This window comes from Bubalus kerabau, chromosome 1, assembly GCF_029407905.1.
Source record: "Bubalus kerabau isolate K-KA32 ecotype Philippines breed swamp buffalo chromosome 1, PCC_UOA_SB_1v2, whole genome shotgun sequence".
Taxonomy (NCBI): Eukaryota; Metazoa; Chordata; class Mammalia; order Artiodactyla; family Bovidae; genus Bubalus; species Bubalus kerabau.
In genome coordinates this window covers 149,728,652-149,799,682 of record NC_073624.1, presented here as the reverse complement: position 1 = coordinate 149,799,682, position 71,031 = coordinate 149,728,652, and the positions used below count along the sequence as shown (strand labels likewise).

General features: G+C 46.4%; 2 protein-coding genes and 1 non-coding gene across 4 annotated transcripts; 1 reads left to right on the top strand and 2 right to left on the bottom strand.

The window, feature by feature from the left end:
- Positions 1 to 19,504: 19,504 nt before the first annotated feature.
- On the top strand, positions 19,505 to 27,345 carry NODAL (nodal growth differentiation factor). 2 transcript variants are annotated; one of them, XM_055566421.1, is made up of 4 exons: positions 19,505 to 19,700; positions 24,161 to 24,852; positions 26,473 to 26,638; positions 27,229 to 27,345. In XM_055566421.1, exons 1-3 carry the CDS (start codon positions 19,505 to 19,507, stop codon positions 26,623 to 26,625), a joined length of 1,041 nt encoding a protein of 346 aa, XP_055422396.1. In that variant the 3' UTR covers positions 26,626 to 26,638; positions 27,229 to 27,345. The 2 variants fall into 2 exon arrangements, with proteins under 2 accessions (XP_055422396.1, XP_055422395.1); XM_055566420.1 differs by lacking the exon at positions 27,229 to 27,345 and having other exon boundaries at positions 26,473 to 27,105.
- Positions 27,346 to 29,853: 2,508 nt separating this feature from the next.
- Positions 29,854 to 55,309, bottom strand: EIF4EBP2 (eukaryotic translation initiation factor 4E binding protein 2). The gene is made up of 3 exons (XM_055535052.1): positions 54,865 to 55,309; positions 37,325 to 37,510; positions 29,854 to 36,356 (listed from the first exon to the last, which is right to left on the bottom strand). Exons 1-3 carry the CDS (start codon positions 55,007 to 55,009, stop codon positions 36,325 to 36,327), a joined length of 363 nt encoding a protein of 120 aa, XP_055391027.1. The 5' UTR covers positions 55,010 to 55,309; the 3' UTR covers positions 29,854 to 36,324.
- An 8,520-nt stretch (positions 55,310 to 63,829) lies between these two features.
- On the bottom strand, positions 63,830 to 63,903 carry TRNAE-CUC (transfer RNA glutamic acid (anticodon CUC)). The gene has a single exon. It is a non-coding gene; the product is annotated as a tRNA-Glu (tRNA).
- Between the last annotated feature and the right edge of the window lie 7,128 nt (positions 63,904 to 71,031).

Sequence of the window (71,031 nt, the reverse complement as noted above, 5' to 3'; positions counted from 1 at the left end):
TCAGAGCCACAATCCCATGCCTCACTTTGGAAAAGCATATGCCACTACCATCCTCATTTTTTGAATGTAGCAACTGAGGCACAGAGAGGCTGAGGAACTTGCCCAGTGTCCCGCAGCCATCTCTGACTCCAGAGCCCTTGAATTCAGCCTCCAGAGTACTGCCTGACTTTAATTGTCCCAGGGACAGGAGCTCATTCTCTAGGGAGACTTCTCTGCAGAGCTATGCTGACCTTAGAGCATCCCTCCTCCTCCTCCTAACATGAATCTGACCTCCACCTCCCAGCCGGTCCCCAACTGGTCCTGTCTCCCCAACCCTGGGAAACCAGTACACAGGTACATGGTTCTTCCTTTCAAATGTTTGAGAAATGCCATCTCAGACCCTGATCACAGACTTCTCCAGCTAAACAACCCCAGGGCTTCCAAAGGTCCGTGGGAACTTCAGAGACCCAAAAAGGCCTTGGCTATTATTCTATCTCCATCCCCCACCCAAGGGCTTTTTCCCAAGGGAGTCCAGAAGAAAATGAAACCCTTCTCTCTCTCTCTCTCATCCCTCAGCAGCTCCCACCCATCCCCCCCACCACCACCCTTAAGTTGGTCTCCCTGCTCTGACTTCACACCAAGCTGACATCTGCGGCCAGAAACCTGCGACAAGTCTCCTTCTGGAGCCTCCCCTTCCCCGCACCTCCCAGCCTGTGACCGCCCTCTCCTTCAAATCTCTGAAGGGGGTGCAGCCTGAGCTGCTGCTGCCAGGAAGCAGTGAAGCAGTTAAAAATGCCCACTGTCTGTAGAGAGAGAGGGAGAGGCCAGGATGGGGGTGGTGCAGGCAGCTAGAGGCTGGTGGGAACAGGACGGCAGAATCAGGGCAGGCAGGGCAGGGTCTGCTCAGGCAGGCGCCCCAGCTTCTGCCACAAATTCCTGCCTTCCCCACTCATTCGTTCCACGTTCTCTTCCTTCCTCTCACAGCTTCTCCCTGGTCACTCAGAGACGCTGACCTCCCAACTCCCCTCCAAAAACCACTATTCAAAATGTTAGTGTTTAACAAGTACGGAATTTCACTTGAAAGTGAGGTATTAGTCGATCTGTTGTGTCCGATTCTTTGCGACTCCATGAACTATAGCCCATCAGACTCCGTGCTTCTGTGAAATGAACATCTCTCCTGCCATATCAATATACAAGAAATGTTGTGTTCCGTCCCTGGTCAGGAAACTAAGATCCCACATGCAGCGTGGCCAAAAAACAGTGGTTAAAATGGTTAATGTTGTGTTATGTATACTTTACCACAATAATAATAAACACAGAATGGGGAAAATAATTGCCCCATCCCACCCCTTCCCCCCCAACACAGGAAAGGGCTCCCCAAGAAGCTCGAGGTCATGATCTGAGTAGGAAGACCACTGTGTGGAGACAGAGACACCCTGGGAAAAAAGGCACCTGTCAGGCCAGCGAAAGCCTGGAAACCCTGAGTCCCAACCCCCGGGCAGGGTTGGAAGTTGCCAGAGGCACCAAGAGGCAGTGCCTGGCCCAAGGTCACATGGCAAGATAACCATGAAGTTGGGGCTTGAGGTCCGGTGATCTGCCCTAACCCTGAGCTGTCCTCAGCAGGAAATGCGGCCAGCTGGGGTCTGGAGGGGGTTTAAAACAGAAGGCCCTAGGCTATTTCTCCCCACTGCTTCCCATCCTGCCTGGCACGTTCATGCTGATGTGAGAAGCTCCCCAAGCTTCTCATTTCTGCAGGTTTTGCACTTGGCCTTTGCAGCCCTGCCTGGCACACAGAGCTTTCACCACCCTGGGTGGTGGGATGCCGTGGAGGATTAGGGCTTCAGCATCAGACAAACCTGCCCGAGTCCTGATTCTACCTCTATATATATATGCTTCTAGACTAGGCCCCTCATCTGTAAAATGGGCACAATAATGTCTAATTTGTGAGGTTCTTTTGAGAATTAGAATAGATGATATAATACATTTGAAGGGCCTAAAACACAGTATTCTTGCCACTTCTTCTTAATATCTTCTGCTTCTGTTAGGTCCATACCATTTCTGTCCTTTATCGAGCCCATCTTTGCATGAAATGTTCCCTTGGTATCTCTAATTTTCTTGAAGAGATCTCTAGTCTTTCCCATTCTGTTGTTTTCCTCTATTTCTTTGCATTGATCCCTGAGGAAGGCTTTTTTAGCTCTCCTTGCTATTCTTTGGAACGCTGCATTCAGATGCTTATATCTTTCCTTTTCTCCTTTGCTTTTTGCTTCTCTTCTTTTCACAGCTATTGGACTGCTAATTTTTACCAGTCCCAAACTACGTCTGTGAATGCCAGTTATTTGACTGCATGTCAGGTCATATGTCCTTTTAGGTCAGCTTGTCTTTTGGTGAGAATAGAAATGGAAGTGAACATCCAGCACGGCTGCTGAAACTGCTTTGACTGTGTGTCTGTATTGTTTTCATTTGCTAAAGAGAATAGAATATGTAATGAGACAGTAATGTTTGCTTCTTAATTTTTTCCAAAGATTTTTTTAAATGCTTGAACATTATTTGTCCTAAAAAAAAAAAAAAAACAGAGGAGAAAAGGAAAGATATAAGCATCTGAATGCAGAGTTCCAAAGAATAGCAAAGAGAGATAAGAAAGCCTTCCTCAGCGATCAATGCAAAGAAATAGAGGAAAACAACAGAATGGGAAAGACTAGAGATCTCTTCAAAAAAATCAGAGATATCAAGGGAACATTTCATGCAAAGATGGGCTCGATAAAGGACAGAAATGGTATGGACCTAACAGAAGCAGAAGATATTAAGAAGAGGTGGCAAGAATACACAGAAGAACTGTACAAAAAAGATCTTCATGACCCAGATAATCACGATGGTGTGATTACTCACCTAGAGCCAGATATCCTGGAATGTGAAGTCCAGTGGGCCTTAGAAAGCACCACTATGAACAAAGCTAGTGGAGGTGATGGAATTCCAGTTGAGCTATTCCAAATCCTGAAAGATGATGCTGTGAAAGTGCTGCACTCAATATGCCAGCAAATTTGGAAAACTTAGCAGTGGCCACAGGACTGGAAAAGGTCAGTTTTCATTCCAATCCCAAAGAAAGGCAGTGCCAAAGAATGCTCAAACTACCACACAATTGCACTCATCTCACACGCTAGTAAAGTAATGCTCAAAATTCTCCAAGCCAGGCTTCAGCAAAACGTGAACCGTGAACTTCCAGATGTTCAAGCTGGTTTTAGAAAAGGCAGAGGAACCAGAGATCAAATTGCCAACATCCGCTGGATCGTGGAAAAAGCAAGAGAGTTCCAGAAAAACATCTATTTCTGCTTTACTGACTATGCCAAAGCCTTTGACTGTGTGAATCACAATAAACTGTGGAAAATTCTGAAAGAGATGGGAATACCAGACTACCTGATGTGCCTCTTGAGAAACCTGTATGCAGGTCAGGAAGCAACAGTTAGAACTGGACATGGAACAACAGACTGGTTCCAAATAGGAAAAGGAGTACGTCAAGGCTTTATATTGTCACCCTGCTTACTTAACTTCTATGCAGAGTACATCATGAGAACTGGAAGAGGAAAAGGTCTGGAAGAGGAACAAGCTGGAATCAAGATTACCAGGAGAAATATCAATAACCTCAGATATGCAGATGACACCACCCTTATGGCAGAAAGTGAAGAGGAACTAAAAAGCCTCTTGATGAAAGTGAAAGTGGAGAGTGAAAAAGTTGGCTTAAAGCTCAACATTCAGAAAACAAAGATCATGGCATCTAGTCCCATCACTTCATGGGAAGTAGATGGGGCAACAGTGGAAACAGTGGTTGACTTTATTTTTTTGGGCTCCAAAATCACTGCAGATGGTGATTGCAGCCATGAAATTAAAAGGTGCTTACTCCTTGGAAGGAAAGTTATGACCAACCTAGATAGCATATTCAAAAGCAGAGACATTACTTTGCCAACAAAGGTTCGTCTAGTCAAGGCTATGGTTTTTCCTGTGGTCATGTATGGATGTGAGAGTTGGACTGTGAAGAAAGCTGAGCGCCGAAGAATTGAAGCTTTTGAACTGTGGTGTTGGAGAAGACTCTCGAGAGTCCCTTGGACTGCAAGGAGATCCAACCAGTCCATTCTGAAGGAGATCAGCCCTGGGATTTCTTTGGAAGGACTGATGCTAAACCTGAAATTCCAGTACTTTGGCCACCTCATGCAAAGAGTTGACTCATTGGAAAAGACTCTGATGCTGGGAGGGATTGGGGGCAGGAGGAGAAGGGGACCACAGAGGATGAGATGGCTGGATGGCATCACCGACTGGATGGACGTGAGTTTGAGTGAACTCCGGGAGTTGGTGATGGACAGGGAGGCCTGGTGTGCTGCAATTCATGGGGTTGCGAAGAGTCAGACACGACTGAGCGACTGAACTGAAAACACAGTAGGTGCTTAAAAAATATTTCTTCTCTCCTCTTCCCCACCAGGGGCCCAGAACCTTCTGCTTAGAACAAGTGGTACAAAAACGGTCAGCAGTAGGACTTCCCTTGGTGGTCCAGTGGCTAAGACTCTGTGCTGCCAGTGCAGGGAGCCTGGGTTCAGTCCCTGGTTAGAGAACTAGATTCCACACGCTGCAACTAAGATCCAGTGTGGCCAAATAAATATTTTAAAAATAAAGCTACCCTTAAACAAAAAAAATAGCCAGCAGCATTCCCCACCCACCCAACCTCACATTGATTGCCTGGGTAACCTGGCAAGTCCATTCCCTTCTCTGGGCCTGTTTCTCCACCAGCAAAAATGAAAGAGCTTGCTGACCCTTCACCAGTGTATATGACATCCTGAAAAGATGTATATAATATCTGGTTGGGCATGCCATTTACAAGAATGTTCTTAGCAGCATTATTCAGGATAGCCCAAAATATTCATATGTAAACAATTCCAGTGTCCATCAAGAGAAGAGTGGTGTGATAGCATAATGAAGACTTATAACAAATACAGTGAATGACCTCCTGATACAGCAGCAGCATGAACGAACATCAGACTTGAGAGTGAAAGGAGCTAGATCAAATGAAAAACGTAGCATAAGATTCCATTGTTTGGACAAACTCCTAGGACAGGCAAAACTACCCTATGATGATCAAGGGTAGAGGGGTGGCCACCTCTGGGTAAAGGTCAGCAGTGTCTGGGTGGCGGCCTGCGGGAACCTTCTGGGGCGCTGGGAATGTTCCATGTCTTGATCTGGATAGGGGTTACACAGATGTGTACATCTGTGAAAACTCATCCAATTATGACTTCAAATCAGCGCACTTTAAGTATTATGTTTCATCATCCCCTTCACCCACTAAGTTCCAGCCTAACTTCTTTCAGTTCCTCAGACTAGCCAGCTGTGGTCCCTCCTCCGGATCTTTGCACTCACTGATCCCTCTTCCTAGGATTCTTCCTCCCAGTCTTCCTTCCTTCCACCTAGGTCTTTGCTCACCTATCATCTCTTTGGAAAGGCCGCCCCTGTCACCTGTACCTAGAGCAACCTCTCATTCTCTTGCTATTTCATCCCCCTGTTAAAATTCTCAGCACAGCACCCATCACTGATACTTTCCTTGTTCTGGCTGTTTGTTTATTGGCTTTCTCTCCCGACTAGGATGTCAGCGCCTGACAGTAAGAACGTGTCTATCTGGGTTCAAATCTTGGTTCCATCCAGAGCAATGGCTGGCACACAGTAGGTACTAAAATTTGTGGGATGAACAGGACATTTTTAGAAAAGGTCAGATTATGTTTCAAAATTTTACCCTTCAAGGTGGTGAGAGGGAATTCACTTTTGTGTGTTTTGTTTCACCCCACAAACAGAGAGAAGCCAATGAGGTGCTGGCACAACCCTCCAGGGCTTCTGAGGGAAGACCCAGAGTGAGCGGCTGGCTCAGCCTCTAGTTCCCAGGGCAAGGAGACTGGTGGGCTCTGGATGTGGCCATGGCTGCTCATGCCAGCTGAACTTCTGAGCAGCAGGAGAGCCTGTGCTTTGGCAGGAAGCCACCCCCTTTAAAGAGCCAGAGAGCTCAGCCAGAGCCCAGCCACTGTCCCTGACTGCAGGCCTGGTCACCTGCTGCCATGGCAACTGTCCTGCCAAGCCACTGGCACTGAATGCAGGAGGCAGAGTGCCAGGAAGGCGACAGGGCATCTGCTGGGCTCCCCTGTCCTGGCAAAGGAGGCACCGTGGCCTGCCTGAGCCCACAGCTGGAAGAGGTGTGTGTTGTTGTTGTGTTTTTCCCTGCATGTGTGTGTGTGTGTGTGTGTGTGCACGCGCTATACACAAGCACAGGCAGTTTCTCCCACATCTGGAATTGGGATTCCATAGTGGGTAAAGAATTGTTCAATAGTAAAACTGTCATTCACTGATCATTTACTACACACAGGTACCATCCTAAATACTTGCCATGTATTTCCTCATTCTAGTCTCAAAACACCCTATGAGGCAGGAACTAGTCCCATTTTTACAGAGGAAGAAAATAAGGCACAAAGTGGTTAAGTAATCCACCCAAAGTCTCACACTAGCAAGCAGTAGAGCAAGCACTGGAATCCAGAAATCAGGTGCCAAAACCTTAACTTTCCAGGTGGCATTAGTGGTAGAGAACCAGCCTGCCAGTGCAGGAGGCATAAGAGACGTGGGTTCATTTCCTAAGTCAGGAAGATCCCCTGGAGGAAGGCGCGACAGCCTGCCCCATTATTCTTGTCTGGAGAATCCCATGGACAGAGGAGCCTGGCAGGCTACAGCCCACAGGGTCGACTGAAGCAATTTGGAACGGCACGCAGTCAGGCTCCAAGCCTTAATGTTCACCTCCAGGGGCACCCTCTCTCCATGAGACTGAGTCATTTGCCTTTCCCACTGGTCATTCAGTTTTCTGAGTTCTGCACAGGCACCAAGGAAAAAGGGGTTTGATCTGGCCTCTGCAGGAGAGGCCTCTAGCAGGAGAGTTGCCACTAGCCCCCTGTAGGAGATGAGGGTAAACATAACCATGATGTGCAACCTCAAGACTCAAAGAAGTGAGCAGAATGCAGAGGGCTCCGAGGCCGGGGGTTGGGGGAGGTTGGAGAATGGAAGGCAGGGAGCCCTCCTGGAGTCAGGGGACTGAAGTTCGGCCCTGGAACGCCACCTGCTGGAAATATGGCAGCAGGACAGCCTCCGCAGCTGGCCTCTTTTCTTCACAACAGTTATTTCTCTAGCACCATGCTAAGCGCAGGGATGCAGAATAACCCAGATGTTAAACCCAACACCCTTGGTGGTGCTTTCAGTCTTCTGAGAGAGGCAGACATGAACCAACAGCCCCCCAAGTAAAGGTGTAACCATAGCTGACAATAAGCACCTTGAAGGAAAAATACAGGGCGCTCTGAGGAAGTGTGAGGAGGTCACCTTTAGATAGGATGGCAGGGGAAGGTTTCTCCAAGGAGGTTATATTTAAGCAAAGACTTGAAGGCTATTCGGTGTTTGCCAGGAAGAATGGGAGAAAGCGCATTAGGGCAGAGGGGATGATGAGGGCAAAAGCTCATCAGATTCTAGGAACTCAAAGAGGGCTGAAGGCAGCTCAGGTTGAGGGCAAGGGGGCCTGAGACCCAGGCTTCAGGAGCTTGTATCTGATCCCAAGGCAGCAGGGGCTCTGGGGATTTTATTGAGGGAGCTGCAGTCCTGTGCGCACCTCTGCCGCTCCAGGGAGGAGTGGACGGTGGGAACCAGCCAGGAGGCCCAGGTGGGAGATGAGCCTAATCCTCCACCCCCACCGCCCTGGGCAGTGTGGCAGAGGAAGCAGACAGAACAGGTACCCAGGAAAGACCACTTGTTATGGGGCCTGAACCTTAAACGGTCAGGGGAGGGGGTTTTGATGGAAAGAACACAAAAATACAAATACAACTGAGTCCTGGGGACCTTGGAAGCGTGTGCGACTTACTCTTCCTTAGTTTCAAGGTAACTCAACTCCAGCTGCCTTTACCCCTCAGTACCCGTACCTGCCCTGCACTAAATGAGGTAACCATGCAGTGTCCTGCTGGTGGGTCTCCAGGTGAGCGCTGACAAACTGGTGGTAGCTGCTGTTAACTGGGCTGCCCTGGGGTCGGGAGTCTCAGACACACTGAGGGACAAGGTGGTGGCGACCCACCCACTGGTCTCACTCCCACCCCAGAGCCAGCCTGGCACCAAGTGGGGGCTGTGCGGACGTCGCTGAGCCATAACTTCCTTCCAGGGCCCCCAGCTTAGAGAGTGGGCACATGCTGCCCCCCAACCCCCACCCCCACCCCCAAAGCAGGAGAATTAGGCCCAGAGAAGGGACGGGATCGATGGGAAGAGGACACATCCCGCTGACCCTCGAGCCTCGATCACTCGGCCCAGGTGGGGGTTCACTCCGGAGGGGCTCCTGTCCGGGCTCACTCTTTCGCGGGGCTCCTGTCCGGGACCCCAGGATACACAGAGCCGCGGAGCTGCCGGAGAAGCGGCGCCAAGTGGTGGACCCGAGGCGCTCAGATCCGGGCCTAGGGAGGGGGCGCCCCGCTGCTCGGCTCACCTCCGCTCACTCACCGCTGCCCGCGGTCTCCTTTCTCTTCCCTCAAGCCACAGCCTCCTCTGCCGCTCTGCTCACTGGCTGCCGAGCCCTCCTCCCAGTCGCCTTCGCTGGCTTTCCCACGAGGGCGGACGCAGTGGCCAGACCCGCCGGCAAGACTGGGCACCGCCCCGCACACATCCCTTTAGGACTGTCCTCCACGAACAAGAGAGCAAAACCATAGGCAGGCACCCACGGTAAAGGGCACGGCTTCGAACCCAAGTCCAGTGCTCCTTTCCTTTGCCTCAGCCACCTCCCAGTGACAGAAAGCAACCTGTCTGGGAAAGCAAGTTCTGTTAAGAAAAGTACTCTTTTTCAGTCCCATCTATTAGCACCTGTTGTACACCAGGCACTGAACGCAGGGGTCCAGAGGAGACTTCTGTCCCCTGCTGCTGCTGCTGCTAAGTCGTTTCAGTCGTGTCCGACTCTGTGTGACCCCATAGACGGAAGCCCACCAGGCTCCCCCGTCCCTGGGATTCTCCAGGCAAGAACATTGGAGTGGGTTGCCATTTCCTTCTCCAAAAAGCTCATAATCTAAGAGGAGGTGGGTAATAGGGGCCATGATATGAGGGTCCCAAGAGAGGGCTGATAGCACTGGAGAAATCTCAGCTGGCTCCTTGGTGGAGGCAGTCTTTTAAAATAAGCAATATTTATTTCTAGATAGTGGTGAAGGATGCCTATTGGCCTAAAAAGACGTTCAGGTTACATGAAAGAAGCTGTTTACAGAACAGAACAGTTCACACAGTGGATTGTTCTAAGTAAAAGATGTATGTGTACATAAACGCCTGAGGTGGGGGTGGGGTGGAGCAGGACCGGAAGGACATACCCAGAATACTAACAAGGGTTACATGTGGATTGCAGGATAAGAGAGGATTTTTCTTTTTCTCTATGTACTGTTATGTAGTAAATTTTCTTTAGTGAATATACATTATATTAATGTATATTACAAGCATATATAAGAACTATATATAAGCATATATAAGAACTAAGGGGAAAATTTTTGTTAACATTTCATCAACCGGTTAGGATGAAGAGAGGAGGAAGAAGCTGCAAAGCCCACCTGGGCAGGACCTGAATGTCAGGAAACACTTTCACCCACTGGGCTCAAAGTTCCACCAAGTCCAGGATGGCCAAGTGGGGGACAGAGCCAGGTGCCATCCCAGATGTAGAAACTGAGGCTCAGTGAGGCCACCTGGCCATGCGGCGTGGCCAGGGTCACATGCTGGTCCTGCTTGAGCTGAGAGGAGGACCTAGTGCCCCCCTCCACACACACACACACACACCCCCGCTCCTGTCAAGTCTAACTGGTACTGACTTAGACCAACACCCTCTCCCCCTACCACCCTGCTCTTTGGGAGTTTTCTTGACTGATCTTCCAGTCTGGGCAGGGCCCTCTTACCAGTGGGAAGGAACACGGTTCTGAGAGGTACAGTCCTCAGGGAGGATGGAAAAGGGGAGCTGAGGGCTGGGGTGGGAGTGGGGAGGGCAAAGTGCTGGGAGCCAGGAGTAGGCTGGGAAGGGGCATTGGGCCAGGGTCTCCCTGGGAGGGGAATCAGTGTAGCCAAGACTGGATCTGGGGAGGCAGAGTCTCCCTTAAGCCACATGGCCCTGGTCCTCAGGCTCTGAAACAGCAGGGGTGGGGGGGTGGTTGTCAGCTCTCTGTCGAGGGTGACTGGGGTATGGAGGATGGAGAGAAGAGCCACAGGATAAGGTAGGGGCATGGGGGGGATCGGGGAGCTTGTGGACATAACATCTCAAATCATGGGCACACTCTCTCAGCACTGGATTGCCCAGTCAGTCCCTGTTCTTGAGATGTGAGTGTGGTAAGTGGGCAAACCAAGAGCACTCTCTACACCTCCTGTGGAGGAAAGATGAGAAGAATACCTGGGGCCGCAGCTATTTGTTCTCCTCTGAAGGACAGGGAGGAGAATGAAGGTTTAAGTCAAAACAGATCTGGACTCCAATTCCAGCTCAGCTACTTGGCACCAACTTGACCCTGGCAAGTGTTTAAGCTGGGCTTCCCAGGTGGCACCGGTGGTAAAGAACCTGCCTGCCAATGCAGGAGACATAAGAGACTTGGGTTTGATCCCTGGGTCAGGAAGATCCCCTGGAGAAGGAAATGGCAACCCAGTCCAGTATTCTTGCCTGGAGCATTCCATGGACAGAGGAGCCCAGCGGGCTACAGTCCATGGGGTTGCAAGAGTTGGATACGACTTAGAGACTAAACTACCACCATACCTACAGAACACAGTGTGAAAAGAATTCCTTAGAGCTGTGCATCAGGCATGGGTCCACAGCATTTAGCACTATGCCAGGAACAAAGGTAACAGCTGGCTTTTGACGTGGTTTTCCCTCTGTGAAATGGACACGTATCTGGCACAGTCCCCAACTCACCCCCAATTCCCAGGTGTCTGGAGGTTCTGTCAGTAGCCATAGAATGAAAGGCTTGAGGGTGAGAATGGATTCAAACTGCTTCCATTGAATTATCTGCTTCGTGAAAACTCATCCTGCTCCACTGGGTCTCTAGTTAATCATATTAGCTCTCTGGGGCTCCCCTGCATGCCCAGCCAGGTATGTGCCTCTCCCTCCAAGCTGCCTTTGAAGTCTGGGGTTCTTTGATGTGAATGGGGGCTGGACCAGCCTTGGATCCCTCCAACCCTGAGGTCAGTGGCTAAATGATTCCTTATACCCAGTCGTATATACAACTACCACTCTAATCAAGATGATGATTATATGATTGGAATTGTTTTAATTAAAAATATATCACTAAATTCACAAAACTAAAGTGTAAAAGGAATTTTTTGAATTAAACTATCATTGGATGGTTTTTGTAAGTTTCTATCATTTAGACTTTTGAGGCTGTTACAGCTTAAAAGAGCACTAAAAATAGTACATGATGCCTTTTGGACTCCCTTTACTTTTAATAAGTGCCCCAGGGGATTATTAAGGTCAAGCGATTTGGAGAGACACCAAGCTCATAGTGCACATAAATGCTTGAGCAGAATCAGTACTTGGCCAGCTCTAAGTACTCCCCAAGCACTCCTTACTCCCACAGTAAGCACTCCCTGTTTGTTCTTAGTTGTGATTCTTTTCCTTGCCCTCTATACACACATATACACACACACATGCGTGCACATAGGCACAGAGCCTTCTCCCAGCACAGGCTCAGCTGGGTCAGCAAAGTCAGTAGCCTTGAGTGTCCATGGAAGGGCAATCGGGCGGTGGGAAGGCAGAGGCAGGGGTGGCAGACTGTGCTGTGGGAATCTCTGAGAAGCTCCTGGTGGTCTCTCTGTTTGTTTCCCAGGGCAGGCTGAGCCTTCACCTCCTGACCCTGTGGGAAGCACAAGTTGGGCCTGGGCTCCACCCAGGAAGGGGCCTCCAGGAAGGGGCCAGGGACGAGAGTCTGGTCACGGGAGCTGAAGGGAGCAGAAGATTCAGGCGTGGCCCCTACCAGCTCCACCATCTACAGCCAGTCACTCTCTCAGAGGGTTAGACCAGCCCGCAAGGATCAGGGCAAAGGATGGAGGCCAAAGGGCAGCATGAGCAACATACAAAAAAGGTGTGATGATGTGAGTTGCATTCATAAGGAGCCCGGAGCACTAAGGAAGCGTTCTCTCGCTGATGTCAAGACATCTGCATGCCAGAGCAGGTGGACTGAGCACTTATTGAGCACCTACTATGTATCCCACATGCATACAGGAGAGTGAAGAACTTGAAACCAGAGAAAGCTGGTAACCCGCGGGGCTCACATTGTCTTGGTGGCCACTGGATGGAGAAAGAACTCTCCTTTGTACCTCCAACCCCAGTCCAGGGACTGGGTTAAAAGTATTCATTCAACAGATACATACCGAGTTCTTGTATTGAGAACTGAGCTAAGCATTGGGAGTTCAGTGTTGAACTGAACAGATAGGAGTCTGGCTGAAAGCCCAGTGCTGGGGGAGGGGAACAGACAAAAAATCAACAAATAGTACCAAAGTAAACAATGTAATTTCCAACCATGGAAGTGCTTTGAAGGAAATGAGTGTGGTGACGTGACAGAGGGCAGGAGGTCCATTGAGGCAGGGGAGAGGCCTCACCGTGAGAGGGAGGTGATAAACGACCGTGTTGGGACATGGTAATATCCGGTGTGGCTTCCAAAGTAAGATTGACTTAGTTTCCACTACAGCCTTACCATTTGCAAGGCACTCTATCCTGGGCAAGGTGCCGAGCTCCTCAGAGCCTCAGTTTTCACACCCATAAAATGGGAGTAAATATCCAATCTGCTTAGTGGGAGTGATAGTAAGGGTAAATTAGATAATTAAACAATTATGGGAAATATTTTTAAATAATAGATTATTTCTATTTCATCCAGCTTGGGATAAAACCCAATCCACGATCCATGGGTTAGTCCCTGTGGAAAAGGACAATGAGGTGGACTACTCCCGAGTCTGAAATTCCAAACTGATTCTGGACTGTCTTTCTCTTATCCAACATATAGCAGGGGTCTCAAAATAATTTGTCTTTAGGCCAGGCGCATGGGTGCGGTATGTTAAGGAATGGTGGGGGGGCTTCTCTGGTGGTCCAGTGGTGAAGAATCTGCCTGCCAATGCAGGGGACATGGGTTTGATCCCTAGTCCAGGAAGATTCCACATGCCATGGGGCAACTAAGCCCATGTGCCACAAGTACTGAAGCCCATGTGCTCTCTGCACATGGCAATGAAGACCCAGCACAGCCTAAATAAATAAATGAAATTATAAGAAAAGAAAAGAAAACAGGCGTGGTGGGGACTGTGGAACTCTTTAGAGAACAGACCCTGCCTAAATGAAGTAGCTCCTATTCTACTTAAGGGAATACTTGCCTTGATAAAATGAGCCTAGACCTTTCCATTTTTTAAATGATGAAAACAAACTATTGGGTTCGTCAAAAAACTCGTTTGGGTTTTTCCCTAAGATGTAATGGACAAACTCGAACAAACTTTTTGGCTAACTCAATATTTTTTGCAAAATCTTCTGAACATGTATGGATGTGAGAGTTGGACTGTGAAGAAAGCTTAGCGCCGAAGAATTGATGCTTTTGAACTGTGGTGTTGGAGAAGACTCTTGAGAGTCCCTTGGACTGCAAGGAGATCCAACCAGTCCATTCTGAAGGAGATCAGCCCTGGGTGTTCTTTGGAAGGAATGATGCTAAAGCTGAAACTCCAGTACTTTGGCCATCTCATGCGAAGAGTTGACTCATTGGAAAAGACTCTGATGCTGGGAGGGATTGGGGGCAGGAGGAGAAGGGGACGACAGAGGATGAGATGGCTGGATGGCATCACCGACTGGATGGACGTGAGTTTGAGTGAACTCCAGGAGTTGGTGATGGACAGGGAGGCCTGGCGTGCTGCAATTCATGGGTCGCAAAGAGTCAGAGACAACTGAGCAACTGAACTGAACTGATGAACTTTCAGCATTGGTGATTTAAATAAAAAACTTTTCAGGGCTTCCCTGGTGGTCCAGTAGTTAAGAATCCACCTTGCAATGCAAGGGACATTTGTTCAACCCCTGGTCCGGGAAGGTCCCACATGCCTATAGCAACTAAGCCCATTATGCCAAAACTACTGAAGCCCTCACACCTATAGCCTGTGCTCTGCAACAAGAGATGCCACCACAATGAGGAGCCTGCACATTGCAATGAAGAGTAGCCCCTGCTTGCCACAACTAGAGAAAGCCCACATGTAGCAATGAAGATCCACCACGGCCAAAAATTAAATAAAATTTTAAAACTAAATAAAAACCTTTCAAAACACTCTTATGAGCAGGTAAAACACTGCAGATCAGCCAAGGTGGTTTGGTAGCAGATTTACAAGCTCCGTCTACCAAGGCCAGGCCCTTGGCTGAGCACTGCAGAATACAGAGGCAGCTTACAGCAGGTTCCTGGTGGAAAACTCCTAGGGCCTCCAGGAACCAGAGGCTAAAGGGGGAAGGAGACCATGTAGAAGAGGAGACCCTTGAGCTGGATTCTCTGGGGTAACTAGGTGTACTTTGTGTGAAGGAAGAGGAGGTAGAAGCATTCTGGGCAGAGAAAGAACAGCTTTGAACTTAGGAGAAGGGCAGGCATTTCCATGGGGCCAAGGAACTGGCAACCAACTCCAGTGTTCTTGCCTGGAGAATCCCAGGGACAGGGCAGCCTGGTGGTCTGCCGTCTATGGGGTCGCACAGAGTCGGACACGACTGAAGCAACTTAGCAGCAGCAGCAGGGTGCTCTTGGGGTACAAGGGAATTGTAGCCGAGAGCTGAGGTCTTCAGATCACAGAGAGACAGCCAAGTGTGCCCACAGAGGCACCTAGACAGTCCCTCCAAGACCAGCAGTGTGGGGTCCAGAAAGTACCGGAGACAAGTACTAGAGGTGGAGGCCAGGCACCTGTTCTTAGTCCCACCTCCACCATTTGCAGGACTCCATCCATTCATTTAAGCCGAGGATCACAGCAAGCAACGGTCAATCAGGAACCAGGAACCGGAGCTTCAGAGAGTCAGGAGTCATCCTGCTCACAGAAGCTCACAGCCTGGTGGCAGCTGCTCACGGGAGCTTGGACAACTGCTCCATGAAGTTAGAAGAAGACTCTGCCAAAACCTGGGGAGCTAGTGACAGGTTTGCAGAGGAGGTGACAATGTTTAAGCCGTGTCTTGATAGGTGAGAAGGAGTTTATCGGGGAGATAACAGTGGAAACAGCAGGAGGTTGCATGGAGAAGGAGCACATGAAAGGCAGAGGTGTGATTTGGGAACCTGTTTTGGGAATCTGGACTTCCTTCAATCAAATGACAAATCCTTACTGATTTCTGTGTAGCAGGGGCTGCGCCTGGCATGGGAGGTGCATAGTAAAGCAGACACCCTCCACCTTCAAAATGATGATTTTGATCATCATTTTTAATTCCTCTGTATTTTAATTCCTCTGTACTTCAGTTTCCCCATCTCTGAAATAACCTTATATGCCTCAGAGCTTCAGGGAGGGGTGATTAGGATTACATGGGCTTCTATAGGCTACATATATGCCAAGACAGTCAGGGTCATACTGGCATATAGGAAATGCTCATTAAATATGTGCAGAGGGACTCCCCTGGTGGCACAGTGAATAAGAATCTGCCTTCCAATGCAGGGGACCTGGGTTCAATCTCTAGTCTAGGAAGATCCCACACGCTGCAGACAACTAAGCCCATGTCCCACAGCTACTGAAGCCTGCACCCTAGAGCCTGTGCTCTGCAACAAGGGAGTAGTCCCTACTCACGGCAACTAGAGAAAGCCCACGTGCAGCAATGAAGACCCAGCGCAGCCAAAAATAAATAAATAGGGAAAAAATATGTGCAGAACCGAAATGTCTTTGTCTTGACTTCCTGAGAACCTAACACCTGCAGTTATCTTGCTGAGACTCCTAGATAAGCAGGTTTGTTCAATGAATGAATAAACAAATGACCAATCGCCACTTTACACACATTTACTGCTTACAGCATTCCTGTCGAGTAAATACTATTCTTTGTTTCCATTTTACAGCTGATGAGCAAAATCTTCAAGATGGTAACGATCTAATATGTCCAGGATTTTGCCTCCTGGTGGCCTGACCTCTAAGCTCCAGCACTTAACCCGGCACACTGTTGCTCACAGGGAGGAAGGGTCCAGAAGGCCCCATGGAAAGCATTCGAGAACTTTGAAGTCTTGGCTCTTCACCCTCCAGCTAGCTGGGCTGACCCTCAAAGGTTATCTCCCAGGTCAGGTGATCCGCCGGTCAGTTCGTCTGGGGCAGGGGAAGCGAGAAGGTGTCATTCCCCTCCTGGGAAGAAGGCGCTTCTGGCCCTTCTTGCAGGAAACAGGTTCTGGATGAACAAATACCTCTTACAAATGAGAATGACTGTTAACCTGTGTCCTGAAGAGTGCCCCAGCTGGAAAAATCCAGTGATGAACGGGCTTTGACAGAATCCCTCTTGCAGGTCCCCACACGGCTTTGGGCCAATACACATCAGAAATGAGCTCTGTCTGCAGCTCCCAGACCCTGGGAAAAACAAAACTTGGAGACGTTTTCTTCCTTTTTAAGTCTTAGTACAAGGCCCGAGGAGGGCAGGGAAACCCATTCCAGTATTCTTGCCTGGAGAATTCCATGGACAGAGGAGCCTAGCAGGTTATGTCGCAAAGAGTCAGACAAGACTGAAGTGACTGAGCACACACACACACACACACACACACACACACACACACACACCCAAGTCCACCTTGTCATCTTTGGAGAAGCCAGAGGGCTAAAAGCACGGGTTTGGGTAACCAGTAGAGCTACCCTTCTCAGACTGGCTGTTTTCATTTGTAAATGTGTAGCCTTGAGCAAGTCACCTGGTTCCCTCTGAGCCTCCATTTTCTCCTCTCTGAAGTGAGGATGAGAATAAAATCCATGCAGTGTTTATCAGCGTGCCTACTGTATTTGGTGCTCAGTAAGTGTTAGCTATTATTATGATCATTTATTTTAACTGAAATATTTACTGAGCACCTACTAGGTACCACATAGTATGAGGGGACATGGAATGAATAAAGCTTAATAAAGAGATCATCTGTTTTGTTCCTTCCCAGTCCTGGTGCTGAATGCCCCTGTTTAAACAGGGACCACCTGGATTCTAGGACACATGGGTTTTGAGGCAGGCTGACCACTATACCTCTATGTAACCACAATCTCTCTCTTTTTTTCTCCAGCCATGCGGGATCTTAGTTCCCCGAGCAGGGATAGAACCTGTGCCCTCTGCACCAGAAAGTCCCTCACTGCTTTTTATGTATTCATCACCTGGGTGAGGGCATCTTTTCCCTCTGGGGACAGGTCTGATGCAGAGGGACAGGACAGACAATCCCCATCCTGCAAGCCCCCAGGCTGGGGAAGTTGAATGACAACCACAGAGCACCCATAATAATACCTGTATGCTTAAGGCTTTACAAAAACACCAGGTTTTAAGGGCTTGCAAAGGATTTTACCATTTGCTTTACTGAATCTTCATGGAAGGAGGTGTCTCCAGTCATAGTTTATAGATGAGGAAACTGAATTCAGAGAGGTTGGTTCCAAACTGCAACAAGATCCTGGACTCATCCAGGTTCTCAAAGTTGTCTGGTAAGAATCAAGGGGGTGTTTGTTAAATATGTAGGTTACCAAGGTCTCTCTCCAACTTCTAATTCTGAAGGCCTAGTTGGGACTCAGGAAGCAGCAGTTTACACACACCCCAGGTAATACTTATCTTCAGTGCCATTCACTGATTAATTTACTCAGCTAAGATTCTTTTCTCAAATATGACATGTACTATAAGGAGATCATGATGAACAAGACATTCTCTAGCTTTGAAAGGAACTAACAAGCATCTGGTTAAGGAGATTGTCCTGATCCCGAAGTCAGCAAGGGTCTACAGCCCACTTCTCTCCTGGGTGAGACCCTTTCCTGCTGGCTAGGCCGGCTTCCACCAGACTTGGGTTTAGAACTCCTGGCTGAGCCTGCTGGGCCTCCTTCCACTGTCTAACACCTGCTCAGGGCAGAGCCTGTGGCTCTTTGGATGGAGGCATCTTGTGAAAGAAGCCTAGGTGTGCCTGGCATGTGTGCTGTGCTGTGCTTAGTCGCTCAGTCGTGTCCAACTCTTTGCGACCCCAGGAACTAGAGCCCCCCAGGTTCCTCTGTCCTTGGGGATTCTCTAGGCAAGAACACTGGAGTGGGTCACCATGCCCTCTTCCAGGGGATCTTTCCAACCCAGGGATCAAACCCAGGTCTCCCGAATTGCAGGCGGATCCTTTGCTGCCTGAGTCACCAGGGAAGCCCACATGTAGTTTCAATAAACGCACATCAGGCCTAGGAAAAGACCAGGGGCACAGGGCAGGTGGGGGAGGGGAGGGCGGGGAAGGCTTCCGGTGTAGAGAACAGCTGCGTGCAGAGATTTACATTTCTTTACAGGTAATTCCAGCTGAACGGAGACCAGACAAGGACTACTCTAGTGTAGAGGAGGAAAGCAGGGCCCAGAGAGAAAAAAGTGAGCGTCCCTGAGCTGAAATCCAGGTCTCTGGGGTAACTGAGTCCCCAGGGGAGGCAGGGACTGCAGGACATTGACAACATAGGCAACACATTTTTCCCTGGGGTGAAGTGCATCTGTGAAGGAATATCCTGATGCCATCACAGACACTCCCCTCGAGGGGGCCAGGATCACCCTGTTAGCTGTGCCCTGGGCTCCAGCTTCCAAACACTTCCTTTTCCAATGGAGAATTCCATCCTTCATCCTGGTCACTCCTGCCCTCTGTCTTCTCCAGGAGGGAGCTTCAGTATTTGAAGCAGGTCCCCATGGACTTCCACTGGCACTCATCGTTTTTGTTCCAGCAATTCCCAGTACCCAGTACTTTTTTAAGAGGCTAACTCTCTAGACAGGCCCTGCCAGATAAGGCCAGGGGTGCTCCCAGAGGCCATCTGGACAGTATCCTGGAAGCCTGCACAGGGCCAGGCTGGGCTGAAGCCTCCTGGGCCAGTGTGGGGCCGCACCCTGCCTGAGAGCCGCTGGTATCCACAGCTCCCTTTCTCCACCTGCTCCTGGTTGAGCTAGATGTCTATTTGGAACCTGGAGGAAGAGGAAAGGACAGGGATCCCAGGTGGGGCAGAGTAAGGAAGCCATAATTCTGACCTGGGAGTTTGGACAAGCCAGCTGTATCTGGGAAACAAAGCCTGGAGTAGCTCCGTGCCAGCGTGCCCATACTAGGCAAACTAGACAGACCCTGAACCTAACAGCTCCTACGCTTTTGGAGTCTCCTCCTCCCTACCAGTCTCAGGTCTCACCCGCCCTCAGAAGGTGGTCCCTGTGGGGGGCCACCCCGGGTGACAGTGTCGCGGGGGTGGGGTAGGGGTGTTATACGATCTCAAATCTTCCCCCAGGGAGGAAGGGCAGGGGCGGGGCGGCTGCGAAGGCCCAGGATATAAGAGGAGGAGGCTGCCTTTGGGGCTCAGCCAGCCTACCATGCACGCCCACCGCCTGTGGTTGTTCCTCTTGCACGCCTGGTGGGCTCTCCTCCAGGCGGGCGCCGCGATGGTGGCCCCGGTGCCCCTTCGACCGTGGGGGCAGCCGTCGTCGCCATCCCCCCTCGCATACATGCTGAGTCTATACCGCGAACCCCTGCCCCGGGCGGACATCATCCGTAGCCTGCAGGCGCAAGGTAGGCAGCCCCGCCCCTCCCTGCTCCCTTCAACACCCGGGGTGCCTCGGGCGCTCCCTCCCCCAGACTCCGGGAGGGCGCTTGAGCAGCAGGGGCTGCGGCTCGGTGCCGGGGACTTGCCGTTGGAGGACGTACCCGCACGCTTGAAGGGCACGTCCAGGGGCTGGGCTTGAGGGTCTCTCGGCGTCCACGTTGTCTCGAGGCACAGGGTTGGTGGTATCCGGGGTGTGTCCCGGACCGAGAGCTCAGCGATCCGGTCTTGTTTAGGGCGGGTAGAGTGCGGACTATAGGTTGGGAGCCTGATTGTGCCACTTCTTATCTGTGCGGTCTTCAACTACTGTAATCTCTGGTTACCTCGGTTTGCACATCTGTAGAACAGGGATAGGGCTTCCCATGTGGCTCAGAGATAAATAATCCGCCTGCCAAGGCAGGAGACATCCCTGGGTAGGGAAGATCCCCTGGAGAAGGAAATGGCAACCCTCTCCAGTATCCTTGCTTGGGAAATCCCATGGACAGAGGAGCCTGACAGGTCGCGAAAGCGTCGACCACAGAATAGGAATAATAGTGCCTCGTAGCTCAGACGGCAATGCGTCTGCCTATAATGCCGGAGACCCGGGTTCGATCCCTGGGTCGGGAAGTTCCCTTGGCGAAGGAAATGGCAACCCACTCCAGTATTGTTGCCTGGAGAATTCCATGGACAGAGGAGCCCGAAGGCTACAGTCCTGGGGTCGCAAAGAGTCGGACACGACTGAGCGACTTCACTTCATTTATAGGAGTGCGAGGGCTACTGACAATGCACAGAAAATGCTTAACACATAACCAGGCACAGTAACGAATCGTCCTTATTATTGCTACAATTATTTTGTTGAATTTTTTTTTTTTTCCTTTTCACTAGTGAAGGTGAATGCGCCCCTGGGTCTGCCCTGGAGAGTTTCTCAGGCTGAGACCGAGTTTCGAAACAGGATGTCAAGCATGAACATCAGGGATTAGGTTTCAGAAGTTAGGGATTAGAGATGAGGTGCCCCGAAATCGAGAACTGAGGCAGGCTTGGTAGGTAGGTGTCAGTGTCCCAGGTGACACAGAGCTCAGGGCCTAGATTTGGAGGGATTGAGGTCACTCCCATGGTGACTTTGGGAGTACGGCCCCCGGAGATGGGGCAGCATGCCTTCTGCGCACTGGATGCAGGTAGATGTTGAGAAGAGGGAGTCCTTCCCGCGCGGCTCCTCTATGTTGGGCAATCCACATCCTAGCGCAGGGGGTGGCCCCTGCCTCCCTGCACCTCGCTGTGCCTGCTGGGGCCAGACGGCCCTCCCGAGAGTTCCGGCGAAATCCACATCCGATAATCTGATTTGACGGCCACCCGCCGGCCCTCTGTGATCCGAGGATGGGGGCTCCTAGTTCGCTGGCCTGCCGCGTCTGGGGTCAGACGGCCAGTGACCCTCCCTAGAAGGGTCGTCTGGGGACCAGCCAGACTGGGGACACCCCGGGGGTGGAGCAGTCTGAAAATTACTGGCCTGTTCCACCCCGCCATAAAGGTGGGGGTGGGGTTGGTGGCCGCAAAGTGAGAGGTGCACTTTACCCGATCTCTCCCTCCTTCCAGAGTTCCAGAAGATTGGTAGTAATGTGACAGTCTGGGAGTCTAGAAAACTAGATTCTGGTCCCACAAACCCTGCTTCCTCACTTACCCCTGTGTCCCTGGCCTATCAGTTGATTTTTCTAGTTTATCCTTTTGTAAAAATAAAGGGCCTGGCTTTCTTTCTACCTCATTTGTGTGAGTGTGGAGTAAAGTACATAAAAAGGGTTAAATCACAAAATTTATTATGTGTACAGTGACCTTAACTATATACACAGTGTTGTGAATTGGCTTGTTTTTCAAAAGCAGCAAGAGCCTGCCTGGAGGGAGCCTGATGGAGAAGGGATGCCCCACAGTGGCTCCTTTCCATCTTGGGTTTATTTGTAAGCTGCACAGGATAAGAGGACATGGGTGTTGGAGTCTAACTAAATTAGGTCTTTCACTGTTTAACCATCTTCACCTTGGACCTTAGTTTCTTCATCTGCAAAATGGTGATAATGGTGGGGAGGATTTAAGGAGACAATGCTTGTAAAATACTTGGCATGAGGGAAGCAGTTAATAGTAATTGGCCTCACAATTTATAATAATGTAGGGTGGGAACTCGGTGTCACACCCACCCTCTTTTACTACAGAGCCCCTAAGTCTAACTCAACACCCAAGATGATGAACGCAACCACTTCTTTCTTTAGAATTGGAAATGGGTCAAGATTTCCAATTCCAAGGAATTGGAGCCCATGTGGCCAAGTCTGCGTTCAATTTCAAGGTGTCCATGAACCCCTTCTTTATAATCACCCTCCAATCACATTTATTGTGTAAGTAGGAAATACAGTTTGTTCTGGGGACAGCATTCTTAGCTTTTATCAGGCATTGGTGATCCTCAAAGATTAGACACCCCATTCTTCTAAGATGAACCAAAGCCAATCTAAGAGCTTTGTGTCCTGGGGAGCCCTTGGCTGCGGGTAGGATTGTGGGGTTGCAGACTCTTCCAGCAGGAAGGAATATCCTCCTCCCCACCCCTGCATCTGCACTACCACCCCAGCAACAGATGATTTTGTTCCCCTGCCCTGGCCCCTCACTGCCTGGACATCTTCATTTCTAACCGGGATCTGAGTAATGAGACAGTTGATGATGGCCATTTATTGCACTTTGGTGGTTGCACTGGGCAGAGCACTTTACACACATTATCTCAGTAAATCTCAACACTCCTGTGAGGTGGATACTGTCACCATCTCCCTTTTGCCCAGAGGGAAACTGAGGCCCAAAGATTGCAGCCCAGTCTTAAACAGCAAGTGGCAGAATTTAATCCATCATGGGAGACACCAGGCCTCTGCTCTTAAACACTGAGCTGGAATACCTTCCTCTAGAAAGCCATTTGTGGGTACTTGAGATAATAAGTTTTAAGTCCTGGTGTAGGTGGAGTTGTAGAGGAGTTGCTACATGTCCCATCTAATCCCCTGGTGGCCAGGTGGTGCTGAGATGGGCAGTGGGTAATGTCAGCCTCCCGCCACACCTCTGGGGAGTTGCTAGTCAGGGGCTGGTTATTGTCCCCTGCAGGTGCTAATGAGAAGGGAAGTGGAGATTAAGTGAAAAAGAACAGCTAGGGATGGGCTGGGAGAAGCTTCAGGAGGCTGAAGCTGGGAATTACCTCCTTCTAAGACAGGCTGGACTAACCAGAGAAATCCACTTACTGACCAAAGATGTCCTATGAGACAACTGAAAAAAAAAAAAAAAAAAAGAAATAACTGTTACGTGGTCTGCCCAGAGTGGACCTAAATCAGAGATCACTACCTTCAGGATTGATTCACTAAAGGGTTTCTGTTTTTATTTCTTATGAATAGCCTTTGCCTTTTATTTAACAATCAACCTTGAAATATCTTCAGTTTCCTGGGTGCTCATGTCATGCAGGGAGAGGTAGGACATTACTGTTCCTATTGCAAAGAAGAAACTGGGCTCGAAAAAAGTGAAAGATCACTTTCAGGTGACCTGAAAGATCCACCCCTGTGTGCTATTCCCAGATATCAGACCAAATTGATCCAGGACTAAAATGAATGGAATGTGCTTCCCCATTCCATTCCTTTTCATTCATTTGGGGTTTCACTGTGCTGGGTGAGTGATTGCTATCTGTCCCAGATGCGTAGATGACCTGGAGCGCGAAGGAGTGAGCGCCCTGCTAGGTAGGAGAGACCACTGGGTGGAAAAAATACAAGATCAGTGCACAGTCAAGCTTAGAGTGTCTTTAGAAATGTATTTGTAAGGTTGCCGAGAACTCTTGGAGTGTCTGCCTCTGTCTTTAGGAACTGGTTGGGGAAAGGGTGGCCAGTCTTTGGCTTCTGTTGCCTGTGCCTTCCTGGAGGTTCCAGTCCTTTCCATGATCTGCATAGCAATCTCATTGTGCCTGTGAAATAGGCCACCCTTTCCAATGAGAAGACAGAGCCAAAAAAGCTGACTTGCTCCAGGGTCACAGGGTGGGTAGAAGCCCAGGGTTTCTGTCAGAAAGCTCAGGGTTTGGCCTTAGACCGCATGTGTGAGGGGAGAGAGGAGAAGGAGACGAACTCATCCAATTTTTACCAATTGTTCTCTGGAGTGTCTGAAGCGGGAGTGGCAGAACTGTGATTTTCAGATTAGGCTTTGCAGTTGGGTTTATTCTTGGCTTTGTGACCTTCCAACAATTGACACCTTGGGCAGGTGATTTAATCTCTCTGAGCCTCAATTTTCCTCATCTTAAAAATGGATTCAATACTATTCCTAGCTCACAGGGTTGGGGTGAGGGTTAAGAGAGATGATACATATAAGGTAAGGGCTCAATCATGAGCTATGGTGGTTGTTACACCAAGTCAGGCTGCAGGAGGCCCCCACTCAACCAGCTTCCTTCTGTTTTCTCACCCAGATATGCAGGTAGATGGGCAGAACTGGACCTTTGCTTTTGACTTCTCCTTCCTGAGCCAAGAAGAGGATCTAGAGTGGGCCGAGCTCCGGCTGCAGCTGTCCAGCCCCGTGGCCCTTCCTCCCAACATCCCGCTCTCCATTGAGATTTTCCACCAGCGGAAGCTGGATAAAAACCCACCCGACTGCCTGGAACGTTTTCGGATGGACCTGTTCACTGTCACTCTGTCCCAGGTTACCTTCTCCTCAGGCAGCATGGTCCTAGAGGTGACCAGGCCACTCTCCAAGTGGCTGAAGTACCCGGGGGGGCTGCGGGAGCAGATGCCCAGCTTGGCTGGAGAGTGCTGGCGGCAGCCTCCCACCCCACCTGTCACTGACGTGCTCCTCCTGCTCTATTCCAACCTCTCCCCGGAGCAGAGGCGGCTGGGTGGCTCCACCCTGCTGTGGGAAGCGGAGAGCTCCTGGCGGGCCCAGGAAGGACAGCTGTCCCGGGAGAGGGGCACGAGGCATCGTCGGTATCACGTGCAGGACAGAAGCCAACTTTGTCGGAAGGTCAAGTTCCAGGTGGACTTCAACCTGATCGGATGGGGCTCCTGGATCATCTACCCCAAGCAGTACAATGCGTATCGCTGTGAGGGCGAGTGTCCTAACCCCGTGGGGGAAGAGTTCCACCCAACCAACCATGCATACATCCAGGTATGTAGCCGAGGCCTGGGGAGGGGAGGCGGTAAGCTGTGGGAGTGAAGTGTCCTTTCTTCAACATCAAGGGGACAGGACTCCAGCTTTAAATTGCTGTTAAATTCCCATGTTCTTTCATTCACAGTTATTCGAGCACCTATAAGGTTCTGTGCTAGGTTTTAAGGACAGAGAGATGACCAGCAACAACATCCTCAGAGAGCCTATGAGGAGTCATGCCCCATTGGGTGGCCTTGAACACCTAGCTTTTCTGGGGCTTTTTCCTTCTTACATAAAATTACGGGTGGGGCATGTAGACTGGAGTGTCTCGGCTCCCTCCCCTGCCCTGACATTCCAGGAAAGGAAGTTTAGGATTTGGCGTTTGGGTATAGATAGGTTTGAATCCTACTCATTGGCTATGTGATATTGATCAAGTTGCTTACTCTGTCGGAGCCTGTTTTCTCGCCTGTAAAATGAGAATAGCAGTGCCATATTCTGTAGGGCTGTTGTGGGGTCACACGAGATGATATGTATACTGCACGTGTAAGTTAGTGGGTAACAGATATGATGTTGTATGATCATTACTAGAAGTCTGTAATTCATTGATGCAATGGGGCCATGATTATGAGGCCAAGTTAGAGATAATACTGTTCCAGCCACTGTACTTTGCTGCCTAAAACCAGGAGCTGACCACCCATTTTGTAGGAGTAGTAAAGCCAGAGGCTACCACCAGGTGCCACTAATCAGCCTATGTGGTCTAGAAGGTGGTGGAGGGGGAGGAATGGAAGGGAAACAAGATGCAAAAAGCAGAGTAGAGCCCAATATGGTGGTCCTGACCCACTCTCAAAGGTCAGACGGGACCAAAGTGTTTTTATTTTACCCTATGAAGCCTAGACTGAGACTCTTGGACCTGTAATACATCCTCCATGCCAAGCCTCAGGCAGAGTTCAGGGGTGCAGAATGTGAGCTGAGCTCATTCGAGGGAGACAGTGGCGGGGCCCACTGCCCTAGAGGACCTGTCCTGGGCACAGGCCCTCCCAAGCCTCTCTTAGGCCCCCCTGCAGTCCACCAGTCTACCTGCAGCAAGGTCAGAGGAAACTAGAGACTCAGATAACCACCAAGTCACCAGATCTTAATGCTGATCTGAAAAGCCACCACTGGACCCCAGAGACAGGGCCCAGTTCCAGAATGCCAAGAACTTATTACCTTTTCTCCTGTTGACTCTGTTTGCCCTTCTCTGGGCAACAAAGCAACTCCCCTGTGAATTTCCGCATGACTCTCTTCTGCTTCATATTTCTGGAACTAAACCAGGAGTTTCTTGGAATATTTTTAAAGTTGGTATTCACTCTAAACTAGAATAGGAGAACATATAAGTTAGCTACTGCTTCACACAGACACAGCTTTTCAGAGTCTTCTGTTTAAAGGCTGTTTTAAAAGAATTATTTTAACAAAAAGAAAAAAAAAGTTACTTTAGATATTAGAGCTGATGATGTATTGGCATTCTGATTCATGAAAAGAATTTTATATTTTTGCACACAGAAACTGATTTTAACTCTGTAACTTCACACTTTACCCAGAAATGACACCATGTTGACCTGACCATTGGGATGTGACTTGACCTTCCTCTCCTCCCTTTCACAGAGTCTCCTGAAGCGGTACCAACCCCACAGAGTCCCTGCCACCTGCTGTGCCCCAGTGAAGACCAAGCCCTTGAGTATGCTATATGTGGACAATGGCAGAGTGCTTCTAGACCACCATAAAGACATGATTGTGGAGGAATGTGGGTGCCTTTGAGGAGCTCCTGCAGGTGTGTTGTATTTGCCTGTACCCTGGAAGGTTGGGAAGCTCCTGGAAGACCTAGTAACCATCTAATCTAATGAGGAGAAACAGGGAGGGGGAAAAGTTGCTCTGTCCACCAGACCTGAGGAGGAACGGCTGCCGCCCTGTCCATGAAGGCTCTGTGGAGTCTGGGTGAGCACAGAGGAGAGGGAGGAGGAAGCCTGTGAAGCCGCCTTGCTGGGTTTTCTCTCTGCTGAACAGATAGGGACGTGCGAAGGCACTAGGGCAGGAGTCCTTTAGCAGATTTTTTTCAACCTCTGAACCCTCAGAAATTGTATGCAAGAGTTGAAGCATATGTGCATTTATTTTTGAGGTGGGACAAGTTGTCTGTTAACTTTTGTGTATTCTCAAACGTAGCCTTTGACATACACCCACCCTCACTGCCCAAATATTAAGTATCACTGTGTAAAATTAAAAAGAGTCCATTGGCTCTGGTTGCCTCAGGCTGGGTCAGGGAACCCCTGCAGCTTTCTGGCTGGCCTGTAGCAATCTTGTCCAGAGACTCTCTGGAGTGGATCTCTGCTAATGAGTTATGCAAACAATAAAGCCATTGTATAGTCCTCCTAGGCCAGCTGGTGCCTTTGAAGGGCGAGGCAGGAACTCGTCCAAGAGAACTGGCCACGTTGGACTACAGAAGCTGGAGCCCTGGGGTGTTCCCAAGTTAGTCTGCTTTGGCAGGAAGAATCCAAGTCTATTAAAGTTGGTGACAGTTCACCTTAGTCTGGTCAATGCGTGTTATTAACGAGGGCCCTGAGTTTCCTATCCATAGAGGTGAGGACCCTGCCCTGGGCGGCAAAGACTTGGGTTATGGTCGCAGCTTAGCCGCTGAGCAGTTGTGACCTCAGGTGAGTAATTCACTGCTCAGCCTCGTCTTATGACATGAAAGCAGGTGGATCCTAGTGTGTCCCTGTGATTCTACTTTTCCCTTACCAGTTGGCCTCAGCACTGCCCAAACAGGGGCTGTATTTTTCTTTTGTTGGCAGGGTGAAGGGGCCATTTTATCGGAAATATCCGTCCACAGTAAACCTAGTCTGCTTTCCAAAGCAGCTGATTGACTAATGCTTCAACCTTAGGAGAATGATTCCCATCATGTGGGAATACTTGTTGGGTTCGGAGGTGACTCAAATTTGACTTGGTTGAGTCAAGGTAGTCATCCTAGTCCAGGCAGGGTTGTCTAGGCTTGAGCCAGGCCTGGGCTTGAGAAACCTCAATGCCCTGATTCAGCAACAAAACTGACCTGGTTGCTCATACCCTAGAGTGGAAATAGCCCACTCTCCCCACAATTCAGAATCACAATAGGATTCTGCATTGGACTCTACTTAGAAAACAGTAGAGGTAGGAGTCCTCGCGAGGTCAACTTTTGTCCCATCCTCTTTCCTACACGAGAGCCCAGTGAGGCCTGGTGGCCTGAGGCCACAGCTAGGAGTGGCAGGGCTGAGAGCTGAGCTCGGGTCTCTGGAGCCCCAGAGGCGCCATCCTTCATAGTCTAGGGGTCTTTGTTCCCTGAGCTTTGGGTCAAGGCCTTAGCCTTTAGAACAGGACGTTTGAAATCCTGGTTCCACTACCAAACTTAGGTTCTTGGGAGTGAAAATCCCACCCCGGGGCTTTAGGGCATCCCCAAGTGGGTGCCTAACTGTTCTTCTGTGACTGGGGCCAGGAAAGTCAAAGGTCAAGCTATTTGTGGCTGAAGCTTGTGGGAGTGTTTAGTTAGCAGCTCCACCAACTCACGGAACAAACCCCACTGATGAGAGGACAGTGCCTCATATCAAGCAGAAGGTGCAGGCGCGAAGGCGTGAGAGGACATTCTGCTGACCTCTGATGGAAGCTCAGCGTCAGCAGCATGGGCAATCTCCCACCTGGTCAGAGGTGTTTGGGGCCCAGCCTGGCAGCACAGCTGTGTTCTGGACCCTCCACGCTGGTGCAGGCTTTAAGCCTGAGAAAATGCTGCCTTTGGGCACTGAGTCCTGCCCTATGCTGAGGGTCAGGAAGGGGCTTTCAGAGGCCAGTCAGATGTATTTTAACTCGCTCTCTAGGCAGAGGTCTCCTCCTACTGTTCCTGTAGCAGTGCCAAGTCAGTAGCCAATTGGCAGAAATTGGATGCATTATTCCTTGGCCTGGGAAGAGAGGGGGGGCGGCGGGGGCGGGGGCGGGGCCTGGCCCAGGAATGAGTAAAGATAAAAGCAGAAACTGGGGAGCAGTTGTGACTCACACAGCAGCAGTCAGGCTAGTCTCCATTTTGTCATCTCCCCTTTACTAGCAGTAAAGCCTTATCCCTCTAGCCCATACTGCCTTTTAAGTTGATATCCTACTTGGCTCTGGGGCAAAGTAAAGGCTGTATGAAAGGACTTTCCAAATTATTTGCCCCAACTTCCCATGACGAGATTACTTAGTCCTAGGGGTTGCAGGAACATGCTCCACCCCAAATTTGCACATCCTGGGGAATACAGACCCACCTCTGCTTGTCGCACCAACTGGGCTGTTACTGAGCTCTAAACTTACCAGCCACTGGGTTAAGTGGTTTCCATAATTACACCTGAGCTCCACAACCACCTCAGTCCCAACTAATCTTAACTCTGTTTTAGAGAAGGAAACCAAAGCTTAGAGACTGAGAATGCTGTTGGAGAGAATTTGGCTGCTATTAAGTAGCAGAGCAGGAATGCAAGCCTATCTTACTCCAAAGCCTGAGCTCTGAACTTCCCTGCTGTTTTGTTCTGTGACCTTCTGTTGACAACATCTGAGACATGAAAGGACAAGACTCTTGCTCTCAACACTAATATGTGGGCCTCACTGGATTAATAATAGCAAGGAATGTGATGCTCACGCAGCACAGTGTAGTTTCGTTTAAGACATCAGCTATGATGGGTTTCTAACAAGTGCTCCTGAGGGGCAGAGGCAGCCCTCACCAGGAAAGCTGTGGTCTGGGCTCCCTGCAGACCCAAGGAAGGGCCTTCTCGGGTGCATCTGGCCCCAGCATGTACGTGTTCACTTGCAAGCTCCCTGGGGAAGGGTCACATCACCTCCTGGCACATACAGGGCCAGACGCACAAAGAAGTGCTTTGTAAATGATGGAACTGACACGTGAAGTGGCCAACTGCCTTTGCACATCTTCCTTATCAGCCAAGATGCCCAAAATGTGTCAACAGGATTTCACCTGAAATTTAAAAAAAGAATTAAAACACCAAGTTGATACTCAAGATCTTTATTGATTCAACTGTAACAGCAACCGTTGGTGAAAATTTAATTTTTTCTGTAATTTCCAAACATTTGCTGGTTTGTAAGGACAGTTAGGAAAATCAGAAACAAAAACTTGACCATGGAGTCACACAGGGCTGCCTCAGGACTACACGGTGCCCTCTGCTCTCCATCCACGACAGTGAGATGGACAGAGGGGAAAGGGGACACCCACATCAAGGGAGGTGAAGGGAAGACCAAGGAAAGTACTGGCAGTCTCCACTTTTCCACTCAGAATGGATGGAACTGGGCCACTGGTGGCACAAAGACAGGGAAGGGCATTTCAATATATAAAATATTTTAAAGATGCTTAAAATGGACACCCGAATATGTGGGTGTCGATTTACCCCTGGGTAGCAGAGGATCTCCTCACCCAGGTGAGAAGAGAGGGGTTCCATCTCCAGGTGAAGGAAAGGCACTGGCTCACAGTCTTCAGGGACTGAAACACACCAGGAGCAGGACGCCTCACCACACAGCTCACTCCTCAGCTCTAGTGTTCCTTCCTCACTCTCCTGGTTTCAAGTAAAAATGACCCTTGGCCTGGGCTTGTTTTTTTTTTTAAAGATTAAGATGGGTGAGGAAAAGGGCACACTGCAGGCAAGAAGAGATACTCCACTAGATTCACGCAATCTCAGATGGCCAGAAATTTTGGTTTTAAGCACTGGCAAGAGCTCCCTTTGGAAATTTCAATGTGGCCAAATTTCAAGCATTGCAGCATCTCTCTGCCAGCCTCCCACTCGTTGAAAGGTGGCAGAGTGAAAGTTTAAATACCCCAAGAATGTGTTTCATCTCAGTACTATTTTCCATTCAGGATCCAGGCAGTACAGTCTGCCAGGGCTGCAGGCAGAAGCAAAGAGACACCATAGATCATCTGAAAAGGGAAATACTTCTCCTAAATCTAAGCTTTGCCAAAAGGTATCAATTTCCAGGCCCATCCAGAGAAAGAAATGTCAATTCCACAGGGTGGGAAAGGTGACATGAACAGACTGTATCATTCCTCAGACTGCAGTCAGAAATGTCATGAGCTAGGCTCAGGGGAACTCCAATTATCAGTTGGTAAAACATGACTAGAACAAGAAATGTGCCTGGGGTGTAAGCATTCTAAATAATTGTGACCCAGCTGCCTCAAGATCTGATGTCATGTTTTATTTAAAGCTGGGAGGTAAAGAAGTTGGTGGTGGTAGGGGTACCACTGTATGGTCACTATGCCCCCTGTGAAGTCCAGACAGAAACTGCCCTCCCAAGTAAACACTGCTTCTTTAAAACAGACACTAACCCCTCCTAGATGCCATGCATAGGTAAGAGATTGGGTTTCGCAGATTAATAAATAGCTGCCCGTGTGCATACAGTCCAGAGACATGCTAAGACGGGTAAGTTCTGACCCAGAGAGACAAGCACTGGCTCTCCTGTCTGGAGGGGAATGTAAGGGGCTGAGGGCCGTGGCTTCAAAGAGCCAAGATACTGATACCCCATAAAGTCTCCAAGATGAAAACAGAAAAGGACTGTTTCTGGAATATTGCTGCCAATACAATGAGCACCTTACACCAGGTGCCTTGATGCAAAGCAGGCACTGGCTGAGCGACAGCCTCTGGGGTAAAGCCCATACATCTAGCAGGAAATGTCTGAACTGGGAAGTTGAGGTCCGAGAGATGCAAAGAGCTGGTAACCCAGACAGCAAAAATAAAGACCATCTATTTTGACTCCACCTTAAAATCAGAAGTAAAAAAATTCGTTTGAAGGTGCTTTAAAGACAAGTTCCTTACTTCTAGAAGTACCTTTTCTTCTTTTTTTTAAATAGCTGCCTTAGCAGCATTGCTTTTTATTCAAGTATACTCTAAAGCAAGCAGGGCTACAGATAAGAAAATGCTGGGAAGTGTCAGAGTGTAAATCTAAAGAATTTGCACCCTTAAGATGTCTGAAACCCCCAAAAACTTGGCATTGGTGCCAGGGACACAGAACAGACATCCACTAAAAATGTGCTAAACTGGCGAGCTTCATCGAAGCTTCTCTCAAGGGTGAAGCCAGGATTGGTTCTTTATAAGAACCTGTTTCCATTAGGAAGCCCAGGGTGAGGCAGGTGTGCAGAGTTAACTTTTACTGGATGTAAAGATCAAGCACAGACAGATCTCTTATTCCCAGAAGTCCACCCCATTTACTGAGGTGGTTTTTTGGGTGGGAGACCTGACCCAAGTCTGCTTTAGCTGGCGTGGTTTGAGAGAGCAGGTGCCAAGCATCAACTGGGGGGGACCTGGCTTCTGGATACTATCGGCTTTGTTACTCTGAATCTGAATGGTTAGCTCTTCTTCAGCCCAGTAACCCACCACCTAATTCATGTTTGCTCCCTTTGTTTGACAACCCCGACTGATCCATTTGAATGGCTCAACGAGAAGGCTCCAGTGCCCTTTGTCAATTCCTGGCTAAAGGAGAAAGCGAGCAAGCAGTATTGTCTTTTAGAGGTATCAAGTCAAGGACTTAGCATCCTTGGGCCACTGGTAGTACACAACAGGACAATGTACAAATACTACCCTGGAAATTGCCATTTCTTGCCAACTCTCTCAAAACTGGCAGATGGTTATGGACAGTCCATTTTCCATCTGTTTGTTGATGTATATCTTAGAGAACTATTCTCAGCAACAACACCTCTCTCAGTATAGCATCTAGTTTAAACATAGCTGTTCTTACTGATCTAGTTTCACCCTCTGTTGGGGGAGGGGTCATATTAAGGTATATCCACAAATTCTTTGACACTGCTCCATTCATTAGGTGGGGTGTAACCCCAGTTCCCTTGAGTGTAGCTGGGCTTAGTGGCTTGCTTCTAAGGAACGGGATAGGAAGGTGTGATGATTTGCTTTCGAAGACTGACATAAAAGGCACTGCAGATTCCTCCTTGCTCTCTCTGGGATCGTGTGCTCAGGCAAAGCCAACTGCCATGCTGTAAGGACACTCGTGCTGCCCTAGACAGATCCACACAGGGAGAAACTGAGGCATCTTGCTCACAAAGAGAGCCCAGAAGTGGATTCTCAAGGCCCAAGTGACTGTAGACCCTGCTGAAGTCTTGACTGCAACTTCCTATGGTGCCAATACCACCATGCTAAGCTGCTTCCCAGGTCCTAACCACAGAAACTGACAGATAATGTTTGCTCTAAAAGAGATTTTAAGTTTGGGGATAACCTGTTAAATAGCAACAGATAACAAAGATGAAGAATAAAACCCTTGGCTTGGAAGCCTAATAGCTAGAAGCCGGCTTCTCTACACTGTGCTTTAGAGAACACAGTAGCTATTTACACAGGATACTAGAGAGTGGTGAACTCAAGTCACCACACTATGAAGGAGGTAGAACCATGACAATGCACATCTCCTGCTGGAATTTGGAGGGAGGAGGTCATCTCATTAAGATGGATTGTCCCCAGAAGTACAGAAACATGGTTTTCTCCTAAGGAGAAAAGTACAAATAATTAGTAAGATTTTAAGAATCGTCTCACTCAAATGATACCCTAAGGGTGCTCCGAAAAGGCCCAGATAGATTATTCATTAGGGCTTCAACTGTTAGATGATTCCTTCCAAACACTCAGGAGGCTTCCCAGGTGGCTCAGTGGTAAAGAATCCACCTGCTAATGCAGAAGACGCAAGTGACGTGGGTTCAATCCCTGGGTTGGGAAGATCCCCTGGAGTGGGAAATGGCAACCCTCTCCAGTACTCTTGCCTGGGAAATCCCATGGATAGGTGAGTCTGGTGGGGTCACAAAGAGTCAGACATAACTGAGCTACTGAGCACATAAACACACCCAGCAGTAAACCACCTACTAGATTCTGGCTTGCCCTGAAAAATGATTCTATGAGACATGGCACAAAGGTTTCATCTGTTGAAAGTTCATCTATTGCCTTGTGAGATTATCTTTAAAACGCCGATTTATGGAGGCCAAAGTAAATCTAGTGGCCACCAGGAAAGAACTGCACCAAGCACTATGGAGATCCTTACAGAGATGCCTACAGGATGGGCAGCTGCTATATTATATAGCTGATGCTCCCAAGACATACTAGAAATACAGCCTCTGATTAGGAGGCCAAGTGCAGACTCCTTGAGATAGCAACAAAGGGGATCATACCGTCTTGAGACTACTCAAGCTGGTGTTTTATTTCCCACTATTCAGTGAGGGAGCCGAGTTTTCACGTGCAGCAGTAAAGACCCAACAGGGCATGCACTCTGCTCACTGACAGGACGACTACTCGCTGTAGTGGAGTCACGTTCCAGATGATGTGGAGAAAGCAAGCTTCATTCCCAAAGAATCAAGCTCCCAGGGGACAACGAAGTCCTGTGCAAGCTTGTCATGCAAATTACCAACACACCTTAAGTTTTTCCAAGAGTAAGTATAGTGAAATTTGGAGTTTAATAAAAATCAGAACAGAGATACATTAAAAAAGCAGTAAGAAATATTTTTCTGGTCAATTCTTGAGACTGAAAGCATCTCCAAAACCGTGGAGATCCAGCTTATTCCTGAGACATCAACCATCACAAAAGGTTTCACTCTTTAAACAATTCACATTTTGTAGCAGAAAACAGAACAAAGTTCCACAGACATCCTTAGTCTCTTCTAAATGTATTCGCAAACAGGGGCTTCTCAGAGTTCAAAAGAAAAACAGCTTTCCATCTTAGCCAGTTGGCCTGGTACTCTCACCCTGGTATCTCGTCTCTTAAAAAGATGGTTCGGAGCACCAAACCCAACCAGAAATTCCTAGACGCCAGTGGCTATTTTACTTGTCTTTCCGTGAGAGGAGTCACTCTCCCAGGATTCCCATGCCAGTCAACAGTCAGGACCATGGGGTGGGGGACGAAGCAGCACAGCGTAAAGGGAGAGAATGAGGCTACCATGAACAACCCAGGGAAGGCAGAATGGCCCAGTCTCACAGTCCACCCACTACGAACTCCAAACATGCACAGCCAACACTAGAGCGAGAGGAACAAGTCCATAAGGGACCGGGGGAGACAAGGGCTGGTGACAGGGAACAGCAGACTCACCAAGGAACAGTTCTCACCTTCCTAACACCGGAAGATGTATAATTAAAAAGTTGCTGTTCAAAACTGTACTGAAAACATATCTAAAAATAGGTCTGTACTCATCTTAAAAATAAAAGGTCACTCCTCAGATAAGAGGAGTGACAGATCTTATCAGATACCACAGGTGAGGTATCCTGGATGTACATTTGAAAAATGGCCTGGCAGAGAAAAGGGAAGGAGGCAGGGAAAGACAGGGGAATTCAGAGTACCTTGGGAAGGGTAAGAAAACGGAAGGAACACGTTTTTAAGCCCATGCTTATCTATCTCAGCAGCCAAACAAAGCAGGTCCATAAAGGAAAAAAGTGTAGTTCTTTGCTAAAAACACTCTCAAAGTCAACTTTAAACTAAAAAATCGGAGACAATAAATATCACAATGCTCACTGGACTGAGAAACAATGACTACTGAGCCTGGGTAGGGTACTCAAAAGTTTCAGCGTCTTCCGAGGTCATTCTTGGGTACCATCCTGCAGAGTATACCGTTAGGCCTTATCCAACATGCTTCTGTCCCATGGAAGGGACCCGATCGGGAGCAGGAGAAATCACCTGGATAGCTCAGGGTACAAAAGGGCCACAGGCAACAAGATGCAATCAGGGAGGGATGGGAGAAGGGGAGCAACGAACAACTGGTGACACAGGACTCCCTTCTGATGTAGAATTAGCAAGTGTCTGCACAACTGTGCAAAGTAAAGGAACAGGAAGATGAACTATAATACGAAAGACAGAATACATTCCTCCCAGAGCAAGGAGGGGAAGTGGACCTCAAAACAGTGCCCCAGGGTAATGCTACTCGAGTTGTACAAAGTGTGTACTATCCCCAAGGACAAACACTGCAAAGTAAAAGGGAAAGCAGCTCTCTTCCTGTTTACCATTTCCCTCCAGTGGTTTTCAGGACCCCCAAACCCAGGCTCTTGCAAGACTGAAACCTGGGCAGGACAGTGAGGAGAGAGAGTAAGAACAGGAATGATGCTGAACCCATCAAACCTCTGTATCACTTCCCCAGACTCCCCAGCCAGTCAGTTATTAGTAGGTTGATAATGGATTTGGGATTAAAAAAAATGGGGGTGGGGTGGGGAGGGGAACCAGAGTTTAACTGTTTTCCTCTATGGGCTGCTTAGTTCTACAGAAATATGTCAAGAGTCTTCAATCTAACTGTCTAACTGGGAAGGGGAACAGGAAACAGGGAGAAGAAATGGTCAGATGCAGCTCCTCTTTGCATCCTTTGGCACAAGGGGAAGGAGAAGGGGGAGGAGACAGCAACGGGGATTGCTGGTACTGCCTCTTCTGTCTTTGCATCGATGATCCTATCAGCCGAATCAGGTACACACATGTATCAGTGTTGCTGCTTTTCTTCTGATCCTCAAAGGACAATCAGATGTCCATCTCAAACTGAGCATCATCCCCTGGTTAGAATGAAGAAAAGGAAAAGTTGGGCACAAAAAGGAAGAGCAAAACAATTTTAACTAACATTCCCTCTGCACAAGAGTCAAAACAGAATTCAAACTGCCCCATTCTCTGTAGCCTCGAAACAACTATTCTGCTCTGCCTTGGCTGGTCTTTTTAATCTGGGGGGCAACAAAAGAGTGGCAGTCACATCACCCACGGGCAGGAGCAATTATGGGAAAGGATACAAGTGAAAACTTCCCAAGTTTCACTCTCCTTTGTCCGAGGTTGACCAAACAGGAGCTTGTAGAGAGCTCTTGGCCATTTATCAAGTCAGCACACTCTTCTGGAAGCTCTGAATTTTTAGCCCTGCTTGGAATAACACTCTGTCCATCAAAAACTCCTTTGGAATTTGACAAAGTAGAAAGTTGGCTCATGTACAGGGGCCATGGAGTGCAGCCCAAGGTGTGCTTCAGGAGCTGACCATTTCCACAGACATGGATAGGACTTATTATTAATGGTCAACGTGTGTGTGAGTGTGCGGGATGGGGGAGGGGGTGTGTGTGTACTGAAATAGGCTGTCCTGAAAATGGGGTGAAAATGGTTTTCTCTACACCATAAAAAAGACATTCTCTTTATAAGAAGCAAGGTCTATTTCCAAGGGTGATGGAAATGGGAGTTATTAGATTCTGCTTTGTGTGTGTGCGTTATCCCTAGTCCAACAAAGTCCAGGTTCAAGAAGTCATCTTTGGTATTTACCATTGCCTGATTTTGGATTCTTCCTCACCCCCACCCCTCTCCTAGATTAGATTTGGCTATGGTTTAGAACTCGGGTTTCCAGAACATCTCAGTAAGTTTCTTGGTGAGGGTAGCCGGGGAACCTCAGAGATGTATGACTGAACATCAGTTATAACTGAAGCATCAACATTTTTCAGACTGACTCGAATCCCAGGGCTATCTCTTGGTCCCTAACACCAGCATCTCTTACCAACTGCATGCTTCCTGTCATGATTGTTCAAGTTGTTCAAATTGTTTACTTCTACTTTGGAGTCTTCAATTAAGGTGCCGGGGCTGGTGACTCCTGGGATATTGGGCAGATGGCAGGGCGGGGTCTGAGCCATAGGAGAGTTGCGACGATCCAACAAAAACTTTCGATCATAAATGATTCGAGTTCCTGAAAAACAGGGTTTAAAGGAGACGGAAGTTTTATATCTTGTTTCAAATATAATTTTACACCAATGAAAGTAGAAAGTTACCTTCCCTTTCTTTGCTTTGAAAAATAAGAACTAGTAACAGTTCAAAAAGGCAGCTGAAATTATGAAGAATGAATCATTCTGGAGAGCAGAAAACTTAGGTCAAGTTTGAATTATTTAGGATGGAAAGTTTTCTAATACAGATTTTACTTTTTACCACCTTAAACAGGGAACAATCCAACCCTTTCTCGGTGAATCAGGGTGAGTATGAAATTCATTTATTATGCTATGTTGTAACCTAGGAAGTCTCAGGGCCTATTCAGCTGATGATCTGTACTCTCCTTAGACCGAACAGGATTCAGATAGCTAAGGCTGTGCTCGTGGCCCTCCCCACCAGTTTCCTTGTCTCCTCCCTCACTGTTTGGCTAAGAACCATCTTTTTTCCATGTCTTAAGTCAGTGTGGCTGCCATAATCAAATACATGGAACTGGGTGTCTTACACACAAATGTATTTCCTCATAATTCCTGAAATTTCCAAGACAAAGACCCCAGTTTAGTGTGTCTCTGCTGAGCGCTCTCTTCCAGACGTGTTGACACCTTCCCACCGTGTCCTCTCATGAGGGAGAGGGAAGCAAGCGTCTCTTCTGCTGGGGCATTAATCCCACTGTGAGAGCCCCACCCTCAGGACTTCACCTGAACCTAATTACCTCCCAAGGCCCCAGTCCTTGGAGAAGGAAATGGCAACCCACTCTGGTGTTGCTGCCTGGAGAATCCTATAGACAGAGAAGCCTGGCGGGCTACAGTCCATGGGATCACAAAGAGTCGGACATGACTGAAACGACTTAGCAAGCAAGCCCCATTTCTAAATATCACATTGTGGGGGTCTGTGTGTCAATACATGAATGGGGAGAGCACAAGTCAATCTACAGTACATGCTTTACACTCATTCTAACTTAATGTGTCTAATCTGTGGGGTTTGGAAATTGGTGATCTGATTTCAACACTATGTAAAATAAGAGCAAACAGGCTGGGAAGGAGCCTGATGGTTTTCCAATGATCTAAGGGAAGGAGCTTCAGTGGATGGATTTTGTTCTGTCACCAGCGCCCTCCCCCCAACCTTTTATTCATGGCTAGGTTTCAGAAGGGTGAGATTTTTGCTGTGAGATGTTCTTACTAACATTCATGTTGCAAGTCAGAACAAGACTATTCTTACTTCTGTAGTATACTAAACTCAGAAACTCTTGGGGTGAAGTGGTGAAAAAAGAGGACAGGATAAAAGCAAGCTTTCTATTTCTAAATTATAGATCAGCAACAACACCAACATTAAAGCACTGTAAATGAACCAAGTAGAAAACAAGTAATAGAGAGTCAACCTAAACATGTCGGGTGTAACAGGACGTTTGACAAACTCCTATTACTGTGCAGAGGCAATAAAAATATTTTTTACTGCCTTGAGATATAATTCACATACAATTCAAAGTGTGTAATTCAGTAGATTTTAGTATACTCCTGGAATGGTGCAACCATCCCCACAGTCTTTTTCTTTTTTGCTTTTGACTGCAACCCATTGACTTGTGGGATCTTAGTTTCTCAAGCAGAAACTGAACCCAGGCCACAGCAGTGAAAAAGCCAAATCTAACCACTGGACCACTAGGGAATTCCCACCACAATCTACCTTAGAACACTGTCATCCTCTCCAGAAGATAACCCATATACATTCAGCAGCCCCTCCCCACTTTCCTCCACCCTCGGCAGCCTAGGCAACCATGAATCTGTTCTCTGTCTCCACAGATCTGCCCATTCTAGGCATTTCATATAGGTGCAACTATGTAGTATGTGACCTTTTGTGACGGCTCCTTTCACTTGCACGTTTTTAAGATTCATTCATGTTTGGCATTTATCAGTACAGCTGATCCTTGAACAATGCAACTTAGCACTTTTTCAACTGTAAGTACTACAGCACTATACAGTCAGTGTTGGCCGAATCCATGGATGCCGAGGGCCAATGATAAGCACACGTGGATTAACCCCCATGTTGTTTTAAGGATCAATTGTATTTAATTTATGTTTATTGACAAATAATGTTCTGTATGTATTAACGTATATCACATTTTATCAATCTGCCCATTGATGGACATCTGGGTTTTTTCCATTTTGAGTAATGCTGCTGTAAACACTCATGCACAAGTGTTGGTGTGAACTCCTGGGTATGTAAGACAGACTTGCTGGATTATATGGCTTACCTTTTGAGGAACCACCAGGCTTGTTTTCCAAAGTGGTGGCACCATTTTCCATTCCCATCAGCAGTATATATAAGGGTTCCAGTTTATATACATTGTAGCCAACACTTTCCTTTTTTATTTTTCACTTTTCCTTTTGGCCCTTCCCCAGGGCATGCAGGATCTTAGTTCCCCAAACAGGTATGAAACCCCAGCCCTCAGAAGTGACAGCATGGAGTCCTAAGCACTGGTCTGTCAGGGAATTCCCTTTTTATCTTTTTTATTACAGCCATCCGAGTGGGTGTGAAGTGGTATCTCATGGTGTTTTAATTTGCATTTCCTTGATAGCTAAAGGTGCTGAGCATCTTTTCACATATGCCTATTGGCCATTCCAACAAATATCTTCTTTGGAGAAATGTCTTTGGTCCATTTTTTAAAGGGTTGTCTTTTTACCACTACACGGTACAAGTTCTTTATATATTATGAATACAAGCTTTTTAAAAAAAAATTTTATTTTATATTGGAGTATAGCTGATTAACAATGTTGTGTTAATTTTGGGTGTACAACAAAATGATTCTGTTACATATATACATGTATAAAAGCTTCGTATTCATAGATGCTTCGGAAGTATTTTCTCCTGTGAGGTGCCTTTTAAATTTTTTTCCAAAATTTTAAATTTTAATAAAGTCCAATTTATGTCTTTTTCTTTGGTTGCTTGTGATTTTGGTGTCATATCTAAGAAACTTGCCTAACCAAGGTCACAAAGATTTGTGCCTATGTTTTCTTCTAAGAGTTTTACAGCATTTCAGTTCAGTTCACTTGCTCAGTTGTGTCCAACTCTTTGTGACCCCATGAATTGCAGCACGCCAGGCCTCCATGTCCATCACCAACTCCCGGAGTTCACTCAGACTCACATCTATCGAGTCGGTGATGCCATCCAGCCATCTCATCCTCTGTCGTCCCCTTCTCCTCCTGCCCCCAATCCCTCCCAGCATCAGAGTCTTTTCCAATGAGTCAACTCTTTGCATGAGGTGGCCAAAGTACTGGAGTTTCAGCTTTAGCATCATTCCTTCCAAAGAACACCCAGGGCTGATCTCCTTCAGAATGGACTGGTTGGATCTCCTTGCAGTCCAAGGGACTCTCAAGAGTCTTCTCCAACACCACAGTTCAAAAGCATCAATTCTTCGGCGCTCAGCCTTCTTCACAGTCCAACTCTCACATCCATACATGACCACACGAAAAACCATAGCCTTGACTAGACGGACCTTTGTTCACAAAGTAATGTCTCTGCTTTTCAATATGCTATCCAGGTTGGTCATAACTTTCCTTCCAAGGAGTAAGCGTCTTTTAATTTCATGGCTGCAGTCACCATCTGCAGTGATTTTGGAGCCCCCCAAAATAAAGTCTGCCACTGTTTCCCCATCTATTTCCCATGAAGTGGTGGGACCAGATGCCATGATCTTCATTTTCTGAATGTTGAGCTTTAAGCCAACTTTTTCACTCTCCACTTTCACCTTCATCAAGAGGCTTTTTAGTTCCTCTTCACTTTCTGCCTTAAGGGTGGTGTCATCTGCGTATCTGAGGTTATTGATATTTCTCCCGGCAATCTTGATTCCAGCTTGTGCTTCTTCCAGCCCAGTGTTTCTCATGATGTACTCTGCATAGAAGTTAAATAAGCAGGGTGACAATATACAGCCTTGACGTACTCCTTTTCCTATTTGGAACCAGTCTGTTGTTCCATGTCCAGTTCTAACTGTTGCTTCCTGACATGCCTACAGGTTTCTCAAGAGGCACGTCAGGTGGTCTGGTATTCCCATCTCTTTCAGAATTTTCCACAGTTTATTGTGATCCACACAGTCAAAGGCTTTGGCATAGTCAATAAAGCAGAAATAGATGTTTTTCTGGAACTCTCTTGCTTTTTCCATGATCCAGCAGATGTTGACAATTTGATCTAGTGCTCACATTTAGGTCCTGGAGTCATGGGGTCCAATTCTGGTTTTTGTGTGTGGACATCCAGTTGCACCAGCATGATTTGTTGAAAAGACTATTATTGAATATTTCCCCATTTAAATGTCTTAGTATCCTTGTCAAAGATCAACTGGCTATAATTGTGAGGGTTTATTTCTGGGTTTCCATTGATCGATGTGTATCCTTATGACAGTAGTACACTCTCTAGATCTGTAACAACTTTTGAAACCAAGTGAGTCTCCTAACATTGTTTTTCTTTTTCAAGATTGCTTGAGGTTATTTTAAGTCTCTTATTAAAGTTCCATATATGCATTTTAGGGTCAGCCTGTAAACTTCTGCAAAGAAGCCAGTGGGAATTTTGATGGGGACTGTGCTCTGAATAAATTTGGGGAGTAGTAACATCTTAACAATATTGAGTCTTCCAATCCATGAACATGGATAGTCTATTTATACAGACATTTATAGATAAATGTCTATCTTTATTTCAAGAATGTTATACAGTTTCCATAGTATAAGTTTCATGCTTTTTTGGATTAAATTTATACCTATGTATTTTATTATTTTTATGCTATTGTAAGTGGAATTATTTTATTTCATTTTTGGATTGTTCATTGAAAGATACAAACACAACTGGGTTTTGTATACCAATCTTGTATTCTGAAGCTTTACTAAACTCAATTAATTTTAACAGTTTTTTAGTGAATTTTTAAGTTACATTTGGTTTTAAATGGACACACAAAATAAACAATTCAGAAGAGAAGCCATTCTGAAGAATTATGACTTTAATGATGCTGTTAATGTTCTCAAATATGGCCAGGTAAAATATGGATACAAAACAACAGTATTTCATGTGTTTGAATTTTAGATCACTGGAAGCTAAAAAAATTGCTGCAGATATATGGCAGAAAAAAGGAATCAACCCGTCGGTGACTAAGGATTCTATGGTGTAATTCAAAAGCATTTAATATTCAAAAAACCAAAACTATCAAAAGAAAAACATTACATCAAAGGAAACGATTAGCAAGGTGAAAAGGCAGCCTTCAGAATGGGAGAAAATAATAGCAAATGAAGCAACTGACAAACAACTAATCTCAAAAATATACAAGCAACTCCTACAGCTCAACTCCAGAAAAATAAACGACCCAATCAAAAAATGGACCAAAGAACTAAATAGACATTTCTCCAAAGAAGACATACAGATGGCTAACACACACATGAAAAGATGCTCAACATCACTCATTATCAGAGAAATGCAAATCAAAACGACTATGAGGTACCATTTCACGCCAGTCAGAATGGCTGCGATCCAAAAGTCTACAAGCAATAAATGCTGGAGAGGGTGTGGAGAAAAGGGAACCCTCTTACACTGTTGGTGGGAATGCAAACTAGTACAGCCACTATGGAGAACAGTGTGGAGATTCCTTAAAAAACTGGAAATAGAACTGCCTTATGATCCAGCAATCCCACTGCTGGACATACACACTGAGGAAACCAGAATTGAAAGAGACACGTGGACCCCAATGTTCATCGCAGCACTGTTTATAATAGCCAGGACATGGAAGCAACCTAGATGTCCATCAGCAGATGAATGGATAAGAATGCTGTGGTACATATACACAATCGAGTATTACTCAGCCATTAAAAAGAATACATTTGAATCAGTTCTAATGAGGTGGATGAAACTGGAGCCTATTATACAGAGTGAAGTAAGCCAGAAAGAAAAACACCAATACAGTATACTAACGCATATATATGGAATTTAGAAAGATGGTAACAATAACCCTGTGTACGAGACAGCAAAAGAGACACTGATGTATAGAACAGTCTTATGGACTCTGTTGGAGAGGGAGAGGATGGGAAGATTTGGGAGAATGGCATTGAAACATGTATAATATCATGTATGAAACGAGTTGCCAGTCCAGGTTCTATGCACGATACTGGATGCTTGGGGCTGGTGCACTTGGACGACCCAGAGAGATGGTATGGGGAGAGAGGAGGGAGGAGGGTTCAGGATGGGGAACACATGTATACCTGTGGCAGATCCATTTTGATATTTGGCAAAACTAATACAATATTGTAAAGTTTTCAAAAATAAAATAAAATTTAAAAAACAAAAACAAAAAGAAAAGAAAAACATTAAGACTTGACTATAAATAAAATGCCAGGAAAAAAACCTTTTTTGTCCTTTTTTGATACCGTGTTTACTGTGAAATTATATAAATTCCAAGACAATTTAAAAACCTAAAATATTCAGGGTCTCTTAAAAATGTGCATGCATAGACACATCTTATGAAGCAAGAACTTCCAGTAATTCAATTTCAACTGCCAGTCACATTTATGCTAGCCCAATTCAATGTCAACCAACGCATCCATAACTAACTAGAGAAAAGTTAACCGTAAATCTCTAATGGAAAGGCAGACGTACCAGGGAAGTAGAGGCAGGACAGGTAGATGGTATAATGTCATATGCTGCTGCTGCTTAGTTGCTTCAGTCGAGTCCGACCCTGTGCGATCCTATGGACTGCACTGCAGCCTGCCACGCTCCTCCATCCTTGGGATTCTTCGGGCAAGAACACTGGAGTGGGTTGCCATGCCCTCCTCCAGAGGATCTTCCCCACCCAAGGATTGAACCCAGTCTCCTGCATTGCAGGCAGATTCTTTACTGCCGAGCCACCAGGGAAGCCCCATAATCTCTTATGGTGGAGAGCTAAAACTGACAGACTGAGACACAGAGGTTTAACTAATTTATAGAGTTTTAAAGGTAACTACCCAGGGCTTCCCTGGTGGCTCACTGGTAAAGGATCCACCTGCCAATGCAGGAAACGTCGGTTCCATCTCCGATCTGGAAAGACCCCACATGCTGCAGACCAACTAATCTCACGTGCCACAAGTACTGAACCTGTGCTCTAGAGCCCAGGAACCACAACTGAGCCCACACGCCTCAACTCCTGAAGCCTGAGTGCCCCAGAGCCCACGCTCCACGACAAGAGAAACCACTGCAAGGAGAAGCCCACGCACCACAACTAGAGAGTGGCCCCCACTTGCTGCACCTAGAGGAAAGCCTGCACAGCAACGGCGACCCGGCACAGCCAAAAATAGATAAATAATAAATACATACTAAGAATAAATAAATAAAGGTAACTACTCAGAAGAACCAAAAACAATAAACAATTTATAAGGAAATACGAAGTACAGAAAGTAATGAAAGTGTCCCGTATCCCTCATTTTCATAACAGGGAGTCAACAGTATCCTCTAATGTTAAGAAATCAAGAAATTGTGGTATAAATATATATTATTTATAGCAACAGTGGCTAACCAGAAAAATCATTACAAACAGAAACTGTTAGAAGCAGCAGTCTATTGGCATTTTACTTTGCATTTTAGGTGCTTCTGTTCAGTTTTCCTTTTTCTATTTTGTTTTTAAAACATGCATATTTTAGTCTTCATGTTTGGATTTCAAAACAAATAGGTATCTTTAGATCTAGGTTAACATTAGATATCTATACACATTCTTCATTCCTTGGTGACCAGTTATTTGGATAAATCTAGTACCCTGACCTAGCACTTTCTAAATGCCGACATTACTAGGAAAAAATGAGAGTAAAATTGAGTCTTGTTGATGGAGAACAGAGAGTAAGGAGAAAAAGCTTCTATTTTTTGATCTAAAAATTAGTGATTTTCAAATGGCAAGGAAAAAGAGGCAAATAAATGAGATCCAAAATTATGCTTGCCAAGATGGTTTAGTACAGAAAAAAGGTCATTCAAGTCTAAGGGCCTCTTTCAACACCAAGTAGCTTAAACGATAATCAATCCATAATTAAGCTATATACACCCAAGAAATTGTATAACCTGATATAAAACTGCCTAGACAAAGTTCCCTGTAACATGGTTAACTGACAAGGGTAGTAGTTACTATACTTTCACAGAGCCCAGACCATAAAGTTGTTTAAGGCTGCTTCCAGAATTAGAATTAAGCAGCCACTCATGCAAATAAACATCTTAGAATAAGAAACAGAAAGTATCTTGCCCACATTGAACAGGTGGTGACAAAACCCTCCAAGAAGGCTGAGATTAACCTACACCTTCCCAACAATATCCCAGGCAAGAAGGGAGAGTGTGGAGTCAAACAGGGCTTCCCTCAAGGGACTTTCCTCATCAAAGAGGAAAATTTTTCTCATAAAACCGTAGTGGACTCCCTGCTATGATCATTAGGCCAGAAATGAGTCAGATGCCCACCATCCCAGACACTAGGGAAGCCATAGTGTAGCCAGGGTGTATTTTATGGGGCTTGGCACCCTACTACTTTTAAAATAATGAGGAAATCTGGGGTAGCATGAAAGAAGAGGGAACAGCTCTTGGGTTGGAAACCAATAGTGCCAGTACATCCATATTTAATATTTACCTACATTTAAATCCTCATTGTCCATAGTAGAAAACTGTTAGTACCCGAAACTGAGAAATAGCATTAAATCATGTTATTCAGAAATCCAGAGGTTAATGCTAGAAGAAATAGCTGAAAGAGTTTAAAATGGTTTCTCCAGGAATGGAACTAGAAACGAGATGGGACGTTAGACTGTTGCTTTTTGTTATTACCCTAATAATACTATATGCAGAGTATATCATGAGAAACGCTGGGCTGGATGAAGCACAAGCTGGAATCAAGATTGCCGGGAGAAATATCAATAACCTCAGATATGCAGATGACACCACCCTTATGGCAGAAAGTGAAGAACTAAAGAGCCTCTTGATGAAAGTGAAAGAGGAGAGTTAAAAAGTTGGCTTAAAGCTCAACATTCAGAAAACTAAGATCATGGCATCCAGTCCCATGGCAAACAGATGGGGAAACAGTGCAAACAGTTTATTTTGGGGGGCTCCAAAATCACTGCAGATGGTGACTGCAGCCATGAAATTAAAAGACGCTTCCTCCTTGGAAGAAAAGCTATGACCAACCTAGACAGCATATTAAAAAGCAGAGACATTACTTTGCCAACAAAGGTCTGTCTAGTCAAGACTATGGTTTTTCCAGTGGTCATGTATGGATGTGAGAGTTGGACTGTGAAGTGCTGAAGAATTCATGCTTTTGAACTGTGGTGCTAGAGAAGACTCTTGAGAATCCCTTGGACTGCAAGGAGGTCCAACCAGTCCATCCTAAAGGAAATCAGTCCTGAATATTCATTGGAAGGAATGATGCTAAAGCTGAAACTTCAGTACTTTGGCCACCTGATGCAAACAACTGACTCACTGGAAAAGACCCTGATGCTGGGAAAGACTGAAGGCATGAGGAGAAGGGGACGAAGGAGAACAGGACTCTACTGTTCTTTGAGTAATTCCAATTCTCATAACCAGGAGCAAAGATTTCCAAGACATTAATGTCAAAGGATGGCTCCCTACCCAATCACACAGGACTCTGCCAGAGTAGAACACACACCAAGGCTGAAAGGGAAGTTGATAATGACTATGCTCCTATTCAGAAGGTTCTGTGTTAGAAGAAGCCTTAGACAGCATCTGGTGGAAGCCTGTCATTTTACACACGGAGAAAACAACATCCAAAGAAAGATCACCCAGTGAGTGACACAGGAGTCAGGAGACCAACACAAATAAGCAAGGCAGTCTAAGCAAGTCTGCCTTTCTTGAGTCTGGCCGAAAAATGATTTGAAACAAATGACTTTTTTAGTTAGTACCAGGTAAAAAGTGGTATACAAACCACAAATTAATCTCAAATGCCAACTGATTTTAAGACTATCAAAATAAAGTACTTCAAATATGTCCACGTCTGTTTGGGTTTGAATATTTGTCTTGAAATAAACCTTCTTCACAAGAACTACCTGGTTCTGGTTCCAGGAAAATGCTGGTTGGATGCGCCAGATTGTTGACAGCATCCTGGATCAATTCTTTGGATTAGATTTCACACATGTTGTGGTTTAGCCTCTGTAATGCTAGTAATTAATGAGGGCTCACTGCTTTGGTATGGGGAGAGCACTCAGATTCAAGCCTGGGCTTCATTTCCACTTCTTGTTTTCCTCCTAGTTCACTCCTCTTAGGCACTTAAAAAAATAAAAATAAAAACAATGCAAAATACATATCTACCAATATCTTCTACTTACAGTAAGGAACCTGAACTCATCAATAAACTTCATAAGTAGGCAAAAGCCTACTGAACATCACTGGTCTAGGTCACTTTATTTATGTGCTGCCTCTTCATTATGGTTCGAGGAACTTATCAGACCAGAGAGTAGTTTCATTTCAGTGTAAAAGCAGCCCAACTCTAACATAAACATTCGCTGGTGATGAGATGAGCACCTCTCTGAGGCCCAAAGAATTAATTACAAAATCTTAAAAATGAATCACAAGCCTAGCAAACTTTTGATAGGTACCTCTTAGAATGGACTTCCCAGGTGGCGCAGTGGAAAAGCATCCACCTGCCATGCAGGAGACATGGGTTTGATCCCTGGGTCAGGAAGATCCCGTGGAGTAGGAAATGGCAAGCCACTCCGGTATTCTTGCCCGGCAAATCCCATGGATAGGAGCCTGGCCTTAGAACCTAGGGAGCAATCAATGGTCTATCTTCACCAGTCCTCACCTGCTATAAACATCAGGCTATTTCTTTAAAAAATTAAAACTGAATGATACTAAAACCAAAGATGCCACAAGAAGAATTGACAAGTATCTCTTAGGAATATAGATGCAAAAATCCTCAACCAAATATTAGCAAACAGAATTCAGCAACATATAAAAAGGATTATATACCACAATCAATGGTACTTACTCCAGGAATGAGAGGCTGGTACAACATCTGAAAATAATTAACATGATACATCATAGCAACAGACTAAAAAACAAAAATCATAGGATCATTCCAAAAGATACACAAGAAAAAACTGTCTTTGATAAAATCCAACACCCTTTCATAATAAAAATAATCAACAGACTAGGAATAATAGGGAACTTCCTGAACCTGACAAGGAGCATCTATGAAAAACCACAGCTACCATTTTACCTAATGATAAAAGACTGGAGGTTTTCCCCTAATACCGAGCACAGGTCAATGGTATCTGTTCTCATTCTCCTGCCATGTTTGTTCAACACTGTACTGAAGCTTCCAGTTCTAGCCAGGGCAATTAGGCAAGAAAACAAACAAAAAAAGTACCTAGATCAATGAGGAAGAAGTAAAACTATCTTTATGCATAGATGACTGTGGTCTTGTATACAGACAATACCAAGGAATCTATAAAAATTGTATTTTCCAGTTACTGATTGTTTATCAAGCATTTTACTTTTTAAAATGACTCAATGACATGAACAGCTTTAGTTCATCAGGGCATTTGTCCTCAAGATCTAAAAGACCATTTATTTAGACACAAATACTCACAAATTTCTGAGCTTTTGGCTTCAAACTGTGGCCTGTGAACCAGGTGAAAATGGCCTTTAAAAACTAGTCATATATCACATAAATCAAAGCAAGATCCTCTATGACCCACCTCCAGGGTAACAGAAATAAAAACAAAAGTAAACAAGTGGAACCTGATTAAACCTAAAAGCTTTTGCACAGCAAAGGAAACTAGAAGCAAGGTGAAAAGACAACCCTCAGAATGGGAGAAAATAATAGCAAATGAAACTACTGACAAAGGACTAATTTCCAAAATATACAGGCAGTTCATACAACTCAATGCCAGAAAAACAAACAACCCAATCAGAAAGTGGGGAAAAGACCTAAACAGACATTTCTCCAAAGAAGACTTAAAGATGGCTAACACACACATGAAAAAATGCTCAACATCGCTGATTATTAGAGAAATGCAAATCAAAACCACAATGAGATATCACCTCACACTGGTAAGAATGGCCATCATCAAAAAGTCTACAAACAATACATGCTGGAGAAAAGGGAATGCTCTTGCACTGTTGGTGGCAATGTAAATCGATACAGCCACTATAGTATGGAGACTCCTTAAAAAAACTAGGAATAAAACCACCATATGACCCAGCAATCCCACTCCCAGGCATGTACCTGAGGAAACCAAAATTGAAAAAGACACATGTATCCCATTGTTCACTGAAGCACTAGTGACAATAGCCAGAACATGGAAGCAACCTAGATGTTCATCGACAGATGAATGGATAAAGAAGTTGTGGTACATACACACAATGGAAACATTACTCAGCCATAAAAAGGAACCCATTTGAGTCAGTTCTGATGAGGTGGATGAACCTAGAACATATTATACAGAGTGATGAACTCCGGGAGTTGGTGATGGACAGGGAGGCCTGGCGTGCTGCGATTCATGGGGTCGCAAAGAGTTGGATACGACTGAGCGACTGAACTGAACTGATGTAAGTCAGAAAGAGAAATACCGTATTCTAACACACATACACGGAATCTAGAAAAATGGTACTGAAGAATTTTTCAGGGCAGCAATGGAGAAACAGAAGTAGAGAATAGACTTATGGTCATGTGGAGAGGGGAGGAGAGGGTGAGATGTATGCAAAGAATAATACGAAAACTTACATTACCGTATGTAAAATAGATAGGCCACAGGAATTTGCTGTATGGCTCAGGAAACTCAAACAGGGGCTCTGTATCAACCTAGAGGGGTGGGATGGGGCGGGAGATGGGAGGGAGCTTCAAAAGGGAGGGGATGTATGTATACCTATGGCTGATTCATGTTGAGGTTTGACAGAAAACAACAAAATTCTGTAAAGCAATTATCCTTCAATTGCTCTCTTCCTTCCAACCAGGTGAACTAGTTTTCCCACGTTAACTTTACCCTGTCTGATCAGCAAATCTTATTTTTTTTTTTCATCACATCACAGCCTTTACTGCTGATTGGCAGTGAAGAATCTCCGATATTCACTACTGTAGCTACTTGAGTTCCCAAAATTCTTTTGGCTGATTCCATATAAAAATAGAAAATCTGACATTCCTTAGTTATTGATTATGACATGTCCATATACCAAAATATTTTTTGTCCATACAAATCCATGAAGCCTGAATTTTACTCAAGACAGAATATCAAAAAAATTGAAAGGACATGATCTGCAACTCTTTACACACACACATGTAGTCAAGCCTACAGTTGTCTCCAAACCATGCAAGACCCCTCCCATAAAATCATGAACCCAACACAAATATGCACCCACCACAAAACTGAGTTACATCTTCTGGTACATACTTTGGTGGCTGACGAATATGAGACTAAAGCCAAATCTCCTCTGGAATGACAATACATGTTCATTTTTGTTCCTCTGAGGTAAGTAAATGCCATCTTCCTTGAACACAAGGCAAAGTGACTGAACAACTTTCAACATGTTTTTCATGCAGTTCTTACATGTAATCATGAAGTCCTTCAGTTAATAACTGAAACTACAGAGCCAAACAAGTACATTTGCTGCTTCAGAAATATATGACTAGAATAAACTCAGGTCACTATATTAGAAATTTTTCTAACAATGAGACACTGGCCTTCCTTCCCCATATTTACAGAGCTCTATTCACTTCTCCCAACAAAGGAACTAGATTAACACTCAGGACTCTCCCCAAATACTCTTACTTTACTATGGCTCACACCAAGTGGATTCTTATCCCTTTTTCCTGTCTTCTCCTTTATCCCCAGACCCTTCCAATGGCCTTCAGGGAACCAACCAATCAGAGCAGCCCTTCAGCTGGCAGAGAGGATGCGCAAGGGTGTGAACAAGATTTCAAACTAACAGTTCCCCTCTGGCACTCTTGTTGCGGCAACAGCATACTTTTCCACAGCTGAGGATGTTTCGTAGAAAAGTAAGGCAAAAAGAAAGGCTCAAAGAGGTCTCTTTGTTCATTCCCCAGAGCAGAACCCTCTCAACAAGGAGACAGTTCAAAACTCATTAAAAAAAATAAATAAATAATAAGGCAGCAAAAAGCATCACATTATCTGGCATTCCAGAGATCAAAGAGTCTTCTTAAATGTTTGCAAACTTCCTTTCCTAGGAAAATGTGTATCTTAAGACAGCAGAGGAAAAACCTGGAATAGGAATCAGGACACTAAAGTTTGAGACTACCAACTGACCTTAATTAGCTGTATGACACTAACAAGTTACTTAATTTCTCTCAATTATAGAAGGAAAGCATTAGGTCCCTTCCAGCTAACCAGACTGTTACAAAAGTGAAGCAGACTATAATAACTTTACCTTTCATTGAGGCTAGAAGCAGCTTCTCAAAGGATGAACCAAATATCATCCCTATTCCTCCAGAGGCAGATAAAACAAAACAAAATAAAAACCCAAGGGCATTTTGTTTTGAATTTGGTCAAAAATTTTGTTCTTCCTTAATAATGAGAAAAAGGTACACTTCTAAAAATATGGGAAATATAAGAGGTTACAGAAAGTTTTCATTTCATTTCCCAACTCTCATTTTCCAACCACAGAAGGCAATTTTAAGAAATCTTTTCAAGGGTAAGTTGTATCCTCTGTGGGGAGATGGCAAGTTCATTATGTTGTCAACGTCTCTGCCCAGTCTGATCATACAGGGCCTTCAGCACATCAACGGTTATCTGGAATGCTCTGACCTGTGTATGACACTCTAGTAGCTTGAGACAGGAAATTCTAATCCCCTTCCTTCCTACTAAATAGAGATTTCCAATACAAGCCTACTGTCACTTCCTAAATGTTTTCAAGTCTGAAATATGTAACTTAGCACTTGACTCTACAAGTTTTTCATTTCAGAACTAAAAAGCTTTTCTACCCACCAAGATTTTAAGACCACTGAGAGTGAAGACTGCATTTCCTACTTTTGTCTGTGGTCCCCTTTTGTGCAAAGCAAATGTCCTGGACCCACGAAACTCACTGAAGATACCTAACCACATCAATTTAGGTGCCTAAAGGTGACCAAATAACAACCATGATTCAGGGAAAGAAAATTACATAGAAGAGAGGGAAATGTGAACAAATCATCAGAAAACTGGAAATTTTCCAAAGGGGGGGAATTAAATCAGTAAGTACTGTATATCTAGGTGGCGCTGAGGTAATTGCTATAAAATGGTGTTTAAATCCAACCGCAACAGTGCTATATCCTATAAACATATTAGGTAAGCCTTTGTGTTAGAAATTTAAAGATGACAATGTGCTCTACTAATAAATAACAGCTCTGTATAATAGATGAGCTAAGATGTAAGTATTTAAATCTGCAATTAAAAAGCAGAAACCATCTGGAGACAGGGTAAGTGATATTTGAGAAAGTAGCTGAGAACTACGTATGTAGGGAGGAAGGATAAATGATTCAGTATTTCGGGCAGAATCTTTCCCAACACTGCAGGAACTAATTCAGACTATCAGATAGGCATACTTAAAGACTATGCCCTTACTTTAAAAGCATAGAAGCTTGGGTGTTTGAAATATGCCTAAAGGTGCCCTTGCAGTTTTTCCCTCAGAGGAATAATGATTAATATACAGCTAAAAGTTTAGTTCCTTCCGCGAATAAATAATTATCTGCTACTATGACATTGGTTCTAAACTGCTGGAAGCACAGGCATTACAGAATTCACAAGGAATTCTGGAAGAAGTTATAAATTTCTTTCCGCCACCTCAGAAAATAATATCCATTTCTTAAAAGCTGTCAGTTCAAGTTCAAGACAACCTATGGAGAGCAGATTCTGGTTTGCCAAATCTTTCACGATTAAAAGGCAAGAAGATTTCAGCATGCTTAGAGGCTGGCCTTGACCAGATGAGGTCAGGAGGGAGGTTTCTCCAATGAGGTAAGCCACCTCACTAGAAACTCCACTGTTCCACAAAGTTACAACCTCCTTAAGCCCAGTTCTCCACTTGTATCAACGAACGTCTCCTGCCTGGATCATTTAAACTTATTCCAAGGCAGCCACGCCACCCCTAGTCGCCTGGGTGGATTCCTCTGTAGAGCTCTCGCCGAGATTTTTTATTCCTTGTTGGCAAGATCTTCTTACTCTACCGTCTTTGGCCCAGGCCTAACAGCAAGGGATTGGTTGGAGCACAACTGGTGAGCCCAGCCCACAGGAACTAAGCTAGTAATCCCGTAGACAGCAAGGGCTGCCAGCAAAGTCCCAACCCTCTAGCGAGAGGCCACCATCAAAAAGCTAAGTAACCAAGTTAAAAATGAAGCACCATCCCCTTCATGAGGTCCCTCAAGATCGCTCTCCAGTCTTCTCCCTCTGGAGAAAAGCCTAGTCAGGGGACAGGCAACCTTTGAGCTCCCTTTTCCCGTGACCAATTAATTCCACGCTCTTCACCTCTACCCCAGTGTTCTTCCTTGTAAACAGTCTTGGTCGCACTTTGAAAAGCAGTGCTCAGGGACCCCGCTCTGCACGGCCCCTTCCCCCGGATGAAGCAGTCCCGCCGGGGAGGGTACCGTCTTCCACCAACCTCCACAGGCGTCGCCGCCAAAACTCTACCCTCAAGGCTGCCAGCGCTCCTTTCCCTGGGCTATTACTTGAGCATGATTTTATCACTCCTCCGCCAGCCTGGGGACTCCCCCCACCCGTGGGGCCTCGTCCAGCAAAGTAAACAATGCTGTCAAAGCAGGATAACACTGGGCGAGGCTTCCAAACTCCGCATTCCAGCCTCCCCCCTCCCGGAGTTCTAGAAGCAGCAAAACAAGTCATCGCAGGGTCCCAGGAGCAAACCACTCTCCCCAACTTCCTTTCTAAAAAGGCCGGGAGACAGCTCCAAGATCAAGCTTCAATGTGCACAAAGACACTATATGTGGCAGAGGGAATGAGGAGCGAGTGCAAAGCCAAGTGTAGACGAATTTGCCCTGGAGTACGAGGGCGGGGGAAGGAGAAAACTGGGTCGAGTGCGTAAACCTGCCACGAAGCGGGAACAGGGGCTTTTTCTTCACGAGAGGAGAGCCAGCCACGTTCCCAGAGTGGGCACGCGCTGAATAGAGTTGCAGGAGATAGAGAACGCGAAGTTAAGGTTCTCGAAAGCAGTCTCAAGGGGGTTTCGGGGGAAGCCCCAAGAAAGGGGCTTTGGTGGAGCCGGGGTGGCCCGAGCGGCCCAGAGTGGATACGCCCTGAGTTATGGATACGCCCTGAGTTAAAGGACCGTGGCGGGAAACTGCGGGGACACCGCGGAGGTTAGCGCGGGCGCGCTCGGGTGCCGGCAGAGGGCTCGGGTGAGGGTCGCGGGGGCGCAGACGCTCACCTCCCGGTGTGGTGGAGAAGAGCGTCCCCCCGGGCGTGGTGCAATAGTCATGAGGTAGCTGCGCGGCGTCGCTGATGGGCACGGTGCGGGTGGGGATGGCGCGGCTCTGGCTGGGCTGGTGGCCGCTGCCGGCGGACGAGGACATGGCTCTGGGCGCGGACTCTCGGGCTTTGTCCGGCGGGCGGGCAGGCGGGCGGCGGCGGCGGCTGAGGGCCCGGGCTGCTCCAGCTGCTCAGGCGGGCCGAAGGGCGGGCGGGGCTAGGCGCGCTCCGCTCGCTCCGCGCTCGCTTCCTCTTGCTCCCTTGTCCCGCTCCGCTCCCGCCGCCGCCCTCTCAGCCGCCGCCGCCGCCGCCGCCCTATCCTCCGGCCTCCGCCAGCAGCCTCAGCAGCAGGAGCAGCGGCAGCAGCGGCGACGACGACGACGACCGGAAGCGGGCGAAGGCGGGAGCCAGAGGGAGGTCGGGGTAGCTGGTCGGCCGGACGTGACGTCACGAGGGCGGGTCCTGGGCGGCAGGGCTGCTGGCGGGGCGGGGCTTATGCCCCGAGGGCCGGACGCGAACCGGACTGAACCTACGTGAAGTGTTTGTGAACTGAGCGTAGGTGTGCTTGGAAAACTTGTGTGGGCTTTTTATTATTATTATTATTGTCAATCAACTCTACTTGAGTTGACTTCTGTTTCCTATATCGAGGCAAAAGTGTTATTTTACTTTTAATTGTTCGTTATTAAATGAAAGGAATGTGTGCATGTATTAAAAGACCATCAGAATGGTTTATGGTGCCACCGTGCTCAAAGAGTAACAAATTTTTTCAATATAAAGTCGGAGAGTAAATACTTTAGGCTTTACAGGCCTTATGGTCTCTGTCGTAAGTCTTCAACTTTTGTTGCTGTAGCGAGAAAGCAGCCTGCGACAACATGTAAATAAATGCGCGTGGATCCAGTAAGGCTTTATTGACAAAAACAGGTGACCAGCTGGATTTGTCCTGTGAGCCATAGTTTGCAGATCCTGTCTTTGTTTTTGTTTTTGTTTGGTCCAGGTACACGTCTTGTGGTATCTTAGCTCCCCCAGGCAGTGAAAACACCCAGTCCTAACCAGTGGACCCCCTGGAATTTTCCTGGGAAAATTTCCAGGGAATTTTCCTGTCTTTGCTTATATTATACATCAATTCAACAAATCTTTAATAAGCACCTACTGTGTGTGTCAGGAACTTTCTAGGGGAGAAGGTATAGCAGTAAACAAGACAGAGGCCCCCAGCTCAGTGCACTGAACATTCTGCTTGGAGCAATGGGGGCTCTCCTCCCCACCTTCCCTTCACTACCTAACCCAGACTCCTATTTAATACTTGGTGTGGGTGGCACTGGGCTTTCCAGGTGGCTCGATAGTAAAGAGTCTGCCTGCCAATGCAGGAGACATAAGGCATGTGGGTTTGATCCCAGAGTCAGGAAGATCCCCTGGAGGAGGGCATGGCAACCCACTCCAGTATTCTTGCCTGGAGAATCCCATGGACAGAGGAGCCTGGCAGGCTACAGTCCATAGGATTGCAAAGAGCCTCACATGACTGAAGCAACTTAGCACACATGCATGTGGGTTGGCCTGCTTTGACTTTTCCTTGTGCTGTCAGAGTTGGTTCTTTGCCCTGGGAGCTCCCATAGTGCCCTGTGCACACTGATGTCACTTGTACCAACCTTGTGCATGAGTGTTATCTACTTATGCCTCTGGTTCCCTTCAAGACTGAACACTTCAAAGGCAAGGACTGGGCCCATCCTCCGCTCATAGTTTGGGGCCTAGCTCAGAATCAGCCTGTGGTCTGCGGTATTGAATTGACCTTAAGAAGTCTTTGTGGAGACTGAGAAAGAAATGTTAGACATAGTTGTGGGCAGTTCGGCCGTGGAGGGACCTATTCAGCTGAGAAGTTGTGTTTATCAGCTGGGTTATGTGTTCCTCTTTCAGGAGTGCATGTCCACGAATTTTGACAAATGTTTATTTTACATCCTTATAAACACCACCACACTGAAAATCTGCAACATTTCCTCACACCCAAAAGTTCCCTTTGCAGTCATCACTTCACACCCCAAGCCTCAGCCTGAGAAAATCACTGATCTGCTGTCTATCACTGCAGGATAGCTTTGCCTGTTCTAAAACTTTATAGAAATGAAATCACACTGTGTGTATTGTTTTACACTTGGCTTCTTCACCTAGCACAATGTGTTGCTATATCAGTAATCCACTCCTTCTTATGGCTGAGTAGTATTCCATTTACGGATATACCACAGTTTATCAGATGAGAATTTAAAGGAAAAATATCTGTTGTTCCCTTTCCCAGAACCTACCATGGGGAATTAAGAGGGTCTTGGGTGGCGGCCTCAAATATACAGGCTGTGTATTATCTCTTCTATTAAGAATATTGTGGTTTATATTAGGAAGTATATATTTGTTCTCAGTCCCTGTTCCTAGCACAGAGCTCCTAAGACCATTAAAACTTCCTGAGGGATGAGAGTGATCTAGGTGTCTTTTGTGATGTCAAGGTGACTTTTGAAATGCCCTTAGGTCACCCAAGAAGGAGAACTGGTCACCAGTGAAACCAGCCAGGTGATTTGGAGAGCTAGAACTTTCACTGTCACCCCTCTGACCTCTGGGGAGGGAAAAGGGGCTGGAGAATGAGTTCAATCACCAATGGCCAGTGAGCTAATTAATTATGCCTGTGTAATGAAGCTTCCATAAAGACCTAAAAACGATGGACAGAGAGAGGCTCAAAGAGCTTCCAGGTTGGTGAACATGTGGAGATCTGAGGAGAGTGGTGTGCCCGGAAAAAGCATGGAAGCTCCACTTGCTTTCCTCGTACTTTGCCCTATACATCTCTTCCATCTGGCTATTCTTTTTTTAATAGTGTATTTTTTTTCTTATTGGAGGGTACTTGCTTTACAATGTTGTGGTGGTCACTGCTGTACATCAATGAAAATCAGTCCTGATTATACACACCCCCTCCCTGTTCAGCCTCCCTCCCACCTCATTCCACTCCTCTAGGTCACCACAGATTGCCAGGCTGGGTTCCCTGCATTTTACAGCAGCTTCTCACTAGTTATACACCTGGCTGTTCTGAGTTATGTCCTTTTGTAGTAAACCAGTGGTCTAGTAAATAGCAAGTTTCTCCGAGTTCTGGGAGCCACTCTAGCAAATTAATCAAACCCAAGGAGTGGGTAATTGAACTGCTGATCTATAGTCAGTTGGTCAGAAACACAGGTGACAACCTGGACTTTAGATTGGCATCTCAAGCTGGGGGGCGGGGAGCAGTCTTATAGGGCTGAGCCCTTAATCTATGGCATCTGATGCTATCTCCAGGTAGTGTTAGAATTAAGTTGAATTATAGGGTACCTACCAAAACAAAAAGCAAGTGTAAAAAAATAGGGACTTGCTTGGTGGTCTAGTGGTTAAGACTCCCTGCTCCCAATGCTAGGGGCATAGGTATGTTCCCTGGTTGGGGAACTAAGATCCCACATGCTGTGGGGTGCAGCTAAACAAAACAAAACAAAACCAAGTGTACAGGGCACCCAGTTGGTCTTGGAGAATTGCCTGATGGTGAGGGGAAAAAAAAAAAAACATTTCAGAATTGGGGGCAGAATCTTATCTCTGAATGAGGTTATCTAGATAGTTGGTGATTTGAAAGCTGCTGATGCAATTGTGATCTCTGGATCCATACCTGATGTACTGCCAGGATAGAATGTCCAAAATATACCACATCTGAAGAGCCCTTTCTTGGAAATTTTAATGTTAACTAACTTCATGGGAAATAGATGGGGAAACAGTGGAAACAGTGTCAGACTTTATTTTTGGGGGCTCCAAAATCACTGCAGATGGTGACTGCAGCCATGAAATTAAAAGATGCTTATTCCTTGGAAGGAAAGTTATGACCAACCTAGATAGCATATTCAAAAGCAGAGACATTACTTTGCCAACAAAGGTCCGTCTAGTCAAAGCTATGGTTTTTCCAGTGGTCATGTATGGATGTGAGAGTTGGACTATAAAGAAAGCTGAGCACTGAAGAATTGATGCTTTTGAACTGTGATGTTGGAGAAGACTCTTGAGAGTCCCTTGGACTGCAAGGAGATCCAACCAGTCCATTCTGAAGGAGATCAGCCCTGGGATTTCTTTGGAGGGAATGATGCTGAAGCTGAAACTTCAGTACTTTGGCCACCTCATGCGAAGAGTTGACTCATTGGAAAAGACTCTGATGCTGGGAGGGATTGGGGGCAGGAGGAAAAGGGGATGACAGAGGATGAGATGGCTGGATGGCATCACCGACTCGATGGACGTGAGTTTGAGTGAACTCCGGGAGTTGGTGATGGACAGGGAGGCCTAGCGTGCTGCAATTCATGGGGTCACAAAGAGTCGGGCACGACTGAGCTACTGAACTGAACTGAACTGAACTAAATATAACTTGGGTTTCAAATAACAGAAGTGACCTGGGTATCCCCAAATTAGGGGTTCTCCTTCTGTAGCCTATTATTCCAGTGTTTAGCCAGCAGGCCTTCCCCAAATTTGTTCCTTTTAACTCCCCTGTACCTACCTGCTACAACCTTTCTCTCTGGTTTCATCTTTCCCAGGGGCAGAGGGAGGCTCTTTCCCCCGCCCTCTGTACTGAGTCCACCCACACTCGATCTGTATCATCATAAGGATAATAGCCCCTTATCTTTAGATAACACTTTTCCACTTTAACAAGCACTTTCAGACCATTATCTCACTTAAGCTGAGCCACAGCCCTGTGATGGAGGCAGCCTGCTTATTATTCTTTTCATTATTATTATCTATATTATTCTTCTTACATTTCACAGATAAAGAAACTGTGACTCAAAGAGGTTATGACTTCCTGAGCTTCTGGCTGGCCATTCTATGTGCTTCTTACTGTGCCCACAGGCCTCCTGCATCATAAAGAAGGTAAGGTGCCCCCTGGGTGAAGTGAAGTCGCTCAGTCGTGTCCGACTCCAGTGACCCCAGGGACTGTAGCCCACCAGGCTCCTCCGTCCATGGGATTCTCCAGGCAAGAATACTGGAGTGGGTTGCCATTTCCTTCTCCAGGGGATCTTCCCGACCCAGGGATTGAACCCAGGTCTCCCGCATTGCAGGCAGACGCTTTAACCTCTGAGCCACCAGGGAAGCCCCCTGGGTACCCATTCTTTATTGTCATATTTGCTGAACTCATGAGGGGATGAGTAGTAGTCATTCTTGAGCTCCTGACACATAAGATACCAAATGTGTTCAGATGGTGATAATAATCATAAATAACTTTTATAGACAGTGAGGCTGAGTCACATGCTGTTCAAGGCCTTCTAGAGATCTTATCTCTAATACTGCCAACTTCCGTACAAGGTGGATATTATTATGCCTGTTTTACAGATAAGAAAGCAGCCTCAGAATCCACCTGCCAATGTAGGAGACAAGAGATGCGGGTTGGATCCCAGGGGTGGGAAGAACCCCCATAGGAGGACATGGCAACCCACTCCAGTATTTTTGTCTGAGAAATCCAATGGACAGAGGAGCCTGGCGGGCTACAGTCCATGGGGTCACAAAGAGTCAGACACGACTTAGGGACTGAGCCCACACAGGCACATTCAGAGAGGCTAACTTGCCTGACCTCACCTGTGTCTCTGAAAACTCTCTAGCCTCTCGTTGTGGTTGGGAACCCTCCACTGTGCCCTCACGTGTGCATGTGTTCCCTCATCTGAAAAATAGAAGGGGTCCCTCATTCACAGAGTGCTCTTCTGAGGATTAAATGTCCAGCCCAGCCTGGTTTGGCAGATGGGAATGATGATTAGGCACCAATCCTGGTCCAAGAAGATAATGGGGGCCCAGAGGCCAGAGGGCAGCGTGTCTGACTGTCAGGGTCCGTGTTTCAGTCTAGGTATTTCCTCCTTCAGAGGCTTTGTCAGGTGATGCCAACAAAAGTCTGCAGTTGTAGACGTCATGAGGTAGGGTTTGTTCAAAGTTATTAGGTATCATAAAGTTCTCTGTTGAAGTTGGTTTATTATCTGCCTGTTTACTACAATTCAGCACCTGTATTCATCATTTTCGCTCCATCTCAAAGTTTAGTAGAAGATTTTTCATGAATACAATGCTTCCTCTATCACCCCTGGCTTGCAGGGTGAAAGTGGACAGTTCACTTAAAGCCACATCACATCCAATGGTGTGTTCTGGATTGGATGACTTGAACTCCAACCAGAGAGAGCACTTGTACAATGGAAATGCACTGCAGAATGAATGGTATGCCATGCCCTGTGCCAGCCACAGCCCACAGGCAAGGCACACAGTGTTAGGAGCCTGGGAGCTAAGAGTGGGTGCTCACTAAGTTGAGTCAAGAGGCACTTCTGCCCTCTCTTGGGTGGAGGCTAGGGTTTCCAATGGGAATCATTTAGCAATCATTGTGTGGTGCTGTTGGATTGAGAGTGGATGACTTAACTCAGGCGATCTGATTCTCCATAAGGGCTCTAGACAAGTTGCCTGCTTTCCATGTCTCCATCAACTCTGGGTTTGGGGTGAACAGGGCAGACCTCATGCAGCTTCCATGGGAGTCATTCAAGTCCTTGCATCCAGGTCTTCTGGCTGGATTTAGATGGCGCCATTCATCTTTCCACACTGAGTTAGCATCAGAAACCCTGAGGAGCAATGACTGGCAGTGTATATTGTATTGTCAGTTCAGTTCAGTGCAGTTGCTCAGTCATGTCCAACTTTGTGACCACATGGACTGCCGCATGCCAGGCTTCCCTCTCCATCACCAACTTCTGGAGCTTGCTCAAACTTATGTGCATCAAGTTGGAGATGCCATCCAACCATCTCATCCTTTGTTGTCCCCTTCTCCTCCTGCCTTTAATCTTTCCTAGCATCAGGGTCTTTTCCAAATGAGTCAGTTCTTCACATCAGGTGGCCAAAGTATTGGAGCTTTAGCTTCAGCATCAGTTCTTCCAATGACTATTCAAGACTGATTTCCTTTGGGATTGACTGGTTTGATCTCCTTGCAGTCCAAGGGACTCTCAAGAGTCTTCTCCAACACCACAGTTCAAAAGCATCAATTCTTTGGCGCTCAGCCTTCTTCACAGTCCAACTCTCACATCCATACATGACCACTGGAAAAATCACAGCTTTGAGTAGACGGACCTTTGTTGGCAAAGTAATGTCTCTGCTTTTTATTATACTGTCTAGTTTGGTCATAGTTTTTCTTCTAAGGAGAAAGTGTCTTCTAATTTCATGGCTGCAGTCACCATCTTCAGTGATTTTGGAGCCCAAGAAAATAGTCTGTCACTGTTTCTATTGTTTCCCCATCTATTTGCCATGAAGTGATGGGGCCAGATGCCATGATCTTCGTTTTTTGAATGTTGAGTCTTAAGCCAACTTTTTCACTTTCCTCTTTCACATTCATCAAGAGACTCGTTAGCTCCTCTTCACTTTCTGCCAGGGTGTCATCTGCATATCTGAGGTTATTGATATTTCTCCCGGAAATCTGTACCACCATCCTGTGGCTTCCCATACCTCTTCAGTTCAGTTCAGTCACTCAGTCGTGTCCGACTCTTTGCGACCCCATGAATTGCAGCACCCCAGGCCTCCCTGTCCATCACCAACTCCCAGAGTTCACTCAGACTCACATCCATTGAGTCAGTGATGCCATCCAGCCATCTCATCCTCTGTCGTCCCCTTCTCCTCCTGCCCCCAATCCCTCCCAGCATCAGAGTCTTTTCCAATGAGTCAACTCTTCACATGAGGTGGCCAAAGTACTGCAGTTTCAGGTTTAGCATCATTCCTTCCAAAGAAATCCCAGGGCTGATCTCCTTTAGAATGGACTGGTTGGATCTCCTTGCAGTCCAAGGGACTCTCAAGAGTCTTCTCCAACACCACAGTTCAAAAGCATCAATTCTTTGGCGTTCAGCTTTCTTCACAGTCCAACTCTCACATCCATACTTGACTACTGGAAAAACCATAGCCTTGACTAGACGGACCTTTGTTGGCAAAGTCCAAGGAGCGATGACTGCGTGGGCACAGGAGGGCCAAGAGGAGCTACTCCACGTTCAAGGTCAAGAGGGGCGGCAAGGAGATACCCCTCGTCCAAAGTAAGGAGTAGCAGCTGCGCTTTGCTGGAGCATCCATGAAGAGATACCCTATGTCCAAGGTAAGAGAAACCCAAGTAAGATGGTAGGTGTTACAAGAGAGCATCAGAGGGCAGACACACTGAAACTATAATCACAGAAAACTAGTCAATCTGACCACACAGACCACAGCTTTGTCTAACTCAATGAAACTAAGCCATGTCGTGTGGGGCCACCCAAGACGGGCGGGTCATGGTGGAGAGGTCTGACAGAATGTGGTCCACTGGAGAAGGGAATGGCAAACCACTCCAGTATTCTTGACTTGAGAACCCCATGAACCGTATGAAAAGGCAAAATGATAGGATACTGAAAGAGCAACTCCCCAGGTCGGTAGGTGCCCAATATGCTACTGGAGATCTGTGGGGAAATAACTCCCATACCTCTTAGGATCCTGAATAAGGCCCTGCATGGTCTGGCATCATCTCCTGTCTTTCTCCTCCCTTCCTGTGCTCCTGTTCCTCAAACGGACTGTGTTTCCTCCTATCACAGGGCCTTTGCAAATGCTATTCCCCATGCCGGGTCATTCTCTGTGATGAACAGACTTTAAGGTGACCCCCTCCAACCCCACCCCACGATCCTTAACTCCTGGTGTTCACACCTTTGCGTGTGGGTGGGACCTGTGACTTGCCTGTAACCAATAGAATATGGCAAAGGTGACAGAATGTCACTTTTGTGATTATATCATGTAAGATTCCATCTTGCTAGAGCCTCTGACCCTTCTCTAGTCAGGTCTCCATGTCAGAACACAGCCCTGCCTCACCCCCCAAAGAAACTGTGAGATAGCAAAAGTATTCTTTTTTTGGGGGGGGGGGCACTGCACAGCTTGCAGGATCTTAATTTCCTAACCAGGAATTGAACCTGGGCCCTCAGCAGTGAGAGCGCTGAGTCTTAACCACTGGACCATTGAGGGAACTCCCTCAAAGGTATTCTTTTAAGTTATGTTTGTTGTTTAAAAAGAAAAAGCTGGGTAAATGCATTACTATTTTCTATATGCAGCACAGAAAACCAATATATTCTCTAATATTCACCTAGTTTATGCCTACTCATCCCTCACCATTCCCACCCCACTGAGATTTCTCATCAGCCAAGAGGCTAAGGCTGGTCTTCTTATTAGAGGTTCTCAGGCCATTGTATGCCTCGCCACTGCATGACTTACATAGTTAGAAGTGTGTGGTTATTTAAGAGCTGCCCCCCTCCCCCAGATTGTAAGTGCCAGGAAAGCAGCCTGTCATGGTCTCTGTATTTCCCAAGAGATGAGCACGGTGCCTAGCACAAGTAGGTGCTCAGTAGATATCTTTGACTAAATAAGTGATTTGTAGAACATTCAGGGTCAGGGTATAGACAGGGGCTGGATTGTTCAGTGGCTAGAGGTTAAAATGACTTGGGTAGAAAATGGATTTTGTAGTACTAAAAACTCACTTTGGGGATTTCCCTAGTGATCTAGTGGCTAAGACTCCAAACTCCCAATCCAGAGGGCTGGGGTTCTATCCTGGTTCAGGGAAAGAGACCCCACGTGCTGCAACTGAAAAACTGGCATGCTGCAACAAAGATTGAAGATCCAATGTGCCAATACTAAGAAGCGGCCCAGTCAAATGAATAAACACATGTATTTTTAAAAAATCTTGATTCTGTTGTGACGGAGCTAGACAACTGAAACTCAAAATGCATTTGGGGGGCCTCTTTGATGGGAATAATATGTGTCCATACAATAGTCAGATGAGCCACCCCATGGCTTGGCATAAGGATGTTTCTCTTCAAAGCTCCAGACTCCTTTCTCCTTCCAGAAGAATATCTTGTATTTTGATCACCAGGCAACTCTCTTGACAGTGTCCTTCCTATGAGTTTCCACCTTCATGGTCAGAGAAGGGACAATGCAGGGGGAGGAGGAAACGGTGTGGCACTCTGGCTGATCACATCTAATTCACAGATGTTATTATTTGGCTCACATATCATTCAAAATCACCTAATAAGTTTCCCACATTAAAAACCTGGAGATCCCTGTGCAGAACAGCCAGACAGGCTCCTTGAGGGGGACGGGATCACGCAGGACTCTCCAGCTCTGTTGCCCGGAGTGTCAAGGAGCAAGGAGGCTGCATTCTGAGGCCAAATTGTCAGGGCCGGGGGTGGGGGGGGGTGAGGTGTGGCGGGTGCCCTCTGCCTGTGCTCCACCCCCCTTCACCAATGTGCACGCCTCTTCCCTAGACAGACTGCAGCAAAACAGTACATGAATCAATAAAGAAGTGATGCAAGACGCTAGCCTAAGAAAAAAAACAAAACCCTGGAGATTTCAACATAAAAAGTGGATTTCTGGCTCTTCCTGAAAAATGAGATTTAATAATTCTTGACCCAGAGCAAGAGCATCTAGATTGGATGCTGATTTACAGCTGCCCCACGTGGTGGGCCATTTTCCAGTCTTCCCCTGCCTGCTTCAATCACTCATGCTGCTGCCTGGACCCCAGAAGCATCTGAGTTTGCTATACTTAAACTAGATATTCTCAAATTTTCATCCAGCCTGGGATTTTTACATCACTGTATGTATGGAGTGGAGGAAATTCCCTTGGGACTTCCTCTAGGTTCCCCTCTCTGACTGATCCTAGTAAATCCACCTTCCCAAGTCTCCTCAGTAAGAAGCGTTACTAAACCCATCTGCTTTTTGCCTCTTTTCTCACTTCCCTGTCTCATCTACTCTGTCCACCCCATCATCATTGTGTTTCTAATACTCCTCTGCTTCTGCCTTTAGCTATAAGGCCCCCAGCATTCCAATAGTGGGGCTCCTCAAAGCCCAGCCTTTTCAGGCATTTCCGTAAAGACTGTGTGTGCCTGTGCCTTGCTGTTGCTCTGGAGGTGACATGAGCTTTAAAACACCAGAAGACAGATGAGTGGGATGTTCTTCTATAAGATTCTGAAGGTCCCCTAACAAATGCAGATGAGCTAAAGAGAGTCTAGGGAGATGGCAGTCCAGTTAGAAATTCATTCCTGCATTCACACCTGCAGATATGCTGCTAAGTCGCTTCAGTCATGTCCGACTCTGTGCGACCCCATAGATGGCAGCCCACCAGGCTCCCCCGTCCCTGGGATTCTCCAGGCAAGAACACTGGAGTGGGTTGCCATTTCCTTCTCCAATGCATGAAAGTGAAAAGTGAAAGTGAAGTTGCTCAGTCGTGTCCGACTCCCAGAGACCCCATGGACTGCAGCCTACCAGGCTCCTCCATCCATGGGATTTTCCAGACAAGAGTACTGGAGTGGGGTGCCATTGCCTTCTCCGCCTGCAGATATTGGGCTGGCTAAAAAGTTCATTCAGGTTTTTTCCTGTAACATCTTATTGAATCATTAAAAAAAAAAAAACAAAAAAAAACTCTCTTTAAAAGCCATGTAATAAGAAGTCCAAGGAGTTCCCTGGTGGTCCAGTGGTTAAGAATCCACCTTCCAATACAAGGGACGCAAGTTCAATGCCAGGTTGCGGAACTAAAATCCCACATACCGTGGGGAAAGCCCGTGTACCACAACTAAGACCCAACACAGTTAAATAAATATTTTTTTTAGAAAAGTCCAGAGCTCTGAGGTTGTTGGAGTTGATTCAGGGCCTCTCTGTCATGGTCAGAACATGGTACTCAAGGCTGCAGCTCTTATATTTACATTTAAGGCAGAAAGAAAGTTTGTCTTATTGTATCAGGAAAGTGAACATTTGCAAAATACCCCCAGCTGACTTCTGTTTTTATTTCATTAGTGTTAGGGGTTCAATTATGGCCTTCCCCAAAAAAGGTATATTGGAGCCCAAACTTCCAGTACCCCAGAATGACCTTATTTGGATTATATATATATATATATATATATATATATATATATATATGTATTTTTTTTTTTTTTTTTTGCAACACCTGACCAGGGATCAAAACCAAGCATTCAGCAATGAAAGCTTGGAGTCAGGGCCACCAGGGAATTCCCTGAAGACTGTATCTTTAAAGAGTTAAGCAAGTTAAAATGAGGTCATTAGAGTGGGTTCTAATCCAATAGGGTGTCTGTGTAAAAAGGAGAAACTTGGACACAAAGGGAAGACAATGTAAAGAGACATTTGGAGAGACTTCCCTGGTGGTCCAGTGGCTAAGACTCTGCCCTCCCAATGGAGGGGGCCCGGGTTTGATCCCTGATCAGGGAACTAGATTCCTCAGGCCACAACTAAGACCCGGTGCAGCCAAATAAATAAATAAATAAATAAATTTTTTTTAAAGACAGAGAGAGAGAGACATTGGGAGAAGACGGTCATCTGCAGGCCAAGGAGAGGCACTGGAGTAGATCCTTCACTCCCAGTGTACTAAAATTGCCCTCCAAAAGAAATTGCCCTGCTGACACCTTGATTTCAGACTTGTAGTTTCCAGAACCTCAAGACAGTTCATTTCCATTGTTTAAGCCACACAGTCTTTGGTACCTTGTTATGGCAGCTCTAGGAAACTGTTACAATTGACCAGACCACAACACGAGCTTTCCCCTAGTTTCAAGAGAGAGCAGGGAAAATGAGTGTAGAGTTGGTCTGTTGTTGTTCAGTTGTTAAGTTTTATCTGACTATATGCAACCCCAAGGACTGCAGCACACCAGTCTTCTGTCCCTCACCATCTCCCAGAGTTCACCCAAGTTCATGTCCATTGAATCAGTAATGCCATCCAACCATGTCATACTCTGCTGTGCTCTTCTTTCAATCTTTCCCAGCTTCAGGATCTTTTCCAACGAATCGGCTGTTTGCATCAGGTGACCAAACTATTGGAGCTTTAGCTTCAGCATCAGTCCTTCCTGAGAGTATTCAGAGTTGATTTCCCTTAGAATTGACTGGTTTGGTCACCTTGCTGTTCAAGGGACTCGCAAGATTCTTCTCCAGCACCACAATTTGAAAGCATCAATTCTTTGGCATTCAGCCTTCTTTATGGTCCAGCTCTCACATCTGTACATGACTACTGGAAAAACCATAGCTTTGACTATACAGACCTTTGTCAGCAAAGTGATGTCTTTACTTTTTACCCTGGTGCCCCAAACAAAAGTGAATTCTACTGATGAGAAAAAAAGAAGAAGTTGGATGTTGGAATAACAACCAATAGCATCAGCCAAAGTCCTGGGGAGTCAGAGGCGAGAAAAGCCGATCTCCAAGAAGGTGTGAAATGAATGGATGAACGACTGATTTCCTGGCCTGCTGATAAATGAACGATTGATCAATAAACAGTTACTAAGCATGTAGGGTCTCAGTCCTGTGCCATGCAGAGGATACTTGCACAGTCAGTCTCGACTCTTCCCTCAGTCAGTTCATAATTAGACTGTAAACATAAAATCTTCATTTATAAACCATATTTTCCTGGACCCCAGCAGTTTGAGCATGAAAGCGACTTAGCACACATGCACACCTACATTTTAATAGGTGGAGACTAAGCTAAAGAAATAAATCTTGTTTTTCTTGCTCAAACTGCTGGTGCCCAGGAAAATATGGTTTATAAAATGTAGGCACTTCTACCCTAAATCCCTCCTTTGGGCAGAGATCACTAATTGCTCCCCAGTATCCATTTTCCCCTTCTTTATAGTTATAAAATTCACAAGTTTTAGCTGGGCACAAGAACACTCAGCCATGGACTACATTTCCCAGCCTCCCTTGTAGTTAGGGGTGGTCACATGACTAAGACCCGGCCACAGGATGTAAAAGAGTGCTCATGTGGGTCAGCTCCTTAAAGGCAAAGTGGCTTGCTCCAGACACTTTGTTTTCCTCTCCCTGACAACTTAGAAATAGTAGCCTTGGACCCAGACAAAGAAGGAACGTATTGAAGATGACAGAGTAACTGGCCATCTTGATTTTTAGACGATCTTTTGGAGCAGAGCTTGCCTAGACCACCTTTTTCATAGGAGAGAAACTATCTTATCTAAACTGAAGTATGTGGAGGTATTTTTTTACAGCCACCTAGGTGAACCCTAAGTGATATATTCCATGAGAATAAAGTAGGGGTGACTCGTGTATTTTCAGATGTACTTGTCCTTCCGTACTGCTAGATGGGATACTCTCCACTCTGGAGTATCCTGCGTGTGATTTTATTCCAAACCAGTCCTGTCTCTAGTTTTCGGTTTCTCACTGAGACCCAGAAGCTAGGGGCAGGGTTTGGGTAGGGCAAGATCTAAAGAAGCGCTTTCAGACCTGTGTAGGATTGGCAGCGGCGAGTGAGCGTGAAACCGAGTCCCCCTAAAACTGAGTCCTCTTCCTGAGTTTTATGATTAATACCTCTATCCAAAACTTTACGCTCTTGCTTGCCTCCTCTGAACTCAATCCCTTTCCTGTCCCCATTGACCTCAGTCCTGTGGTAACTGAACACCCATTAACCAGAGTCAGATGACTAAGACTGCTGTTGTTGATAATATCGTTAATGTACTAAAATTGCTGTTGTAGAAATCATTAGCGTACAAATTCAGGCTGTTTCTCCAGGGCAAGATGAGCTCACAGACCTCTTAGCCATAGGCCAATTGGCTGAGAACTGTAAACTAGAGACATCCTGACTCCTGAAACCGTGATTAAGAAATGTCACAAGACGATGATTAATCCCAGCCTCTTTGTTCTTCCCCCTTAAAACATCCCTCGCTCAAAGACATAGTTGAAGTGGATCTGAGACTTGTCTCCCACTTCTTAGCTGCGCATCCTGCAAATAAACCCTGACTTTGCTGCAGATACCTGTGGTCAAGGTTTGTCTTTCTGTGGCTGTGGGCACATGAACCCTCCTTAAATTTTGCATCATTGTGTTCCTAAGTCTCCTTAGGAACCTTAGTTTTCCTAAGCCACTCTAGTCTCAGCCCTGCCAGAAGTCATAGCATTTTCATTTGAAAACTTAAATATATGCTTGTTCTTTGTCCTAATTGCTAGGAATTCTTCCTTTGGAAATAAACAGGGTTCTAAACCATATGTTCAAAATGATCATATGTATAAATATAAGACAGGAAGGACATGCACCCAAATGATAACAGAGGTTATCTCTGAGAGATAGGGTTATAGATTATTTTTTCCATCATGCTTGTGGGTTTGTGTGTGTGTTTTACACATTTTCTGCACTTCACAAGTATGTTTTTGTGGCTAGGGAGAAATAACGTTATATTTAAATATGACCCATTGTGCTTAGGCTAAGCACCTTACTGCCCTCTTTCCTTCTGGACAGCACTTTCCCATGAGGCTCTCTGATCCTTCATGCAAACAGCCCCACAGAGACTCACCCCACAAGCCTCTCAGACAGGCATACACATGTCTGAATCTACAGAGAGGCTGAGACAGGCCTGTTGGGGTGCAGTCTTCTCTGAGGGCACTGTAGGATGGGATATGATGATTTAAATGCCCCTCCCCAACTTCTACCTCCTTTCCCAGGGGTTGTTCAGGGAATCCATACGCTTGTGGAAGGAGTCGGATGGACAGGAATTGAATCCCTGACTTTGCCAGGTACAAGCCATATGACTCTAGGCAAGTTATTTCGTCTCTCTGCTCAATCTTCACATCCCTAAAATGGAGATAACACTGGAAGTTATAGCACAGTGATCTTCTGGAGCCAGTAAGAAGATGTATGTGAAGTGTGGATGCCAGTCTGGCATGAGGTGACCCAGCAAGAGGTAAGTGGTAGCATTCTTATTGATGCCCTGGTACCTGTATCTCCCTCATCTCAAATACAGTACTGGACATCCTGAACTCTTAATCACCTCCCACCCCCAATCTCTTCCTTTCTAGGCCTGGGTCATGGTAGCACCCAGGAAAGGCTCACCTCTCTTTCAGTCTCTCAGTTCAATCCACCTCCATGTCCTGATGGTTCTGCCTTCTAACTATTTTAACATCCTTCTGTCTCCTGTCACCATTATCTCTCCCCTGGAAGACTGAATGCACCTTTAATTATTCTTCCCATGTCCACTCTTGGCCCCCTCCAATCCTTCTCCACATCACAGCCACAGGAATAGTAAAATAGAAACCAGCTCTTGTAACTCCCCTGTTCAAAACCTTTTTGACTTCCAATTGCATTTAGACCATGCAAGGTTACCAAGCCCAG

Excerpts from the sequence above, each read along its gene's own strand:
- NODAL (XM_055566421.1), top strand. The coding sequence starts at position 19,505 with ATGCACGCCCACCGCCTGTGGTTGTTCCTCTTGCACGCCTGGTGGGCT. Across the intron at positions 19,701-24,160 it reads CCGTAGCCTGCAGGCGCAAG|ATATGCAGGTAGATGGGCAG; the intron begins GTAGGCAGCCCC and ends TTTCTCACCCAG. Across the intron at positions 24,853-26,472 it reads CCAACCATGCATACATCCAG|AGTCTCCTGAAGCGGTACCA; the intron begins GTATGTAGCCGA and ends TCCCTTTCACAG.
- EIF4EBP2 (XM_055535052.1), bottom strand. The coding sequence starts at position 55,009 with ATGTCCTCGTCCGCCGGCAGCGGCCACCAGCCCAGCCAGAGCCGCGCC. Across the intron at positions 37,511-54,864 it reads CTTCTCCACCACACCGGGAG|GAACTCGAATCATTTATGAT; the intron begins GTGAGCGTCTGC and ends CCTGTTTTTCAG. Across the intron at positions 36,357-37,324 it reads TGACAGGAAGCATGCAGTTG|GGGATGATGCTCAGTTTGAG; the intron begins GTAAGAGATGCT and ends CATTCTAACCAG.